This window comes from Berghia stephanieae, chromosome 4 (assembly GCF_034508935.2).
Source record: "Berghia stephanieae isolate SIO BIC M18660-M18661 chromosome 4, UCSD_Bste_1.3, whole genome shotgun sequence".
Taxonomy (NCBI): Eukaryota; Metazoa; Mollusca; class Gastropoda; order Nudibranchia; family Aeolidiidae; genus Berghia; species Berghia stephanieae.
Genome location: NC_088363.1, coordinates 45,625,684 through 45,681,289, shown reverse-complemented (window position 1 = coordinate 45,681,289; position 55,606 = coordinate 45,625,684). Strand labels below are relative to the sequence as shown.

The 55,606-nt window shown below is 35.2% G+C and overlaps 3 protein-coding genes across 3 annotated transcripts; 2 read left to right on the top strand and 1 right to left on the bottom strand.

The window, feature by feature from the left end:
- Positions 1 to 14,141: 14,141 nt before the first annotated feature.
- Positions 14,142 to 29,032, bottom strand: LOC144970670 (uncharacterized). The gene is made up of 2 exons (XM_078910539.1): positions 28,744 to 29,032; positions 14,142 to 20,552 (listed from the first exon to the last, which is right to left on the bottom strand). The coding sequence occupies exon 2, from the start codon at positions 20,541 to 20,543 to the stop codon at positions 15,267 to 15,269; it is 5,277 nt and encodes a 1,758-aa protein (XP_078766665.1). The 5' UTR covers positions 20,544 to 20,552; positions 28,744 to 29,032; the 3' UTR covers positions 14,142 to 15,266.
- Positions 29,033 to 29,141: 109 nt separating this feature from the next.
- LOC144970671 (fumarate hydratase class I, aerobic-like) lies at positions 29,142 to 46,177 on the top strand. The gene is made up of 14 exons (XM_078910540.1): positions 29,142 to 29,288; positions 29,942 to 30,128; positions 31,213 to 31,340; positions 33,380 to 33,518; positions 34,332 to 34,432; positions 35,000 to 35,111; positions 35,544 to 35,638; positions 36,413 to 36,539; positions 37,889 to 38,079; positions 39,595 to 39,705; positions 40,651 to 40,857; positions 41,849 to 41,968; positions 42,534 to 42,651; positions 43,045 to 46,177. The coding sequence occupies exons 1-14, from the start codon at positions 29,157 to 29,159 to the stop codon at positions 43,143 to 43,145; spliced, it is 1,869 nt and encodes a 622-aa protein (XP_078766666.1). The 5' UTR covers positions 29,142 to 29,156; the 3' UTR covers positions 43,146 to 46,177.
- A 4,933-nt stretch (positions 46,178 to 51,110) lies between these two features.
- Positions 51,111 to 53,966, top strand: LOC144970667 (uncharacterized). Its single transcript, XM_078910530.1, has 3 exons — positions 51,111 to 51,399; positions 52,065 to 53,039; positions 53,800 to 53,966. The coding sequence occupies exons 2-3, from the start codon at positions 52,192 to 52,194 to the stop codon at positions 53,867 to 53,869; spliced, it is 918 nt and encodes a 305-aa protein (XP_078766656.1). The 5' UTR covers positions 51,111 to 51,399; positions 52,065 to 52,191; the 3' UTR covers positions 53,870 to 53,966.
- The last annotated feature ends 1,640 nt before the right edge of the window (positions 53,967 to 55,606 follow it).

Below are 55,606 nucleotides of genomic sequence, written 5' to 3'. Positions count from 1 at the left end.
TGCCCATCTCTCAAGAAACAAAATGGGAAAGGGGTATCACTTCTCAAAAGGCGAACTTGCCCTAAATGTTCATTGTATCACTCCTCGATCACAGCAATGAAAGACCATTCACGAAAATGCGGCATACATGAAGAACAGCAAATGGGAGAAAATGATGACGATGAAGATGAAATTGATGATACTATTTATAGTACATTGCCACAGGTCCAAGGCAGAAACATTTTTGAATCAATTAATTTTATGTTTGGAAATTGAAACAGAAATTCATTCCACTAAAAGACTAATATGCTATAAAATAATTTGCCTCCTATACTATTTTAAATTACACTTTCTGAATTTTTTTTAATAGCACCTGCACCAAGTAGCCTAATTTAAATAATGTTTGTTAGATTTTATCTTTGCAAATTTAAATTTTATGTCCCCATTGTATCGTAAAACATAAATTATCAACAGTTTCTGAAATTAATAAAATGTCTGAATGTGTTTTATCAAACGTTGATAATCAATGTTTATGGTTTGAAAAACGAATAATAAATATTGTGAAATTAAAGTTATCTTTTAGTTTTTATTAAATTAGATGACGTCATCATCTGTTGGGGGGGGGGGGGGGTCAGGTCAATGATGACAAGTGATGACTTGGGGGAGGGGGGGGGGGGTCTAAAAAGGGCAAATTTTTGATGATGTAATATGTGAACGCTCCCCAACATGAATACAGCAACCCACTACCACATCGTTATCAATACCACATTTACTACAACCACAACCATTTCATCATCATCACTACCACCACTACTACTACTACAACCTCCACTACCACCCCATCATCATCATTACTACCACCACTACTACAAGCACACATCATCATCCCTACCACAACTACTACTACAACCAATCACCACCACCACTACATCATCGTCATCACTACCAAAACTACCACTACCACTACATCATCATACTCATTACAACCACAACCACCACCAATTCATCGTCACCACTAATACAACCACAATCACCACATCATCATCCCTATCAACCACCACTACTACTACTACAACCACCACCACATCACCATCTCTACCACAACTAATACTACAACCACCACGCCATCATCACTACTACAACAACCAACACACCACCATTCCTACCACCACTACTACAACAATCACCACCCCTATCAGCACAACCACCACCACCACATCACCATCCCTACCTAATATTGCTTTCACTCTTTTCAACTCGACACATTACTACTACTAATACCACTACTACTACTATTACTCTGGGTGGGGTTCCTGACCTCCCATAGTGGGCAGGGGGGGGGGGGTGCATATTGTGTCTTCTATCCCCTTATATATCTGTTTTCCAACATGCTTTCTGTCTTTGTTTTGGAATGAGATTACTTGGTTTTGTCCTGGCCCTTGCCGGGATGGTAACCGTCAAATGCATAGTTATTGTTTTGAGAGATAATATTTTTTTCCTTGTAAATCATCTCTCGGTTATGTATTATTATATTTATTATTTTGAATTTATAATGTAAGCCTTTGAGTGTATTCCTCTTTGTTGGATTTTGTGCTTGTGTCAGGATGAGACTTATAGGTGATCTCAAACTAAGTACATTGGTGGTATGCTCTTGGAATCTACATCTGATCCCTATTTGTTCCCAGTTCCTCTATGTCTTACTTTTTCTTGGGTGCTTTAATTGTAATTCTAGAACTTTTTACTATCCCATTTTCTTCCTTTTTACTGGCGCTGATATAACCTAAATGACTAAATGTGTTGCAAGCGCCGTGAAACTCTTAAAAACAAAACTACTACTACTACTCCTCCTACTAGTACTCCCAGGCGTGCCTACACTCAATTTCAAATTTCAGGGACATTTTACGAATAAAACATCAAATACCAGATGATGATTATGACGATGACGATGGTGGTAGTGGAGCTGATGTTAATAAATGTGGTGGTTGTGGTGATTGTGACAGCCGTTGTTTGGTGGAGTGAGTATTTGGATAGAATAAGTATGGATACAGACCAATGATCCAGCATGTGTATGTAAACATTCAATGACACTTCAAATAGTCGACACGATATCATAATCATATGGAAGACTTACAATCTGTGATCACTGAATTCGTTACAATTTCATATTAAGCCGTTTACTTGTTATTGTGGCATCTCGACGTATTGAAATTGAAACAGTGGGCTGGGCCGATAAAATTGTTTACATTATGTTGTGACAATAGGACGTGCAGGCGTACACTGAGGAAAAACACGTTTTTATTTTGTCCTGTTCAAATACAAATAAATCAAAACAACCAACGCCCAGACATTTTAAACCTTAATCTTGCTTTAAGAGATGTTTGGACGGTATTGGAGATTATCTTAGTTTATCAATGTAGTAGAATCCTGATATTGGAGTTAACTTTTATAGTGTTTCCTATTTGCGGATTCCAATGTATCATCTCGCCTAAAGTTTCGTTTACAAAAAAAAATTCTGGTCAGAATGAGAATAATCTGTTTTGCCAGTGTACTACACCTATGATATTTACCAACAGTGTTGATGAAATAATAAAACTGCACATTTTAGAAAGGCCCATTGACATTATAAATTACTCATCGCGCAAAATCCCCCGTTTGAATTGCGTTTTGATTTTCTTCTCGCCTCGCCAATTCTAATCAATTGCTGTGCAACTGCTCTTTTGAATGGCAAGTGGTAAGTAGATATAACTGGATGAATTAAGGAAGGAATTGTGACCTGAAAAAAAGCAAGATACTACCTATAAAGGGTTGATAAACATAAGTACACACACAAAAGCAAATAGTGTGTACGGTTAGTACGGTTTTAGTTAGTGATTAAGCATGTGTAATGTAAGCAGTTTAATCTCCTGGTTAAGAATTTTATAAAGGCAAGCTTATTTCTTTCATTTAAAAGACATACAGCGATTTCAAAATCTTTAAGACATCCTATTTTTGACGGGACTAATGGCTTTCCATACATCAGTTTCACTCGATTGTGACGTTTTAACAAGGACTAGAAAAAGAATACAGGACTGGCCTAGTTTCTCGGATGCCGGTGCGGCCGCATTTTCCTGGAGGGACAGATTAGGAAACAGATGTACTCGTAGATTCCAAGAACACACAATCAAAATACTTAGCGTGAGATCACCTAAAAGTCTCACCCAGACCATAGAATTAAACGAATGAGAATACGTACGAAGCCTAAAAAGTGTCCACCAATGAAACCATTCAGCGCCATTTTGTTGTTGGCTGAGAATGTAGTAATTACCATTCATTCGGTATCTATGTCAACATAACGACACAAGAAAAACAACAAACAATATCAAAATCCACAATAAAATGTTTCAGAACTGTTGCGTATATTTATGGCACAACGAAGCTGTCAAAAAATGAAGTTAGAGAATGTGTGTAATTATGTATTATAATAACCTGTAATGTGTTTTCCAACCACCACATCATCTACTACTACAACCACCACCACAATATCATCACTAACACTACTACTACAACCACCAGCCCCACATCATTATCACTACCACTACTACTACACCACCACCAGCACATCATCATCACTACCACTACTACAATCACCACAACCACATAGTCATCACTACCACTACTACTGCAACCACCACCACCATACATCATCATACACAACTACCACAACACCACCACCACCACCTACACAACCACCACTAACACTCCATACACACACACACAACCACACATTCATCACCACCACTACTACTACACACACTACCACCATATCATTACCATTACCACTACATACAAGCCAAACCACACGCACCTACACAACCAACCATCATCCACCTATATACATACACTACTACTACAACCACCACAACCACATCATCATCACTACCACTACTACTACAACCACCACCACATCATCATCACTATCACTACTACTACAACTACAACCACCACCACATTATCATCACTACCACTACTACTACTGCAACCACCACCACCATATCATCATCATTGAAATATTTTTTTTTTAAATTGAGCTTTATATAGGCAATATCTACTAAATGTGCTCAAAGCGCTTTACAAGGGGTCCCTGGTCAACATTTAACATGTAGGACGGGACATGACGCCTGTTAGGCGATATTACAATTTTTCGGACAAAGACAACTCTGTTAACGGCCAGGTACTCATTTTACACCTGAGTACGGTGAGAGAATGTGAGTAAAGAGCCTTTTCCAAGGACTCAACTATGCGCCGAGCGCGAGGCTCGAACCCAGGACCTTCCGATCCGGAAGCGAGTGTCATACTACTAGACCACATAGCCGCATCATTACCACTACTACTACAAACACCACCACCACATCATCATGACCACTACTACTATAACCACCACCACCACCATATCATTACCATTACCACTACTACTACAACCACCACCACATCATCATCACTACCACTACTACTACAATCATCACCACCACCACATCATCATCACTATTACTACTACAACTACAACCACCACCAACACCACATCACCTCACTAACACTCAGTACTACAATCACTACCATTAGGTTTTGGAGCTTTACTTCATTTGAAATAAGGAAACTTCGGAATTGTATTTGGCATTGTGTTTATATATCATAATATAATTCTAATCAGTTATCTATTTAGAACTAGATAGATACTATACAATATGTATGCCAAATACCACCCCAATTCCCCTTTCTTGTGTGCGGGAATTCCTCTTTCGGCATTGAAATTGAGTGTGAGAGAGTCATCACTACACATATAAACAACAGAAACAATTTAAAAACAAGACTATGACACGCAACCACTCACACACGAGGCTATACTATTTATCCTTTTCTCTATATAGAATAGGACAAGACAAACAATAGCTTGACTCTCGCTACACTTCGCATTGATGTTTGTCGTCTCACGAGTTCAACTCTCGGTCGACCTGTCAATATTCCTTTTTGCCTCGGACGTAATCATTAATAGAATGTTGTGTGGTTTTGACCGTGAAGAAAACCTCAAGAAGTCACATTTATATCATTTTAGAGAGATCGTTTAGAATAATTTTGAGTTAAACGAGCGAGCAGCAACTTGTTTTCATGAACGGCCGATCAGCGCTTGTTTACTATAGTAACGCGATTTCCAGCCAACATCAAAATGGCGGATATTTTTCTCATCGAGGCCGCTGGTTGGTTAGCCAATAAGAGCACCGTACGGTTTCCATTGGGTAAATTCCTTGACCCAGACACAAGCACAGGTCCCCACTAAGAGGATAACACTCAAATGTTTACAAATCATATATGTTTGTTTGTTTGGTTTTTAAGGGTTTTACGGCGCTTGCAACACATCTAGGTTATATCAGCGCCAGTAAAAAGGAATAAAATGGGATAGAAAGTTCTAGAATTACAATTAAAGCAGCCAAGAGAAAGCAAGACAAAGGGGAACTGGGAACAAATAGGGATCAGATGTAGATTCCAAGAGTTTACCACCAATGTACTTAGTCTGAGATCACCTAAAAGTCTCATCCAGACACAGGCACAGTCCCCACCAAGAGGAATACACTCAAATGTTTACAAATAAAATATATATAATACATAATACAGTGCATAACAGAGAGATGATTTACAAGGAAAAAAAATATCATCTCCCAAAACTAACTATATATTTGACTGTTTCCCTCCCAGCCAGAGCCAGGACAAGTAATCTCATTCCAAGACAAAGACAGAAAGCATGTTGGAAAACTGTTATAAGGGGATAGAAGACACAGTATGTAGGTACCCCCCTGCCCACTATGGGAGGTCAGGAACCCCACCCAGCAAATCATATATAATATGTAAATAAAACATAATACAATGCAAAACAGAGAGAGGATTTACAAGATAAAAAATATCATCTCCCAAAACTAACTATACACTTCACTGTTTCCCTCCCAGCTAGGTATCCGGTCAGTGCCAGGACAAAACCAAGTAATTTCATCCCAATCACCTAAATGTCTCACCCAGATACCAGCACAAGATCCCACTAAGAGGAACACACTCAAATGCTTACATTATATATTCAAAATAACAAACATAACAATACATAACAGAGAGATGATTTACAAGGAAAAAAATATCATCCCCCAAAACAATAACTATGCATTTGACTGTTTCCCTCCCAGCCAAGCACTACGGCCAGGGCAAAACCAAGTCATCTCATTCCAAGACAAAGACAGAAAGCAGATTGAAAAACAGATATAGGGGGATAGAATATACAGTAAGTACCTCCCTGCCCAATATGGGAGGTCAGGAACCCCACCCAGCAGTACTTAGTTTGAGAATATCTAAAAGTTTCACCCAGACGCCAGCACAAGTCCCTACTAAGAGGAACACACTCAAATGCTTACAAATCCTATGTTAAGAATAAAAAAATGAACAGTGCATAACAGAAAGATGATTTACAAGGAAAAAAAATATCACCTCCCAAAACTATAACTATACATTCGACTCATTCCCCTCCCAGTCAAGGACCTCGGCCAGGGTCAGGATAAAACTAAGTAATCTCATTCCAAGACAAAGACAGAAAGCAATAGGAAAGCAGATATAAAGGGAATAGAAGCCACAGCAAGTACCTCTCTGCCCACTTTGGGAGGTCAGGAACCCAACCAAGAAGTAAAGGTGGACTCAGACAAATAAAATCAAAACTAAATAAGACAGTAGTCTGCTTAATCTAAACATGTATTTATTCATTAATTTTGTCACAAACAAAATTCAATCAAATGGTGAATGAAATGCTATAATATATGTTTATATTACTATGTCTACGACTAACCCAATCTTTTATTTTAAAAAAAACATTTTAAATTCTATAATATATATAACCCACTGCTTCAAAACGGTATTATGTCATGATGATTTAGATGCTAAAATTCAAATTGAAATTGTAAAACATAATTTATAAGAAGATAAAAAGAGTTTGGAGAGTGCATGATTAAATGTTAATGTTAAAGAGAGCTTGTTTACAAGGGTTGATTGCAGTTTATATTTACCTAGATTTATGTAAATTACATGTCGGAGAAAGACCTAAAATATCTATTTGTTCCAATTCCTTATTTGCTGTTATTCATGGGTGCCAGCAGGAAGAAGTGCTGAAACCTGAAACTAAAATCTCGACACTTTGCCAAACCTGACAATGTTCCTACTGAAAATGCGGCGTAAACTCTACTCTTATTTCATCACCGTTTTTCTACCATTATTAAATGATTACACAGCAAACATATTGACACAATGAGGAAATTAAAAACACTGAAACCGGAGGTATTTGACTTCGAGACATCGCGAAACCGGAATTTCGGCATGAACCAGAAAACTGGCACCCATGCTTATTCCTATGTTTACCCTGGGTAATATGCAGAATATTTCCGACAATAAAGAAATTTGAATTTGAAAATAAGGCGTTGTTTTAAGTTTTGTGATTAATTAGGGGAGAATCGTATAGCTTTGTCTTCTTTCTTTCTTTCGCAGATATGAAAAACAACAAATTGACGTTTCAATGGGCTGATTCATACCAACATAATATCAGATGGAAGCAGTGATCAACATATTATAATATTAATTGAGAGAATGCATTTGCTACCTGCTTCAGTCCCTTGAATAGTGACTGAGTACATAATAACTTCAACCTACTCGCATGGGATTGGTATCTCAGTATTGTGGCTTATTATGTAATTTCTGATTTGTGAATTTTGTATAAATTAAAAACTCCTATAAATCATCAAGGCTCGTGAAGGAGAATTATAGTTTCCAAGTGAGTTGTCCTCAAAATAGTATTCCTTGCATTGGACACGGTTGATGACAAAGGCATTCACCAAATAGTCTTGAAAGATATTTGTAGCCATTAAAGAATATTTTTTATTTTGGAACTAGGAAAAGAGCTGCTTTTCTTATCCTCATTAACCTGCCTATTCTATTTTTTTTTTCAGTTCAGGTTTGTTGAAGCTTTAGCGGTTTAAACAAAAAATGATATATGTTTCTTTTTTTTTATACTTTCTTTCACTTAACATCTTTCAATTTTTTAAAATTTAAAAAGGAACTCTTTTGAAGTTGAGAGCATGAAAATAAAAGAGGTAAAAAACTTATTTGTCTTATAAAGGGAGCTTTCTTTTTCGACAGAATCAAAATTCGTGAAACTGTTTTCCAAGATCAGTTCAAAATCGTTACAATTATAACTTTTCTTACAATTTTTAAATATTTCATTGCTTTAAAATTTATCATATGTTACCATCAACACTTATATTTTAAAATAAAAATAAAAACATAACACACAAAAACAACAGAGAAAATGTGGAAACAAAAAATTAAGAAGAAGAAAAGAAAAAAAAAAGGTTTGCCAAACAATGTAAAAAAAACAAACAAACACACACACTACAATAGGATATAATATAAGTATTGTTTTTGTTATACATCTACAAAGTAATATCAGTGTGTAAGGAAAAAAAAATACAATAAAAGTAAAAAAGACAATTGATAAAGATGATACAGAAATACAAATACATCAAATAATAATAATAGCATGTATCGGCAAAACTTCATTATTGTAAGGAACATTATCAACAGTAATAATAACAATAATAATAATAATAATAATAATTTTTAAAAATCATAACGATAATGACCATAATAATAATAATAAAATTAATATTAACAAAACAACAATAATAATAATAATAATAATAATAATAATAATAATAATAATAATAACAGTAATAAAATTCATAAAAGTGCTCAAAGGCGATTTACAACACACAGTATACGTATTCGACAATAATTACACAAAAGAGATTATCATTATAGATATAGACGATTATACACGAAGGTAAGATAGATGACCACAATTTTCAAATATTTACACACAAAGTTTATATCAAGATCAAATAGGGATGGTTTAAACATTAAATAATAAAATAAAAAACCCCATAAAAACGCACACACAAACACTTATCAAAGATAAGAGTTTAGATTTTAGAATTCGTAACGCATGTGTGATACTTAAAAGGTTATGGGCCCTAAAGTTTAAGATCACATTAACAGTGACAGTAACAACACATAGGGGGAGAAAGTGGATTGTATATCATTTACATTACATACATGCATACAGAAAATGTTTTTAAGTGTCTGCAGCACAGATCTAAATTCATAACAGGGCCATATATAACCCCCCCCCCCCCCCCCACCAAAACGTAAGTTTAGTTAAACTTGGTGGCGTTTTGTAATACATCAATAAAGGTTATGTTTTTAAGATGTTGAGGGTTTTACGATGATGGTGACACATTAGTAAACTCCCCCAAAAATTGAGCTTTTATATAGAGCAATAGCCACAAATGTGCTCAAAGCACTTTACAAAAGGTCCCTAGCCAACAGCAACACCACAACATGCAGGACGAAACATGACACCTGTTAGGTGATATTACATTTTTTTCTGGATAGAGACGCCACCATTGACAACCAGTTACTCATTTTACACATAAGTACTGTGAAGAATGTGAGTAAAGAGCCTTTTCCAAGCACTCAACTTTGCACTGCTCATGTTTGTTTTGTTTTTAAGGGTTTTAAGGCGCTTGCAACACATTTAGGTTATATCAGTGCCAGTAAAAAGGAAGAAAATAGGATAGTAAAAAGTTCTAGAATTACAATTAAAGCACCCAAGAAAAAGTAAGACAAAGGGGAACTGGGAACAAATAGGGATCAGATGTAGATTCCAAGAGCATACCACCAATGTACTTAGTTTGAAATCACCTACAAGTCTCATCCAGACACAAGCACAAAATCCAACAAAGAGGAACACACTCAAATGCTTACATTATACATTCAAAATAAAAATAATAATACATAACAGAGAGATGATTTACAAGGAAAAAAATATCATCTCCCAAAACCATAACTATGCATTTGACTGTTTCCCTCCCAGCCAGGACTCCGACCAGGGCCAGGAAAAAACCAAGTAATCTCATTCCAAGACAAAGGCAGAAATCATGTTGGAAAACAGATATAAGGGTATAGAAGACACAGTATGTACCTCCCTGCCCACTATGGGAGGTCAGGATCCCCACCCAGTTGCACTGCTCAGAGCGGGATTCAAAGGCAAGTGATACCATTAGACCACATACGTCATTTCAGCGCCAGCAAAAAGAAATATTAGGATAGTTTAAAAATTCTAGATTACAGACACAAAGGAATGGCTCAAATAGGGAACAGATGTAGATTCCTAGAGCACACTATTAGTGTTCTTAGATTGAGATCGGCTAAATGTCTCATCCAGACACAAGCACAGGAATAAGAGGAACACACTCACATTCAAATGTTTACAAATCATTATATATTCAAAACAAAAAAAAAGATATAAAAACACAACAGAAAGATGATTTACAAGGAAAAAATACCATCTCCCTAAAACTTAAACTATTCTTTTGACTGTTTCTCTCCCAGCCAAGGAAGGACAGGACAAAACCAAGCAATCCTAATCCAAGACAAAGGCAGAAAGCAACTCGGAAAACAAATTAAGGGGGATAGAAGACACAGGACGTCAGGGGAAAAAAAAAGACAAAACTCAACTGCACAAGGGATTGAAACCGGCCCCCTTGCCTGTGAAGTGAGTGTCTACCAAATGAGATATTGGGAGCCCAAAGAAACCAAGCTATGGTCCACCCGATAACATATACAGATATTGGCATGGCGAAGACATCCACCCAAAGGGAGACATTTATGTGTTATTATGAAAGTAGGCAGTTTATACAAACCTTTCAATATAAAATGTAATGAATCATTCAATACATTTATGAATCAAAAATACATTTTAAAATTCAGATTAAAAATATTCTATGAATAAATGTAAAGAAAATGTAGAGCTCTTTTTTTTTTTTTTTTCTCTTTCACTTTCATCGTCATAGTCATTGAAAAGTCATTCATATTTCTGTAAAAGTAAATCATATATCATTTAAAAATTGCACAATATAATGATTCTAACTTATAAGTAGCCATAATCAAACATCAATTTTTCAAAATTACAAGGTTTAGTTTTAACAAAAAACAAACCTCATGTTTGCATAAAAATATTACTAATTTTGAAAAAGTTATATGTAATCACGTTTACAAATACATTACAACCAAATTTTTCACTGTCTTCTACTTCTTTTAAAAAAAAAATTAAAAAAAAAAAAATGAGAGGGAGTAAAAAAAAGAAGAGGAAAAAATCAAAAATAAAAATAAAATAAAATATATGTGGTCATTAAGATACACCCTGCAACAAAATCTTGTAAGGATAAAATAATAAAGAAAAAACGGTACTTAATGAAAATAGTGATTAGACGTGTTCATATATAGGATTATTGTCAATATTTACACTCAATCATTAAAATTAAAACCTTTAATTCGTTCCATTTAACTGTAACCAATACAAATTACACCTTAACTTACCACTTTGATCAAAAGAGTAGTGAGAACAATGTACAAAAAATGACAATGCATCCACCAATGGAGAAAGAAGCCAGAGTAAAACCGTATGGTCTCATTCCAGCTAAAGGACATTGAGCAATGTGTAAAACAAATCCCAAAGAAACAAATGATTTGATGGGATTGAAGTTTGAAAGAGGTAGCAAGGCTGAGGGGAAAATATTTGTTTGTTTGTTTGTTTTTGTTTTTAAGGGTTTTACGGCACTTGCAACACATTAAGGTCATATCAGCGCCAGTAAAAAGGAAGAAAACGGGATAGTAAAAAGTTCTAGAATTACAATTAAAGCACAAAAGAAAAGGCAAGACAAAGGGGAATAGGTTCAAATAGGGAACAGATATAGATTCCAAGAGCACACAGTCAAAGTACTTAGTTTGAGATCACCTAAAAGTCGTATCCAGACACAAGCACATGTACCAACTAAGAGGAATACACTCAAATGTTTACCAATCATATAATATAATATGCAAACTAAACATAATACAATGCATAACAGAGAGATGATTTACAAGGAAAAAAATATCATCTCCCATACGAATAACTATATATTCGACTGTTTCCCTCCCAGCCAAGGAACTTCGGCAAGGATCAGGACAAAACTAAGTAATCTCATACCAAGACAATGACAGGAAACAATTGGAAAATGGGTATGGGGAGATAGAAGACACAGCATGTACCTCCCTGCCCACTATGGGAGGTCAGGATCCCCACCCAGGGAAAAAAATATTTGTATCCCGTTTTGGCTAGGGAGGCCAACATTTCTTGACTATGAGATTTCCTTCCACCATCAGATGCTGAGACCAGCATGTCAGTCAAATTAACTCACTTTTTAAAAAAACAAAACATTTCCCATATATCCTTTAAAGTTTGACCAATGGTAGTTACAGTTGTCCTCTTCAAATATCGTTATTTTGCACCACAACTACAGTAAGTAAAGTAAGCATAGGCATTAACTGTATTAAAATTGTGATAGAAATGAATGCACATACAGTAGACACTGATTATAAAAATATGGACAATAATACTACAAAGGTACGCACAATGATAACGTTAATCATTTCATATACAAGTGACCTCCAAAGTATTTTTGACAAGTTCAAGGATGGGGACACATAATAGATTCATCAATATTAGCATTACCTAGTCAAAATATATCTGGCCCAAATGAAAAACAAAACAATTAAAAAACAAAAAAACAAAACAAACCAGAATAAAACATGAAGGAAAACAAAAAATATTCCTTAAAAAAACAATACAATGAGCTCATACAAAATACATGACATATTTAACAGTCAAGCCTCCTGATACTGCTACCACCATGCAGAGCAGCCAACAAAATAATGCCAATAAAACAGGACTAGACAATGACCATCGGTAATCAGGAGGTCTAAGATTCATTCCTCAGTCGAGGCAGGTTGATTTTTTTGTGGGATGGTTTTGTCTGTATACTGTATATTCTTTCTGCTTTGTCTGGCAATGTTTCATGTGACACAAAAAATCCATGCTGGTCAATAAATTTAGTGATACGGTGGGTATGGTGGAAAAAAAAAAAAAGGGGGGGGGGGGGGAAGAGGTTGGAATAGCAACGTTTTACTGGTAATGAAATACAGCATCAGAAAAAAAGTAATACAATGATTATTTTTTTAGCTACAGCTAGATAAATTTTTTTTTTGCCGAGACTGCATCATAGTCATAGGTGGTCTAAATGAGTGAGCACTTCACTACTAGGTAATATACAATTTCATTCCAAATCATCCTATGCCATTATTACACCCTTATTAATTCATTACTTATTAACAATCAATGTATTCAGATCAGGAATGTCATCCAAAGTGCTTTTTAAGGGCAGCTTTTCGTGGCATATGGTGCGTCATAACTTGTAATAATAATAATAATAATAATAATATAATAAAAAACAATAAATGACATGGCATGATACATTTGACATTGCAATAATGATAGTGATAACAATATGTAAACAGACAACCAAATCTGGTAGTTAGCAAATCGAATTATATCAATTTCCCTTCTTTTTAAAAAAACTGCAAAAACCTCAAAACTTAAAATCATATGACCCTTTAGGTTTTTAATTCAATTTTCTGCATCTGGATCATCACCGTATTGAAGTTATGGATCACATTTTGATTACAATTTATGTTTATGTATGTGGAGAATAAATATGCATGATGAAAAAAAAATCAAGAAAAAAAAAAATAATTCAGAATCAATATCATATTTTCCTGGCAAACTTGCCAACCACATAGAGACAAAACCACATGTTTTATAAGATAGGTAATGACAGTTTATAAACAAGCTAAATTTCAATAATTTGATCAGTAAAAAATGAATAATGAAAAAGTTGAATCTGCCCACCCTCTTTAAAATAAAAGTTACACCTTTCTGTGTGTGCACATCATATCATCACTTAGACATTCCATGAAGGAACATAAATAATCCTTCAAACAATTGATTCATTGGATCAGGTCACTCAGGAAAAGTTATCAAACAAAGCCTAAATGTTACAATCTTTGCAATATATATATATATATATATATATATATATATATATATATATATTTATATATGTATATATATATATATATATTATACATATATAAATATATAATCAGCGCTAATCAATAACAAAGACATTTTAGTTTAGTAATAGTTTATACTATGCTTACAGCTGTTTCGTAAAAATGTAGTCCTCCAGAGCCATAAGCTTGGTTTTATAGCATTAAACGGACAATAGCAATTATTTGCTTCCCTTTGTCATGACACCCCAGATTTTTCGTTATAACAGTAAGTATGAGGCAGTTAGGACAGTGTGGCTCAAGCAGTTCAGTCTTTCCTTCGTACCCAAAAGACATTGAGTTTGATTTTGATCACTTGCTGCGCTGTGTAACCCAATCACATCTCCCTAGCTCACTTTGCGACGCTGCACTGCGGCTGATACCTGGGTTATTCGTCTTCCCTTGGAATAGACCCTATAGACAAATTTCCCCATAGGGAAGAATAAAGGGAATTCCATTTTATTTTTATTTTTTTGTATGGAATGTCTTTACCCAAGATAATTGTGAATTGACATAAAACAAACTTTTATTTTTGGACTGATTAGCATAGACAAAATAATATTCCACTTAAGGTAAGTTTTGTTTTAAAGGTTATTTTAGCGTCAGTTAAAAGTCTATGTCTATCCGAACCAGCGACCACCTGAGCTCTAGCCCTTCGGTCTTGTGCCATGACGTAGAAGTTAGACGTCAGTTAAAAGAAAAAAGATGGGGTGGTAAAAATATTCTAGATTACGATTAAAAGCACCTGAAATTTTTTTTAAAAATAAGGCAAGGGAGACTGGTTCAAATAGGGGACAGAAGTAGATTACAAGAGCAATCTATAAATGCGCTTAGTCTGAGTTTACCTAGAAGACCCACCCAGACACAGGCACAGGACTTCACTGAAGGGAACAAACTCTAATATGTTTATAAGACATATATGCAAACAAAAAAAATAAAAAAATATAGCAGTACATAACTAAGAGGTGATTCACAATGAAAAAAATATCATCTCTCAAAATTATTAACTATTCATTCGACTGTTTTCCTCTCATCCGGCCATGACAAAAGACAGAAAGCAAATTGGATAACAGAAATAGGGGGATAGAAGAGACAACAAGTGACCTCACTGCCCACTATGGGAGGCAAAAAAACCCCCAACCAGCCACTTAAAGTGAGTACAGAGCCAGAAATACTTTCCATTGTCATTATTCTGCTGGAATATGAGCATGAGTGTCAATTCGACCAGTGGTTGCATTGATGGTACCTGGGACTGGCTCACCCTCAGCAATGTCGGAACGGTCTGTAATTTTATCAATATCTGCCCTTTCCTCCTCTGTGACTGAACCTGGTTCTAAAACCTCCTTTCGTATTTGGCGGAAAATTTTCCTGAAACTCTCATAACTTATCTTATGACTTGCGTGTTTTGCTTTATAGTCTTGGTGCAAATTTTTCATGTTGAGCCCATAGGGTATGAATGTGTCGATCGAAAATCCTTTCTTCTTGGGCTGACGCAGGTTAGCCAGATACTCTGGTTTTGCTGCTTGTAAAATTGCCCTGGCATATGACCCAACTGACTGAATGACTTCATTACTCATCTTATGTGCTGGTGTTTTTCGGCCCCTCATGTCGGGAGGTGTTACATTAGAGTCCCTTGCTGTTGTCTTACAAATTGTACCGATGATTTTATCCCACTTCAACCCCAGAGTGTGTAGGAAAAACTGCCTGCACACTTCCACTTCAAGGCCTGTTGAATCATTAAGGAAGAATCGCCTAGTTTCTGTCTTCCTTAAAACTCGAGCATTCAAATTAGTACGGCGTCTTGGATCTTCCCTTTTCATGTGGCTAGCTATAAACTGTTTGCGGTTGCTATAACTACCGAGTGCCCAGAATTCATGATATACCAATTCTCGTTTTCTCTGATTTATCTTTTCACGACACTTCTTCCCACAACTGCATGGGGGAAGCATTGGATGGTGCTCTTTGGAATTTCTAAGAGACACTGGACGCACTTTCTTTACTCTTGGTGGCTTTGGTGGATTCTCTTCTTTCTTTTTACGACTTCTTGATCTCTTCTTTTTCTCACCCTGCACATTATCCATGTATGGAACACGGTTCATTTGATTGAAATTCTGTGAGGTGCCTTGACCAATAAAGTCCGACTGATTCTTATGTGGAGGCTTTACATTACTGGATGATGCTGTAATAGCAGCTGAGCTACCCATGCTCATATCTTCAGCAAAGTTACCAACAGGAAGAGCTTGATTAGAGCTATTGCTATGTTCCATGACATTTCCACTATTTCCTGGGAATGGGATCGGGTTGGGGATTTGATTGTGCACAGGAGAGTGTGTGTTGGAAAGATTGTCTGGTGTGAAAGATGAATAATTTAAGGTGTCCTTGAATTGAAACATGTTGTCTGCATGATGATCTTGGTTAAAATCCATTTGGGGATTGTAGAAATTGTGAGGATTGCTGTGATCATTGTGATCTTTCAACGCCTGGGGTAAGACATTGGTGGGGAATCGGTTTGGGTAAGGAAGATGATGCTGATATAAGTGGGGGTGGTGATGGTGGGATGGGGGTGGTAGATGGGGATGATGCCCAATGAGATCGGCCGTGAAGTGGAGATTAGGATAAGGAAGGGGATTGGATATTCCCTGAGACGTAGATGGAGACATGCAGAAGGGATCCAGAGGATTGGTTTGGGCAGCTGAGTAAGGAGGCATGAGATTTGAAGCCGAATGACCTGGGAGTTGGTACATACCACCAGGACCTTTTGACGAAGATGAAAAAGGAAGAAGGTGGGCAAAGTCTTGTTGAGGAGGATGGTGAGTCTGCTGCGGGGGCTGCTGTGGTTGTTGTTGATGCTGATGATGATGAGCTTTGGAAAACTTGCTGCTTCCGCCACTGTTGCTTGTGCTTCCTGTTGCATGACTTGGACCACCGAGACGACTGGTTTGATTATGATTTGTACTATTTTGCTTATTGGAAGGAATATTTGGAGGATGTTGAGGAGGGTGATGATGCGATGACAAATTGAGTAACTGCGGTTGGTCGTTGTACATGCATGATTGTAGAGGAGGAATTCCACCTAGAACTGCACTATTATTATTATTAGTATTATTATTTTGTCGTCTTGAATCAAACAATGGATTATTTGGGACATAAGCAAATCCATGGTCACTGCTAGGAGAGGCTGGCATATTATCCTCAAATCCAATATGGGCGGAATCATTCTCCTCCTCAGGGCCAACATTATCAGGATTTTGGGTACGAACAATTTCTCTGACCTGCATATGAACTTTCCTAAAGGTTGCATAGCTGACTTTCTGAAACGGATGTTTTGCTTTGTAATCAGCATACAAGGTTTTGATAGTAACACCATTTTGAGGCTGAGCTGTAGGATTTTTCTTCTTTTTGGCAGGCTTTTTTAGCCCCAACTTGACTGAATTTCTTGGTGCAGGGGGCACATATGGAAAAGTTTTAAGAATAGCTTTCAAATAGTCTTTGATGCAGTTTGTTATATCGTCCGGGATTTTATGAACAGGAGCTCGCTTTCCTCTCAGATCAGCGCGCACAAATTTACTACCAAGTGGAGTTGTTTTACAAATGGTGTCTATCATTTTGTCCCATTTGAAACCAAGAGTAGACAGGAAGAAATTTCGACAAACTTCAACCTTGTTTCCTTCCCAGTTTGTCAAATAACATTTTCTTGTCTCCCTCTTTCTAACCAAGCGGCCCAAAACTGTACGTCTCTTAGGTAACTCTCTTGTGATATTATCCAAAATCCACTGTTTTCTTTGGTTGTACGTGATCAGAGACCAATAATATGAATGAATAGCTTCCCTCCTGTCTTGTGGAATATTTATAGAACATTTTTTGCCGCACTGACATGCCTCCCCTATCGGGTGATGTTCCTTGCTATTTCTCAGGGACAAAGGTCTCCTCCGTTTAAAACTGGGACTCACAACCTTTTCCACTTCCTCTCTTTCCATCTCAGGAGTGAAAAATACATTCTTTTTGTCTAATCCTTCTAAAGTTTCCATATTATTACCTCCTTCTTCATCTATTTCTTGTTTAATTACAACTCTTTCTTCCATATTACCAGTCTCTGAACTCAATTCTGTCCTAATTTTTGGGGATCGTGATCCATCTCCACTGGTTTTCTTTGTGCCATCCTCCTCCTCTTCCTCCTCGTCATCAGTTATGGTTATGATATCTAAACCATGTTCACCCACTTCTAAGGAATCAATTACCATGTTAGAATAATAACCCAGAGTTCTCATGAAGAAAACACGACATACATTGACTAAAGTACCCTCATCATTGGGATAATAATATTTTTTATTCATATGCTTTCGTGGAAATTTTATCAAAGTAGATCGGGACCTTGGTTTGCAATGCACAATGTATTTCTCTATCCACTTTTTCTTTTCTTGTTTGGTTTGAATTGCCCAAAACTCATCGTGTAGAACCTGTCGTCTGCTTTCTGTTATCTTTTGAGAACATTTTCTGTGGGTACAATTGCATGGGGTTAAAACTGGATGGTTAAGTCCAGTCTTCCTTCTAGATTCATGATATGCAAGTTGAGCCCTTCTAAGAGCAGACTTTATTTTCTTTTTCCTTGGTTTTTGGATTTTGTTGATTGCCTCCAAATATCTGCTTGCCAATTTTTTGGTTTTCTTTCTTACACTAATTTCTTCAACATCAGGCTTCACTTCCAAATCTTCTACTTCTGCTGTGTCAACATCTTCATTTTCATTGCTATTCTCTGGGGCAGCATCATCTCTGATAAAGTCTTTGAAAGTTTCAATTATTGATTCCTCAATTGCAGACTCCATCATTTGATCCTCTGAATAACTGGTAAGCACATTAATGCTTTCACGGAAATTGTATCTTGTATTAGTGGCACTATTTGGGAACATATCAATACGCTTTTTCTTGTTTATTGTGTGTTTTAGATTGCTGAATAGAGGGGATTTTAAAATTGTCTTTTTCTTTTCTTTTGGCAGGTGCTGTTGTGTTTTAGCCTTCTTACGAGGGCGTTTCTTCTTTTTGACAGGACTGGAACCATCAGCTTTTGGTGTGGCATCTTTAGATTTAGATGGTTTAGACTTTTTCTTCTTTTCTTTAACAACTTTAACCTTCTCCTCACCCTCGTCTTCATCTTCATCATGTTCCCTAAATTCCACATGCTCATAATTCTCAACACGATCTCCTCTTAGAAGTACTTCGATAATCTGTCTGAATTTGTGATACCCAATGGTGTATATTGAGCGTTTCACACAAAATTCATTAAACATATCCCTCAGACCATAACCAGATGGGATTATTATCTCATTGGTGGATCCAGGCTCAAGGTTGATACTGCATCCATTTGCCTCAGCAACTTCTTTACAATATTCTTGAACAGCTGTGAAATGTTTTCGAGAAACGATGCACTTTCTTTTTCTGAACACAGACAGCATGCCTTGACTGTTAAGCATCTTTGGACTCTGCAAAAATTTTGCCTCATCCTTGAAGCCCAGAGTTGCAAAGAACATTTTGCGACAAACCTCAATCTTCTCCGATTGGTTGGGCAGGAAAAATCTTCGGTGACTTTCATGCAGTGTGGATATTGGGTTGGTTGTTCGGCTCTTGGGCTTCACATACAGCAGGTGCTCTTTAAGCCATTCTTGTCTTTCATGCATATTCATGACCCAGAACTTGTCATGGACGTGTGACCGCATGTCAAATGTAATAACATCCTGACACTTTCTCTTCAGACAATAACAAGGAGGAAGTAATGGATGCTTCACCATTTGTATTTCAACAAGATCTGGTACTGAGATTTTCCTGGGTTTTCGCTTTCTCTTAGGTTTTGTGACACTTCCATTTTCCTTCTCAGATTTTTTCCCGCCAGTTTTCTCAACAGCAATTTCCGTTTTAATATCGACTAAGTCATCCCCTGGTCCACCAATTCCCAAAGAATCATTGAAGTCAGGATTTTGTCTTGACATATTACTATCAACATTTGATGTTAGTTGCTTTTCAAATGTGACAAACAGCTCAGGATCTTTTTGAGCTCTGAGAGCTTCTTTGGACTCCTCTGGTGGATAATCCTCAGTTTCCATTAATTCTTCACTTCGTTCTCTGTAACAATTTGCTCCTGCTTCTTCTTTTATTTCTCTATTGACTTCCTCAACACCCCGCCTTTCCAAAGCCAATTCTTTCGCAAAATCCTCAATGCAGTTCCTTTCATCTCCTCCTTCCACTACTGGGTGTGGAGTGTTTACAACAAGCAATGGAGTGACTGGATTATGGTTTTCACTTTGATACATGCTATTGGACTGCATACTATTACCACCGTGATACACATTGTTGAAATGGCTTCCATGATCAAACTGATTTTCAAAGCTGGCTGTTCTCAGATCTAATGAAGTAGATGGAGCATCACTGCCATGGTAAGCTGCCATGGCAGAAAAGTTCCCAGATTCTTCCATTGTAAGACTCTGAAAAATATAATTTTAAAAATATATAAATAAAATGAAATTATATCAATTGTTGTAAGCATTTTCCACACCCAACATTTCCTAACACTATATTTCATTTTCATTGTCGAAGAAAACAAAATGAAAGCTTTAAGTGTCCATTTAAGAAATTAGCAACTTTTCTTTTATCATGAATACCTTTACTTATGAGGAAAAACAGAATCCTTCAGAACAGTGGCATTGTCTGTGTTTTGTATCCGAAAGGTAACGAGTTCGACTACCCATAAGGTTTATGGCCTTGAGCAAGTCACCCCACCCAAGTTATTCCAGACTACCCTTGGAATAGACCTAAAGACAAATTTGCCCTTGGCGATGAATAAACAAAATTTCATTTTCACTTCAAAAAAAAATATTACCTGGGTAGCTTGAGCAAACCTCTAACGGTAACATATCACAAAATCATTTATACCATAATCATTGAAGGAAAAAAAAAAGAAAAAAAGAAATTTATATTGAATAAGTAACCAAAAATGTATTCTTCCATCAGTTGGTTGAAATTGGCCTGCACCAGTCCTGTCAACAATCACCCCCCCCCCCCCCCCCAACTCCCTTCCATTTTCATACATGAGGCTGTGTCTAAAGACCATTTTCACATTAAATATATTCATATTTTTATACATACGAGGGATAATCAAATAAAATTACCATGACTATGAAGGGATTGTTTAATTCGCATAGAATCTTCAGGAAAAGGTTATCAATTTCTATAAGATAACATGAAAAAATTGGAAACTTCTGATATGCACTAGTCGTCATAAGGAAGCTATAGCAAATAAAAGAGGAAAGAAAACACTGTTGTGAAATTCTCCTCGTGAAAATTTTTTGGGGGGACAGATTGGTGACAGTGGATGAAACCTGGATCCCTCAATATTCTGACAATATCATCCAGAGATGAAATGCCACTCAAAACAATTAGAAAAAAACCCTGCTCCTTGTGTCCTTACATTAAAGAAACATCTTAAGACTGAATTATTTGACAAGGCATTTTATGATTGATTTATTTTGATTTTGACAGAAGTCATTCTTGTGTCTACATGTTATCAGACTTGCCAAACAACCTCAACAACTTAGACAGATGAATCATGTTTTCTCCAATATTTAGCCTGTTTCTCTCATATTTCCCCTTAAACATCATATTCAACATCAGCAACAATCCAACGTCCAAACTTAACATTCACTGAATTTATGGAGACTTGTCGAGCTGGAGGACAGGGATGCCACCAGGCAAATTTAAAAAAGCCTGAAAACTTGGGCGGACGAGATACAAATCAACGTCAAGGGCTTTGTAGGGATTTGAAAAATATCAAATATGGAATATTGTTTCAGTACTTATTATTGCAATTGAGAGCAAATAACACACAAAAGAAAGGAGAGTTAACAGTTTTCAAATTGATAAAATAAGGTGCTAAAAACAAAATTAATATCAATAGCTATCAGGGGTGAGAATGACTGGTCACATAAAAGGAGAAAATTTTTCATTGTGAAGATCATGACCCACCCATGCAACTATAACCTATACATTTAAACTTCACTCAAATTCACTGAGATTCGATCCAAAATTTGTCTCGCAGCAATTTCTGACACGACTCGGAGAATTTCAAAAGTTGAAAGTGTAATTAAATATGGGGGTTGTAGTAGGGATGATGATGGTGGTGGTTGTAGTAGTAGTGGTGGTAGGGATGATGTGGTAGGGATTATAGTAGTACTGGTCGTATGGATGATTGTATGGTGGTGGTTGTAGTAGCTGTGGTAGGAATGATGATGTAGTGGTAGTTGTAGTAGTAGTAGTAGTAGTAGTAGTAGTAGTAGTAGTAGTAGTAGTAGTAGTAGTAGTAGTAGTAGTAGTAGTAGTAGTGATCTTAGAGATGATGTGATGGTGGTTGTAGTAGTGGTGGTAGGATGATGATGTGGTGGTGGTTGTAGTAGTGGTGGTCTTTTAGAGATAATTGTGTGGTGGTGGTTGTAATAGTTGTGGTAGGAATGACGATGTGCTGGTAGTTGTAGTAGTACTGGTGGTAGGGATGATGATGTGGTGGTGGTTGTAATAGTAGTGGTGGTAGAGATGATGTAGTGGTTTTGGTGAGTGTTTTTTTTTTCAGTGATAATAATAGCAATTTGTCAAAAGGAGGATAATGTCTCCGTCTATCGGTCAAACGCAAGCAAAGTGTAAAAATAACAGGAACATAGTTTTGTATTGGTATTATGTAATATATTACTATTACTAGTATAAATCCATTCTTATCATTAAACATAAATTTAGTTCTTGTAAAGATTTAATGGATGGTAGAGAGAGAGAGAGAGAGAGAGAGAGAGAGAGAGAGAGAGAGAGAGAGAGAGAGAGAGAGAGAGAGAGAGAGAGAGAGAGAGAGAGAGAGAGAGAGAGAGAGAGAGAGATGATATGTGTCCCTCCCCTTCCCCTTCAACCATCAACTAGCTAATCAAAGAACACCACTGGTCGTCTGTGTCAATTGTGACATCTGGTGCCATTCAGTCTGGCCCGACGTCATAAAAACGGGACCGTCACTAAATTTCGCGAGACTATTGCACTGGTGTCAAAATATGACATAAGACATAATGGTGATTTTGTGGTTTTGAGGGAAATGTTTGACACGGCAAATTCAGCGGAAAATTTCTGAGAAATTCTCAAAATCACTGTTTATTTATCAATTTTTTTTTTTTAAAAGGAGGAATTGTGATGGGGATGGGCATAGATAAACTACCATTTAGGTGCCCAAATATTCGACCGGCGGTGACAGCCCAAATTATTCACCCGGCGAAAAAGTTCCGGCTCAAATCTCGATTTTTTTCTTCTTCTTTAAAAAAATTTTTTTTTTTTTTTTGGAATAGTGACGACAGACAAAAACCGGAGGTTCCGGATTAAAACCGGCTGGTGGTAAAAAAACCGGATTTCCGGCTAAAACCGGAAAAGTGGCATCCCTGGGAGGATGGAAGGAAACCATGTAATTCCTTTGACTGCTCAGGTTCATGTTGATGCAGACTTTAATAACATACATTAACTCATCCACTTATTTGATCACTTTCCCCCTTTTGTTACAAATCCTGACTTTTTGCATTTAGCATATAATATGGTCAACATTCCCATATCATATTTTGGATCTCAAAGCTTATTGAAATACAGTTGGCAAGTCTGACACATGCGTTTTGTGTGTGTTTGAGTTACTTGTAAAGCTATGCAGAGCACATTTAAGTGGACGAGTAGGCGCTATAGAAATATATATTGTTATTACAGTGGTTTCCATCTATAATATAAGCACTCCAGTTACAAGCACAATCCGACTATAAACACGCTTGGGGTGAGAAACAGAATTTTTAATGGACCAATGGCAATTCCAAGCCTTTAGCTGAGTGCATACTATTAAATACATGTATTTTAAAACTGATAGGATTTTCTAAAAATACTGTAAAATGAGAATTGAACACAAACTTCGAAAAAAAAATTTAAAAATCTGAATCTGCTCATAAGCATGATCTGACTATAAGTATGCTCTGCTTGATCCCCAAGGACAGTGCTTTTATACGAAAACTACTGTATTAGTATTATTATCATTATTATTAAACATTGTTAAAATCTGTGAAGAGCCGAACCCCCCAAAAAGGCAACAATAAGCAGCCCTGTGGTAAAGGTCATGCTCACTGTTTGATTATCTTTCAAAGATTAAAACAATGAACGGGAAATATGACTCCCAATTTTTGAATGGACTGAGTTGGATATAAAACACCCAGGGAAACTTTGAATTGGAGACCGTCTTTGCAGCAGGATGATGCGCTGTCTAATTGTGCCACAGTGTCAAATGCAAATGATTACAGGTTAGAAAGCTCACCTCATCCTTCTTTTTCAATTGATTTAGCCCCGTCTGATTTTTAAAAAAAATGTTCCATAAATTGCTGAAGAAAGACCTCAAAGGAAAACGTTATGAAGATGAAATTGAAGTTTTAAGAGCTTTAGTAGACAAAATCAAATAACTTTGACTTTGAAGGACTTTTCAAGGTCAAGGAGAAATGGAAGAAATGTATCACTTTAGCAGGGACTGTGTTAAAAAAAAAAAAGATGCAAAATTTCATGAGAATTGAAACACATTCCTTCATAATGTGGGCAGTCTATATTTGATCAGCCCTCAAAGATGATCGAACTTTCATTACTTTCTCTGGGCTAATTATGACAAATAAGGGGTTGGTAGCATAAAACAGGTCAAATCTCTTATAGATACCTACTCTTATCCAATACTGCTCTGTTGATGGTGCAGACAGTAGTGATGTTGATATTGCAGTGATGGAGTTACTGGGTATTAACAATGATGTGAACAGGTGGTTGTGCTAATGATTACTTAGTGGCAGAGGTCATGATGGGAGTGGTAGTAATGATGATAAAGATGATAAAGAGTATGTTGATGATATGATGGTGGTAGTAAATTTAGTATTCAGACCTGCCACAGCCAAACTAACTAAAAATTGTGTGTACACTTAAAAAAAAAGAAAAAAAGAGTCTGCATCAAAACAAAATCCACGATTTTCACTCTTGTTATAATTTATATCTTAAAAGCATGGACTGTCGTTTGTTTTGTTTGTTTTTAAGGGGTTTATAGCGCATGCAACACATTGACGTCATAACAGCGCCAGTAAAAAGGAAGACAATGGGATAAAAAAAGTTCCAGAATTACAATTAAAACACCAAAGAAAAAGAAGACAAAGGAGTATTGGTTCAAATAGGCAACAGAGGTAGATTCCATGCGCACCCTATCAGTGTACTTATTTTGAGATCACATAAAAGTCTTATCCAGACACAAGCACAGGTCCCCACTAAGAGGAACACACTCAAGAGTTTACAAATTACATATAATAATAATATGTAAACAAAACATAATAAAGTGCATAACAGTAACAGAGAGATGATTTACAAGACAAAAAAAAAATATTCTCCCAAAACTGTTTACCTCCCAGCTAGGGTATCCAGCCAGGACAAAACCAAGTAATCTCAGCCAAAGACAAAGACAGAAAGCATGTTGGAAAACAGCAGACCTGCCAACCTTCACAGGATGAAAAGTGTATTCCATGACCCTAAAAAGTGTATTTTTTAGCAAAAAAGTGTATTTTGTCCGCACATGTGGATAAAAAGTGCGCACTATACAAAAATTTATATAAAAGCTAACATCAATCACAAATCAAAATAAACTGATCTTCATCATTCAAGCAATCTCTAGTGATTACAAAATTATCGATTTATCGAGAAACTAAAACTTAATGGCCATTTAAAATTAGCATAAGGCTCAGAAATTGAAATATCAAAGGAAATTGCTTTCGAAACACCCAAAGAAATGACCAAAAGACCCTTAACATGTTGGTAGTATTGATGCTAGTGTCAGTGGAAGAAGTGTTGGTTGTTGTAGCGATGGTGCTCTAGTGTTGGTGGTGGTGGTGATGATGATGAAGCTGTGGTGGCGGTGGTGGTAGAAGTGATGTGGTGGTGGTTGTGGCAGTGACAATGCTGTGATGGCAGTTGTAGAAGTGATGATGTCATGATGTTGATGGTAAGAGATGCTGATGAAGTTGTGATGGCTCTCTTTTTTTTTTTTTTTTTTTTTTTGAGCATACCCTACTACTACTCCTCCTCCTACTACTACTATTACTTCTATAAACTACTTAGTATATAGAAACTATTACTTTGGTCAAATGAAAGGAAATTTGCAAAGTATGTAATATTCAGAGACAAGTTAAATACTTCTAAAATGGTTCTAAAAAATTCATTTTGAACCAATTACCGTACTTAAAGCTGCCCACTTTGTAATTCAAGACTCGTACAAAATAATAAATTAAAAAAAAGATCATTATAAATTTTATAAATCAAAATAGAGTAATTTAGTTATTATAAAGGGAAATAACCCATTTATGTTTAAGTTAATTTGCAATACAGTTTTTAATTGAAGGCTTCATAGTCAAAGATGTTGGTTCAATTAAATTTTCACTTAGAATTTTCTATTTAATAAGTGGCAAAAGTTTAAATGTGGTCTGAGACTATTTAAAGTATAAAACAAGCTTATATGCATAATTCTATGCAAATCCTCAAAAATGTATGAGAAAAATATTGCTGAAAACCGGCATCATATAAGCAACTGAAATGATAACTATAGTATTAAATGTGATGCATCATTCATTCAGAAACACAGTCAACAGTTGGTGTACGACACGTGTGTATCAATGTATCATCAACATTATTCACATCACATATTAAATCACATCGTATTAAATCCACTAAAATGGTATCCGCGTATTCGGGGTCCAAAAATCGTACTGGTTGGCAGGTCTGAAACAGATGTAGAGGGATAGAAGACACAGTAAGTGCCTCCCCCACTATGAGAGCATGGAATTGAATACGACTCCAAAAAGATACTTTTGTTTACTTTAAGCTTCAAAGCTTTATAGATGTTTTTCCAGTCTTTTCACCACTAATTTAGTTTGCTTTCAGAATTTATGCAATCTAATCTGGCTTGTATTTGCAGGTACAATTTTGTAGAAAAAAAAAGCAAAAACAAAAAAACAACCCACCCCCCACCGAAAACACACACACTGAGAAGTATAGCAGTTACATTAAAAAAGATAAGTCAGGGAAAGATTGCTAGTAAAGCCTTTATATTATATGCCTAAAACCCCCCAAAATGTGAGTTTTGGAGTCATCAGTGTCAACATTGCATTGAAAAATTTAGTTTGGCAAGTTAGCATTTAAAAAAAATCGCAAACACCAAAATTATTTGTAAACTTGCAAGACAATATATATGAAGCTCAAATCAAGTCACTTTTACTCAACTCAAGGCAATAGGAAAGAGAAATGAACATTGACTTTGTGGCTGATACAATTTTCAAACTCTAAATTTATACAGTTCAATTATAGTCCAGAGCTATATCTTTTTCTTTTTAAAATAAAAATTTGTTAGTTAATTTTACAGACAAAATAATAATAATCCTTTGCTGCTCCAAAACTTGTGGCTGCAATCAGGAAAATCAGGGATTTGCACCGAATATACTGAACAACTTTTTGTCTCAAATGAAATTGTGCCAATATAAAAAAAATAATACTAATGACTAATACTAATGCATGACATACATTGCAGTCAGAATTAAGAATGCTTTTAATGATTTGGAAATAAGCTTCGTCTTCGCTAACTTAGTTGTCATGCATGAATAATGATAATGGATAAAATTAAAGTAAGTGATAGTAATAGTTGATAAATGTGAGGTTCTCGACATATATCAAGTATGTTTGATTAAAATCAATGTCAAGTAAAATAAGCATTAATTTCCATTCAGTTTGGTCCAAGTATAAATAATCGTTATAAATCTATATTGTCTGTCATTGTGACAAATGTAACTAAAATCCAAAATTTCAAAAATTTTTATAATTCAAAACTTTCTAAATTTTTACTTCAGTCTTTTTGTCAGTGAAATATTACTATTACCTGTGTGGAATGAAAGATGAAAGACGCCGCCAGTATCGTAATATTAATATAATTCTAATTCTAGTCTATATAATAAAAAATAATATAACACTTAGCCTATCATGGATGAACATCAATGTAAGCAAAATAAAGATAAAAAACGATTTTCACCTCGCAGACTATCCGGCCGCTCCGCTACCTGAAAATTATAATCTGCACTGACTGACATGGATTTTTAATACGATAAGTATCAAATAAAAACCGTCTTCATTTTATGAATCTGAACTGTCTGTCATTTTAAATCGCAAAATGTCCAGAAAACCATGTTAAAAAGGGCATGTGAATAACGTTAAGGTCGCACTTTTGTTTATTGAAAATCATGACTATGACTATGATAAATAAAGCCAAAGGTCGGTACGGAGTCGTTTCAGTTTCAGCTTATTTCTTTTCAATTAATTTCAGAAATGGAAGCAAGAGAGCTCGACTAATAATTTACATAGTAATACAACATCTAGATGGTTCAATAAGTGCTATTTATAACGATAGGGAGGCCTGGTTTGTTGTAAACGTAAGAGTAAGACCTCCGATCTTTTAGATATTTAGAATAAAGCCATTTTCGGGACAAAACAAAATGGGGGACTGGACAGTGGCTAACTGAGGATTTCTGTAGTGCTAAAAACACCGAAAATAGAAATGTTTCTTACCCTCTATTGTCGTTTACAATCGAAAAACCCGTGAATGGCGTTTAGATGCAGTCAAATACCATGTTTATGATGGATTTAAGAATATATAAGATTTATTTTCTTCCAAAAAGTTTTTTGCAAAATGGTGAATATCGCCATTGGATGGAAATTTTTCTGGCGTTTTCTGGATGCGTCCTTTTTTTGTTTCTAGGTCGAAGAGAGTGGAAAGAGGACGCATCGTCAAATTGTTGGAAAATAAAATAAAACGAAATTTATAAAAATTACGCATGATAATGTCACATAAATTCGCATTTTTGTCATAATTTATATTATTGACAAGCCGTTCAGCTATTTGAATTGAGTTTTAAAACTTTTTTGGTCAATTCATTTAAAAAAATATTTTTTTTAACACACCAATTCAACGAAATGGTATTATGACGACATTGAAGGCTTTATGTTCAGTCAATCAAGAACTCGTTTCGAACTTTATCTGGGTAGGATTCTCAAGTTCACCTGACGGTGTCATCAATGTATTGTATTCTTTGACTTTCACTTTGCCAAAAAAGGTAAACTATAGAAATATCACACGTATAATAGCCTCTCTCCTCGATAAGACATTCATGTTATTTATTTTTAGGTATTTTTATTCCGAGAGAGAGACTTAACACCCTTTTAATTACAATTAATCGTCGTAATGCTATTGCAAAGGGAAAAAAAGGAGGGGAGGGGGGGGTTACAAGTATAATTGTAATGTTGTTTTCTAGATAGTAGTAGTAGTAGTAGTAGTAGTAGTAGTAGTAGTAGTAGTGTGTCTAGTTGAAATGAGTGAAATTAGGTAAATTGGTAAATATGGTCAAGTCTAATCGGATGGATGGGACTTGAAATAATATTTGATTTGGTTCTTATACCACATAAGTAGTTTTAATAACTGTTATTATTATTATTATTATTATTATTATTATTATTATTATTATTATTATTATTATTATTATTATTATTTATTATTATTATTATTATTTATTATTATTTTAATATTATTATTATTATTATTATTATTATTATTATTATTATTATTATTATTATTATTATTATTATTATTATTATTATTATTATATTATAGTTATTACATTACATACCTCCCTTTAGACACACAAGCAATTATTTATGAAATTATTTTGGTTTTGAAATGTTTGTTAATTTTCTATTCTATTTCTCACAGATGCATCTTCTATCGAAAAGTAAACCATGTTTACAGAGAATTACTGGCCTGCTGACCTCTTTCATGCGCGACAAAGTGCCATCTGCTCTCGGCATGGCGTCCAGTGCTGGGGATGTCAAACCGTTTCATTACCAAGATATGATGGAGACCCAACATAAGCATGATGTGACCTGGAGGAAGTTAACGGGTTTGTCTTTGTTTATGTCTCCAAAAAAAACAGTTCCTATTTGTCATACAACTGAATGGGGATCTTGATAGCTCATTCATTCAATGATAATAATAATAATAATTAATATTAATTAATAATAATAATAATAATAATAATAATAATAATAATAATAATAATAATAATAATAATAATATATATAATAATACTAATAATAATAAATATTAGTAAATTTATTTAAATTATATTTTTACATAAACACATTACTCACTCAATCCTAGAGGTTATTGCTACTTTTCAAAATTGGGAAAAATGTATTAAAAATGAGCACGTACATGGATCATTTTATTATATTGAACTACCATTAACTTGTGAAAATGAAAAAAAATAGCGTTAATACTACGCCTATAATTTGTCTCAGAAAAATGTAATTAATAATAGGCATGGGGTAAAAGTAACCCTGGTAAACAACGGATATAGTCGGTGTTAGGGTTGAGTGTTAGGTTTGGTTGGGTAAGCTTGTCAACGGTAAAAAAAATAAATAACCGAAGTCAGTTATCAATTCTATCTGGCATGAAAGGACACTCTCAAGCAAAGGGATATGAAAAGGTCCAGGGTTCAGTCCAAGATTTTTCTAACCTTTCTACCCACCCAGTAGTAATTAGGATAGCTTGGTCAGTTAGGCTAGATCTTAAGTCTTGAGGAAGGTACTTTGTGATTAATTGGCATCTAGCCCAGAGGATGCCAAGCAGTTTTTATTTTTTGTTTGACACTGCAGAGATCATTTGAATTAATTCCAGAACAATGGACCTTGACTTGTGGCTGTAGAGGACTGTGGTTATTTGTTTTGTTTTTATTTTTACTATCCTAGAGATTGGGTAACAACCTCTGTAATGTAATGGTTAATTCTCTGTCATTTCTTCTTCTTCGGGTTAAGGCAACAGCGCCATCATGTTGATGATTAATGTTCTGTTGTATACATTAGTTAGACAGATGGGGTGATTTTAAAGGCTTCCATGTTGGGTGGGTACCTAGACCATTTCTTCTTCATTTGGTTTGTTTGGTGTTTATTATTTTATTAGTATTATTATTATTTTTTTAACAGGAGATTATGTATCCACTATGGAAGTGAAAGGTAAAAAAGTGTTGACCATCGAACCGGAAGCCTTGACCTTGATAGCAGAAACTGCCATGATTGACATTGCTCATCTACTGAGACCAGCTCATTTGCAGGTTATAAGAGCTCGTTATTAGAACCAGAACTTCCTGACCTCCCATAGTGGGTAGGGAGGTACTTACTCTGTCTTCTACTCCCTTATATCTGTTTTCCAACTTGCTTTCTGTCTTTGTCTTGCAATGAGATTACTTGGTTTTGTCCTGGCCCTTGCCGGATACAGTGGCTGAGAGGGAAACAGTCAAATGTATAATTAGTTTTGGGAGATGATTTTTTTCCCTGGTAAATCATCTCTCTGTTATGCACTGTATTATGTTTTCTTTACGTATTATATATAAATATATGATTTGTAAACATTTTAGTGTATTCCTATTATTGGGGACCTGTTCTTTTGTATGGATGAGACTTTTAGGTGATGTCAAACTAAGTACTTTTTGAACCATTTCCCCTTTGTCTTACCTTTGCTTGGGTGCTGTAATTGTAATTCTAGAACTTTTGACTTTCCCATTTTCTTCCTTTTTACTGGTGCTGATATGACCTAAATGTGTTGCAAGCGCCGTAAAACCCTTAAAAACACAACAAAACAAAAACAGAACCAGAACTCTGGTCCATAGAAAAATACTCCATCCCCTCACCCCATCCCCCTCTTCATTTCCTGGACATTGGGTATCTCTGATGCAGACCTGCTCACTATAACAAAAAATTTGTAGTATTACGATAGTCTGGCTCCAATTTCAGAACTTCATGAGCATCTCTTATTAGAAAATGAAGTTTGTTGACATACTACATAATATTAAGGATTTTAAACTCTTATTTAATCATTGTGAGATAAATTGTTGATTTTTAAAGTTAACAATAGTGACTACAAGTTTTATCTCCTAAAAATTATGACATTTTAGATTTTCAACTGGGCAGGTCTGCCTTAATGTGACAGTCTTTTAAAAGTCTTGAGACTTAATGTTTTTTGAGTGATGAATTAGTGTGCAGGTTCTGGTGTAAGATAAAAATACAAAAAGGTGTGCTGAAACAGTGCTAGACAAAGCAAAAAAATACAAGAAAAAACTCGAGAAATTTGCATGCCTTGATCCCGAGTTGAGGCAGACTTTTTTTTCTTGAATTTTTTAATCTGCTTTGCCTGGCATCTTCAATCTTCAATTATTATTCAATTTTTATTTGCAAAAGGCCCCACTGGCCCGTCACTGCAAATGATCTATTACAGTCCAATCAAAACAGGGAACAGTCACAGATTACTTTGAGGAGCAAATGCATTCAACATTGTTTTGAAAGTTTCCAAGCATTCAACATTCGTTATATCCGGTGGTAGGGCATTCGGGTCATTGATTGTTCATGGGAAAAAGCTGTGTTTGTATGTGCCTGTTCCTGTAAATGGTTGTGTATGTATTGTGATGCATTGTATCTACATGTGGCGAACCTATCTGATTAGCTTTTTATGTAGTTTGGGATGATGAATGGTGAGTTTGGGTTGTTGATAGTTTTGTGTAAGGTAACAATACGGGATACCTTGTGCTGGTTTTTCAATGATTTCCATTCAAGTGACTGGAGGGAGGACGTCACACAACCCGGGTCTCTGGATTTGCATCCAATTGTGAATCTTGCAGCTGCTTTTTGTACAAGCACCTAATAAACGCAATGCCTTGCCCTATGTGGTAATTATATACTCTTCCAAGGGAGATTGTGTGGCTATGTGGTCTTGTGGTATGACACTCGATCAGAAGGTCCTGGGTTTGAGCTTCGCTCTGTGCATAGTTGAGTCCTTGGAAAAGACTCTTTACTCACATTCTCTTACCGTGCTCAGGTGTAAAATGAGTTCCTGGCTGTTAACAGCGTTGTCTCTGTCCAAAAAAAAATTTGCAATATCGTCTAACAGGCATCGTGTGTTGTTCTACATGTTAAGTGTTGCTGTTGGCTAGGGACTCGCTTTGAGCATGTTTAGTGGATATTGTGCTATATAAAAGCTCAAATTTTTCTTTTTAAGGGAGATTAAAATAAATATTTTAAAGCTTATAGCATGCTCATTTGCTATGGGTTAGTACTAAATGAATGCATTTCTAATCGGATATTTTCTTATCTTCCATAGCAATTAGCCAACATCTTGAAAGATCCTGAAGCTTCTTCCAATGACAAGTTTGTGGCCTTGGAATTGCTGAAGAATGCCAGTATTGCTGCCAATATGGTTTTGCCTGGATGTCAAGACACAGGCACGGCCATTTGTATGGGTAGGCTTTGTACATTTTTGTGATCTTATGGTTTTACACTCGCCTTTGGACCTTTAGGTCCTTAGTTCAAGTCTTGCTGTGGATGGCTCAAAGTTGAGTCTTTGGAAAAAAGCTCTTTACTGTCACTGTAGTGTTTTGATGTCAAATTCCTCATTTTCATCCTTTCTGATTCCTCAAAGTAGTAGTTTGGGGTAGGAAGCTGTGTGTAGACATGATATTTATAAGCATATCATGACAGACCTCCACTAAATGATTAGACTTAGATAGCCCTTTTGCTAATCTGCATGAAATTGTGTATCTGAATTATGTCGATTAGATGGAAATAGATATCAGAAAATTTGTAAGGATATGTAAAAATAAAATAGGGCAAAAAATGGCATCATTTATTGGAATTGTTTGCTTTTCTTGTATTTTGAAACATTCAAGGGATAGCTTTTATGTATTCACAGTACAAAGGCTGGTCTTTTTAATTTGATTCTTTTCCTGCGTATTGACATTTTTTGGGTAAATTAGTTATGCTGTCATGTTTCTCGAATATAAATTCATGAACTTTCTTTTGAAAATGCAAAGAACTTTTTTTTTTCTAAAGCTCTATTATTAAGGTAAAATAGGAAAAAATGAAATGACTCAATAACTATTGATTGTTAAATTAAATCTGCAACTACAACTCATAAGCAAAGTCTTGAATCAAAACTTAAACTAAATCATCCTGCTATTCACTTGTTACAGGTTTTTTTTTTCATCTTAGATTATTCAAAAGTGTTGACTGTTAACCTAAAATGCATATTGTAAAATCTCTGATGACTTTCGCAGGAAAAAAGGGTCAGTATGTCTGGACAAATGGGAATGATTCAGAAGCAATTTCTCGTGGTGTCTACAATACTTACACAAAGAGGAATCTACGTTATTCTCAGGTATTATTGATATATCATCATTGATAATTTTGCGGCTTTTTGGTCTTAAACTTCAAAGTTGTAAGTCCCTGGTTTGAGTCACTCTTTAGCGATGCAAAGTTGAGTCCTCCCTTTACTTGCATTCTCTCATCATACTTTGGGTGTCAAATGAGTATTCAACACATAAAAGCATTTTCTTTGTCCCCCCAAAAATATAATAAAATTGGAACAGTGCCTTTACAGACACCATGCCTTATTATGTTAATTGTTGCCTGTGGCTTGTGGTCCCTTGTAAAACCCTTTGAGCCGATTTAGTGGATGTTTTTTTTTTTTTTTGAATGATTGGATAGATAGATAAAATACAGTACTCACTGGATTATAGCATGCCAATACAATGGAGAGAAAGATAAAGTGAGTTAATGTGACTCATATATAAGGGGACAACACAAAACAAACGTTGTGATTTAGATTTGTAAGTTCTCAAGAGAGTCTGATATGTGTTGTATTTTCATTTCTATTATTGGATCTCGCACATCTACTTTATTATCTCAATCAATTCTTTTATTGATAAATTCTATTTACCATCAGGTGGCGCCACTAGACATGTATACAGAGGTGAACACCAAGACAAATCTACCAGCTCAGATTGAGATCTACGCTACAGATACAGACACCTATGAATTCTTGTTCATTTCTAAAGGTACTGTAAAATGGATACACATATCTCTCTACTTTATCATAAACCTTTGAAGACTTTGACAAATGTGTCAAATGAATATGATAAATAAATAGAATTCCTTTTGTTCATCCTTAAGAGGAAGTTTTTCTTTAAGGTGTATTCCAAGGGATGGACAAGAAAAACCAGACATCTGTCATGATGCAGCTCCACAAAAGTGAGCTAAAATGAATGACTTGCTCCAGGTCACTCAAACTTTCTTAGATAGAATGGGTAACAAAAATAAATATATAATAGTCTTCGAAAAAGAAGAAAATATCAAACACTGAACGTTGTGGGCTCAAAAGTAGCAGAGAAATATTTGGCACAGCTGTCTGCAAGTAAAATGGTTGTTTTTACTTTTTTTTCATCATTTTCGTTTTTTGTTTTTTTTATGTTGTTTTTTTTCTTCCTCAGGTGGTGGATCAGCAAATAAGAGTTTTCTATATCAACAAACCAAGGCATTACTCAACCCTGAAAAACTGATGTCTTTTGTGAATGAAAAAATTAAGGTAAATAATTTTCCATATAGTCATAGAAAGACTGTTTAATTAAGGTGGTTTCTTTTTTTGTTTGTTAGTTTGGGTTCTTTTTTTGTTATTTTTTTTTCTCCAATTAAATATTCACGGCACTGAATGAACGAACATTTAGCTGAAAAACCTAAAGACATTAAACCTCTACCCTCGACAACTGTCCGATCCCTGAATTACCTCATTGTGCTACCTGCATGAGCACTTTTAACTGACCATTTTTTTCACTGATATACCAATTTTATTGGTGTCTTTAATCAAGCACGCTTTAAGATTATTTTATGTTAAAGATTTGTTTTAGGTGTGAACAAAATGAGATAAAATCAAATGTTATTATGATATCACACACATAACAATTATTTTCGCTGTTGATTGTTAAACCATAGACAATTTTAGACATAAAATTGTAAGAAGACCATAAAGAATTATGTTTTGTTAAGTGAAGGGATCTAACAAATCCAGTTTCTGTAAAACTGCAGGGTGGAAAGGGGAACGAGTGCACCAGGGATTGTGCCAGTTCCATTGCTTGTGAAGTGAGTGATCTACCAACTGAGCTATCGGATTCCCTTTTTACAATTATAACCAGGTGAATAATGAGTAGATAGCACTAGACCTAAAAATAAAACATTCAAAGTGTAATTTTCATCAACTTCTATAGTACTGTTTCATATTTTTGCAGTCTTCATTTGGATGCTTTGAAATAAATTTGGCCCTGTTGTTAAATGGTTCATGAGATACATTTCGCCATTTCCTCAGACCCTTGGAACAGCAGCATGTCCCCCTTATCATCTGGCCCTTGTTGTAGGTGGAACATCTGCTGAGTACAATCTGAAAACAGTCAAGTTGGCATCAACGAAATACCTGGATCATCTGCATACATCAGGTGTGAATGAGTTCAAAACAATAGTCTTACATAATTGCAACTTTTTAACTTGAACTTCTAAAAAGGTCTGTCATAACATATTATCACCATTGATTCTTTCATGGTGTGACAGGAATTTTTAAATCTAAGGAAAACAAAAGACATTATCATCACTTTCAGTTTCAGAAAATATCTAAACCCACGACTATATCATTATAAAATAACAGAAAGTTGGAGTCGTCTCTGATTACCTTAACGTTAAGTACCTTGGTGTTGTAGTTCATGATCGACTCAAATTTGTCTGACCACATAGATGTAGTTGAGTTCAAAATCAAAAAGTAAATGTACCTTATATTAAAACTAGCAAATTTCAAAATTTTCAAAACAATAGCACTTATTTTTTAAAAATCTATGATTGAAAGTGTTATGGCAGTTAGCTTATCTACTTTTGCTGGCAACATATCTGCAAGCAACTCCCATAGCATCAATATAATTAATAAGAGGCCGACCAAAGTCACCAATTCCATCGACTACTTTGACTCCTTGTTTGTTAGATATTGTCTTTTTAACGTCGCAGAGATAAGTGATGATTCTTTTACCCCATTGTCCACTGAAGCTGCTCGATGATATCTCTTGACACAAAGAATGAGAGACATTGGAGGTCTTTTCTCCCCATTGGCATCACACTTTTTTAATTCTAAACTGTGATCTATAGTCTTTCAATACCTGCCATTTACTTTTTAAAATCTATTATATCTTTTTTTCATTTTTGATAAAAATGATGTGTTTACATGAAATTCTTTTATATTTCAGTAACCTTTTCTTGCTCTATTTATATATTATATATATAGTGTTTACACATTATACATAATATGTGATATATTTTCTGGATTAATATAACTGATGTACTTTTGTTTTCTGTATTCATTATATTTTTAAAGGAAATTATGTAAATCAGATGTTTTATAAAGCATATTTATTCATCCTTGTCATTCACATTTTTAAATCCTATTTCTTAATAGATGAATAGAGTTTGTTTATTTATTTTTTTACAACACTTTTATGAATGAGAACATCTGACTTCAGGGAGTGACCATTTTTGTTAGATCATTTTCATTATGGAATAAACAATGCTATTTCTATACCCATTGACGACATTGTGACTCTAGCCAGGAACAGACGTGCTTGGTCCCAATATGTGAATTCCCTGTGTCCGTGACACTTTTATGCTGATGTAGCATAGCACCTTATAGGTGCCGTACTAATGTACAATGCAACTCATACATACAATGCTATTTCTGATCGAGTAGATTAAATTTGTATTTAAATCATTTCGAATTTGACCTTTTTTTGTGTTTTTTTAAAAAAAGGAAATGAGCACGGAAGAGCATTCCGAGATTTGGAGCTTGAGAACCAAATTCTTGAGATGACCAGATCAGTGGGCATCGGGGCACAGTTTGGGGGGAAATATTTTTGTCACGATGTAAGAGTAATCCGCCTTCCTCGTCATGGTGCATCTTGCCCTGTTGGACTTGGAGTGTCTTGTTCTGCAGACAGGCAGGTAAGGGAATTAACAGATATGCCTCTTTTACAGGATTGATTGAATATATGAATATGAACATTTATATAGCATTTTATTTATTCCCCCAGCAGGCCATATGGAACCATATTTCCATTTTATAGAGTACAATAGCTGGGATGACTTAAGGCTTATATTTTTCATGAATGGTATGCGTTTATTCTGTGAATCCTCACCTGCATCATGCCTATAATGTAATCAAGCAAATACACCCTTGGGTTAAGCATTTGAAACAAAAGTATCTCCTCTGACTTAGGTGAGATTGAGTACCAAGCTATCTGGTGAATATATTAAGAGTTGTACAAAGAGGGAATCCAGTTGATCTGTTCAGTATTATGTTCAGTCTAGCCTCGAAAGGGGTCCAGATAGCTCTTGACTTACTTGTCTTACTTCCTCTTGATTCCTTGTGGAACATAGGGCCGCAACAGCACTCTTCCATCTGACTTGGTTTTTGAAGGTCTTCCATATCTGGGATCAGGTTTGTCCGGCTGCCTTCAACTCAGTCTCAATGCTGCGTCGGCATATTTGTTTTGGTCGACCAACTCTCCTCAGATAGCTCAGTTGGTTGATTACTCTCTTCATATGCAAAGGGACCGAGATCGATCCCCGGGAGAAAAGTCGAGATATTTCTCTGACTCCCCACTCCGCCCATCAGTGATTGTGTAGCTGGATCTGTTGAATCTGGTGGAAATTGCTTTGGAATAGACTAGCATCCCATCCAGAGGTTAGCCAGCAATTGCTATTGTCCATTTCACGCTAATGAAACTTGGATAAACTTCTGCTCCATGGACCTAACAGGTCTTAAGGACTACTGGCCTAAAAAGGTACTATAGTGTGGTGATTTTGATGCTCAAAATTGAATTTATAGACAAAAATATGAGATTTGGGTTGTTAATATATTTTTTTTTACCGATATAGAAGATACAGATAGATTCAGTTAACTGACCCATATATTTAATGTTAGTTTGTTTAATGACCAGGGGGGGGGGGGGGGGGGGGGGATAGCTCAGTTAGTAGAGTATTCGCTTCACATGCAAAAGGACCAAAATCGACCCGGGTGAAATCGATATTTTTTCTGACCCCCTTGTCCACCCAGCAGTGATTGTGTAGCTGGGTCTGTTAGATCTGGTGGCAAGTACTTTGGGATAGACTGTCCTATCCAAGGGATAGCAAGCAATTGTTATTGTTCGTTTCACGCTATAGACTTTGGGATAAACTCCGGCTTCAGGGGTGTCAAGGCTCTTAAGGACTACTTCATTTTTTTTGTTTCATAATGGATTTGTGAACTGTGCTGTGATTTGCCCAGAGAACCTTTTGCAAAAATATGACCTGAATACCTATTGAGGACATTAGATGTAGTGTCAGAAAAAATATAACCTCCCATTTCTTGTCATTTTTAACTTTAAATCCAATGTTTGGCATCTTGTTCCCAAGGGAATATACTGCTTTTCAGATGATTGGTCACAATCATGCTCTGCATGTGTTTTTAATCCTCAGGTGCTTGGTAAGATCACTGATGAAGGTGTTTTCCTGGAGCAGCTGGAGAGAGACCCCAGCAAGTACCTACCTGAAATTGACGAAAAGACCCTGGGAGGGGAGGTTATTCAGGTATTAGATTAAAAGAAAACTGCTTACAGATGAGGTCCAATTTAACTATAATCAGACATTATAAGAGTTTTCACCAAGAGTGCAGTACACCAGAATGTTGCGACTCGGACTTTATTACTGCTTTATGCATTTTTAACAAGATCAAATCAGTAATAGAAGAAAGTTCATTTTGATTTTAAAGAATTTTAGTCTTGGTGCTGAAGAGTTACGGTACTTTCTGTTTCAAGAATGATATGGCATTTTCCCTCTTTCTACCACTTAAATTCAGGTCAATCTAAATACTGGTTTAATTTACAATAAATTATATATGACCTACCTGCAGGCGACCAGAGCTGTTTATTTAATGAATAGTTGAAGTATAATTAATTTGTATTACTATTATTATTATTAATTAATTAATTAATTAATTTAAAAAACATTTTTAAAAATGATCTTTATCAGAATGAAAGGTAAAAATAATCCACACATGGCATGAGAAAAGCAGATTGCTTCCCCTGATCAACAATTCATTTAACCATATTCCCCGAAACCACAAATAGTCGCGATGTTTTTTGTTTTTTTGTTATGTTGTATTGAAAAGAATAAAAATACTCAGAATGAATGAAGAACTAATACTTATAAAGTGGGATACCAGCTTATATAAATCAGTATGCATATTTGATTTAATTCTACATTTAATTTTGCCATAGATTGAAAGCTATTTCTGATCCTGCTAGTTGGAACATCGCTGACAGTACCATGTTTTTTGCCCGAGCAAGAATCTTAAACCGATTTGCTCACTTTATGATGCTGCACTGTGACTGATGCCTTGGTTATCTTGGTCATTTTTTAAACTTAGAACCTTAAAAGATATTCCCATACGGATGAATAACAGGATTTTTTTTTTTTTTTTTTTTTTTTTGTAGTCATAAAACTTCTCTTCTTCAAAATAATCTATCTTTCCAGGTTGACTTGAACAAGCCGATATCCGAAGTGTTGAATGTCCTGAACCAATATCCAGTCAAAACCAGACTGAGTCTGACTGGAACTCTTGTGGTTGCCAGAGACATTGCACATGCCAAATTGAAGGAGAAGCTTGACGCAGGGGAAGGATTGCCTCAGTATATGAAAGATCATCCAGTGTATTACGCCGGTCCTGCCAAAACACCCGAGGTATTTGAAAGAAACATTTTCATAAAAGTTATTGACTTATACTGTAGAGAAATAGAAATATCGAAGTGTGAGGTAACCAAGCCCACCCAGTGTATCCGCTTGTTGTCCTTTCTTTCTCTCTCTCTCCCTCTCTCTCCTCCCCTCCTCTCTCATTCTCTCTGTTTCTCTCTCTCTCTCTCTCTCTGTTTCTCTCTCTCTCTCTCTCTCTCTCTCTCTCTCCCTCCCTCTCCTTCTCTCTCTCTCTCTCCTTCTCTTTCTCTCTCACTCTTTTTTTTTTGGTTCATTTTACAGGTGGCGGGTGTCATGTCAATTGGATCCTATTTTTTTTTACTTAATACAATGATAATTTTATTTGCTCCAGTAGGTTCCGGGTTGCAGTCGGATCTGGGCTGCATAAAGTAAGTCCTTGGAAAACACTCTATATTCACATTATCTCGGGTGTAAAACAACTGCCTGACCATTAACAGCAAGATCTCTGTTGAAAAATAGGTTATATCGCCTTTCAGACATCATGTCTCATCCTCCATGTTAAGTGCTGCTGTTAGTTGGAGACCCCTTGTAAGGCGATTTGAGCATGTTTAGTCTATATCAATGTTGCCACTTTTCTGTATATTAACGGAATTCAGTATGGTATAAACCTTCAGTATATTTTTCAATCACCTGCTTAATGGAAAAAAGTAAGTACATAATGTTGTTACTGGAATTCAGTGCTCAATGTGTTTTTTCATAAAATTTCAGTAAATTTTTGCCTCCTGAATTGGCAACCGTAGCTGTATTTGCACGATATGAAAGCAATATTTTTTAAAACAGCAGATCAAGTTTTACTTGTTCGAGGTGTTTTGGAAGGAAATTACTTATCTCGTGAAGATTGTCTGCAGTAGATCTGAACCCCCCCCCCCCCCCCACCCCCTCTCTAAAACTGATGGCATATTAAGATATTTACAACAGATTATCAATCATTGTCATTAAATTATTTTGTGATTGCCCACAGGGTTATGCCAGTGGTTCATTTGGTCCCACCACAGCAGGACGTATGGATTCCTATGTTGCTGAGTTCCAGAAAGCTGGGGGTAGTATGATTATGTTGGCCAAGGGAAACAGAAGTAAGCAGGTATGTATTTATCCATACAGAAATTTGGAAAAGCATTTTCTTGGTATTTCAAATGAAAGAAATCATGAAAACAATTTTTGCTTCAAGTAAAAACTAAATTATCATTAAACATTGAATAAGTAACATTACAATTTAGTAGTTAGATAGAATAAAAAAATAATATATTGTCATGTCTGTTGATTGTCTCTGTTTTTTTTTGTGAAACTAATATCAGAACAACATCGTCTGCATTCTTATCCTTCGTACAATTTTTGACAACAAACTTGGAATTGGTGCCACTCTAGGAATAAAAGAACAGATCATATAAAATAGTGAATAGCTTATATGAAATTCTACATTTCTCTTTAATGTCTTATTCATTGCTATTTCGTTGACTACCGGGAATGTTGAAACATTTGCATCATTTGTCTTTTATGAGTTGATTTTGTACTTCCATTCTACTTTTCTATATTTTTTAATTCTTTGAGCTTCAAGGAGCAACATCTACATTTTAATGAAGTAGAAGATCTAACACAAAAGTAATGTCAGCATCATTTGATTCCATATCCTCACGGTATCTCGCCAGGTGACAGCTGCCTGTAAACAGTTTGGAGGTTTTTATCTGGGCTCTATCGGAGGTCCTGCAGCCATTCTGGCTCAGAATTGTATCAAGAAGGTGGAGGTGCTGGAATTCCCTGAACTTGGTAACAATTATTTTAAAATCATGATCTTCTTGTTGACAATTTCAAAATTTAATTGTATTGAAAATTTTAAACTTTTAATAATTATTATTTATTTATATATTTATTTATTTATTATTATTAAATTATAATATTATTATTTATTTATCAAAACATTTCTTCATGATATCCTTCCGGGAGACAGCAGCCTGTAATCAGTTATTATCAGTTTTTATCTGGCCTCTGTCAGACAGAGAGCTTCACTTATTTATATTTGTTTTCCTACTGCCTTGAGCAAGTCACCACACTCTTGATCAAATTGTATTAGTTATGAAGGCCCACAGTGGTGCTTATCACACAAACATAATATCCATCATTGGAATATACTATTATAAATTTATATTTTTTTCTTCACAGGCATGGAAGCAATATGGAAGGTAGAAGTTGAAAATTTCCCAGCATTTATCGTAGTCGACAACAAAGGCAATGATTTCTTTAAGAAGTGGCAAGTGGAGTAAAAACAAGATTGTCCTCTAGTTTTTAACGTCATCTCTTGTGGGGCAATTTTGAAATGGATGCAAAGTGTAGCAAAGGTTGTCTCAGAAATTGTTTTTTTTTGTGTTGTTTGATTGGTTGTATTAAGGGACGGGAAAGAGAAGCATTTGTCCTAGAATTATCCATCTTGATTTTGCCCAGGGCATGTATGTCTACCTGCTTATTTTATTTTGATAAATAGAGGTGCCTAAATGAGTCAATAAAATGGAGATAAAGATAAAGGGAGTAAATCTGATTCATGAATGAACAACACAAAACATATAAATACATATATATGTATTCTGTGTTTACTTGATAAAGGCCAAGGGCCGAAATGTCGTTTGTTTTGTGTTGTTCATTCATGAGTCAGATTTACTCCCTTTATCTTTATCTTAATTTTATTTTATATCGGGTAATTGAGTATTATTTTTATTCAGTTTTGAAAAATAGCAAATATTTCTTGGGAGAGTGGACGTCACAGAGGTAGACGGTTAGGGTTAAGTGCATCAAACTTTACTTACTTACTTATCCGAACCAGCGGCCACCTAAGCTCTAGCCCTTCGGTCTTGTGCCATGACATAGAAGTTAGATGTGAAATGCATAAACAAAAACTTAATCTGTTATCAATAGATTGTAGAATATAACCTAAAAGCCAAAGCTTCGATACAGGGGTTCCTTGTATAATAACATCTTCAAGGTTGCCAATTTTCCATATATTTACGGAATTTAGGATGTTAAAACACCTCAAAATATTTCCAATCACCTGCTGAATGGAAAAAAAGTAGTACATAATGTCTCTTTTACTGGGGTCGGTGCTCAGATAGTATTTGTCGATGTGTTCACGTAAAATTTCAGTAAATTTTTGTCTCCTGAATTGGCAACCCTGCATCTTTATCAGAAAAAACATTACTTAAAACACGGATCTATGAATACATAAATGCTTTACATTTTGTTAACCATTATATTTTACTCAAAGTGCCTCAATATGGTTGCCATGACTACCTACAAGCAAATTCAACATATTTTCGAGTCCTTTCCTTGTGTTCTGTAGCTTTTATGGTGCGATGGATTTGATAACAGCTCTTATATTTCATTGTAAGGGTGCCAACATCTGGTATGGGAGCTGAATAATAAATCTCTCTGATGTAGCTCCATAGGAAAATATCATTCTCATATGGAGAAATGCCTGGTGACCTAGGCGGCCAGGCAATTGAGTCCATAGCTCCCAATCCATCTGTCTAGAAATGTGTCATTCAGAAATTTGCAAGTGGTCTGTCTCCAATGTGGAGGAAAACCTTTTTACTGAAAAATCATTTATGGTTGTATTCACAAAAATGTGATGCAGCATAAAACTCTAGCACATCTAAATAGACATTTACAATAATCATTTTCATGGCAAAGAAAGACGGACATATAACTTTTTTGTGCATCTGCCAACATCAAACATTCATTTTGTGTCTCAGCAAATTTAGAGTACCCGTTTCTGTGTTGTTCTTTTTTGGTTTCATTTTCATGTCCTGTAAAAGTCTGCCACACTGAGCTGGGCTATGAAACGTTGTTGACTACTTTTGGCAATTTCATTTCATCACATTACACAAAGAGAATTTTGTTGCGCTGATATGATTCCGAAATAGGAAAGAAAAATGAGGTCTTTTAAGTCCCAAGTTCATCTTGCTAAATATGGTGACGTGATGAAGGTCGATGACTAGTGGGCATGAATAAGTGACTTTTCCTGGGAAGATCGGGAAAACCAGGTGCAAGTATCTATGATTGTTTTAGGATAATAAGTCTTTGAAATCAGGGAAAGACTTTATGGACAGCCTGTATAATCATTTTTATTTATTCCAGATCTCCACTTTGAAAACTTATATGACCTTTTACCTATGTAAACAACCGCCAACCAAATTTAAATTCATTTGTTGACTTTGTATACTTGATATTGATGCTTTAAATATAGATGCTATGCCCTTGGCTAAGAAACTCACAACATTGCCATCAGGTAATATAACAGACCAACACACAAAACTATGTGTAATCTTGAACGTATATTGTCTGGTTAATACAATTTATTGAGAATTACTCATAAACATGGATGGCAAAAAACAATAACAAAGACTGGAGTGACGTCAAATTCGTTCTGTCTAAATATACAAAGACATGCCTTTGTGATATTACAAACGGCACTGCCTTACACTGATAAAACACCTTTTTTACATTTTGGACAGAAAAAAAATTAATTCATATGATATTAATATATCGGTTTAAGTAGAACGTTTTTCTGTCCATAATGTAAAAAAATGATTGACAAGTGTATGGCAATGTGTGTAATTAAGGTACTGCCAAGTGTATGCAATGTGTGTAATAAAGGTACTGCCAAGTGTATGGCAATGTGTGTAGTTAAGATACTGCCAAGTGTATGACAATGTGTGTAGTTAAGGTACTGCCAAGTGTATGGCAATGTGTGTAAAAGTATATGCTATATTATTATTATTATTATTATTATTATTATAAAATTTTAAAAGAATGTAATGAGGTTTACTTCAGTTGTCATGTAAGCTAAGTGGGTCGGTTGATGTTTTATTTATTTATTTTTTTTTTTGATTAAAAAAAAGTGCAGGATAGATAGTTACTTTTATCTGACTTATTTTCTGTTACTGTAAAAATTTTACAGTCAATGGAGTTGTTTTGTTATTTTATTTTTGGTTTTGAAAGAAGGCAGAATGGTTACTTGACTTTTGTGTAATTGATTCTCTGTTATATTAATTTTATTTGTTTGTTTTTAGTTTTGTTTTGAAAGAAGGCAGGATGTGATTGTTACTGTAAAAACTGTACAGGTTTTGAAATGCTTGGCTGTGTTGGTGTTAAACCATCACTAGTTAAATAATATGTATTATACACATTGTGTAGTTTATTAATCAGAGGCAATGATTGTTTGGGGGTGAAATAATTTAAAATAAAATGTGATATAAATTGTGTCAATCTATTGCGAATAAAACGAAATTTGATCAAACATAAACAAAGCAATATAATTTACTGTTTATTATGTTTTTGTTTGCTTAAATACAATTCAACTTTTAAAAACCCCCGTAAACTGGACCATTTATTTAGCTCAATTTTCACCAAACAGCATTTTACAAAGGATCCTTAACCAGCAGCAGGACTTAGCATATAGGACGAGACATGATTCCTGATAGGAGATAGTACATTTTTTTCCCGACAGAGACAATGCCATTAATGGCCAGGTACTAATTTTACACCCGAATACAGAGAGGTAATGTGAGTTAAGAGCCTTTTCCAGGGACTCAGCCATGCGCTGCTCGGAGTGGGACTCAAATCGGGTACCTTCCGGTCTGAAGGCGAGTGTCATACCACTAGAGCACATAGCTGCACAACTTCATAGTTTTGCAACTAGCAATTAAAAGTAAAATGTCAGATGAAATATCATGATTACTAGTGAAAGATACTAAGTTTTTAGTCTCTCCCTCTCTCTCTGTGTCTCTCTATCTCTCCTCTCCTTTCTCCCCCCCCTCTCTCTCTCTCTCTCTCTCTCTCTCTCTCTCTCTCTCTCTCTCTCTCTCTCCCTCTCTTCTCTCTTTTGATCTCCTTTTCTCTTCAAATGAAGCACAAACAAATGTAAGAATACACTTTGAATTATAATGTCTCACTAAACGATTCAGATTATTGAACATTAAATGCGCATTTATATAAGAGCAATAGATATTTTTTTCTAACCGCTGGGTCTATAGTTAGATCTGGCAGAAAGTACTTAATGATAAACTAGCGTTCTAATCCAAGGATTATTTGCTCAAGGATCTATCGCCCTTTCTGTTAGTGGGGCCTTCTTACCGACTATGGTGGACAGGAGGTCACTTGCTGTGTCTTTGTCTTCAATCCCCCTGTACATCTGTTTTCCGAGTTATTTTGGGCTGTGATTTCTCATCGTCTCTGTTTATGTATGCTGTAATATATTCTTGTTTTGAATATCATGATTGAATATAAAGCATTAAAGCGTATTCCTATAGGTGGTATCTCTGGGTGGGGTTCCTTCCCTCCCCTATATCTGTTTTCCAACATGCTTTCTGTCTTTGTCTTGGAAGGAGATTACTTGGTTTTGTCCTGACCCTGGCTGGATACTCTAGCTGGGAGGGAAACAGTCAAATGTTTAGAGTTTTGGGAAATGATATTTTTTTATCTTGCAAATCATCTCTCTGTTACGCACTGTGTTGTTTTGTTTAAATATTATATATGGTTTGTACATATTTGAGTATATCCATCTTAGTTGGGACCTGTGCTTGTGTCTGGATGAGACTTAACTTTTAGTGATCTCAAACTAAGTACTTCGCTCTTGGAATCTACCTTTGTTTCCTATTTGAACAAATCCCCCTTGGTCTTATATTTTCTTGGGTGCTTAAATTGTAATTCTATAACTTATTACTATCCCATTTTCTTCCTTTTTACTGGCGCTAATATGACCGTAATGTGTTGCAATCGCCGTAAAACTTTGAAAAACACAAAAAAATAAAACTAGGTAGTATCTTTTGTTTGTGTCTCGAGTCTTTCTAATAATAAATAACTTTGAAATAATAACAACGATAGCACACGACAGCTTCACTGGTGAAATGGAGGTTAAAAAACAAGTAAATTTAGAATCTTTTATCATAGTCATCTGGTCAACAGTCCCGCTTTTTCATACGCTGACATGACCTAAAAGTGTCACAAACCCATTCTGTAAAAACCCGGAATAATATGTAATAATAATAATAATAATAATAATAATAATAATAATAATAATAATAATAATAATAATAGTAATAATAATAATAATAATAATAATAATAATAATAATAATAATAATAATAATAATAATAATAATAGCAATAATGATAATGATGATGATAACAAAAACAACAAACAATAATAATAATAATAATAATAATAATAATAATAATAATAATAATAATAATAATAATAATAATAATAATAATAATAATGATAACTATATATATTCAATCTCCTAAAACAGAAAATCGATATAAAACAAAAGTCTTTGAGACCATACGTGACGTCATCAATCAGGGTCATTACTATTGACGTAGTAGGTCATAGAAACATAATATATCTTATCAAAATAGACGCTTTATAGTTTAACCCCTTCACGGCGAGATTGAAGATTGAATTGTTTTCAAAATGTTAATTCTATTAATAAAAAAAAGAACCTCACCCCTTTCCAAGATTCTATATAGCGCATTATTCATTAAATGTGCGCTCTAGGGTAGTGTATCAATAAAACTGTTATTGCTATATATATATATATATATATATATATATATAATATATATATATATATATATATATAAATTATAAAACAAAAACCATGAAATAATAGTGCTCAACTTTAGTATAAAAGGAGCTATTTATAAACATTTGAAATATAATTAAGATAGTTTGACTTCTACAACGTTGTTATCGAGCGTTGCTCTCATCAGGAAGTGATGAGAGCAACGTTCGATAACAACGTTGTAGAAGTCAAACTATCTTAATTATATTTCAAATGTTTAATATATATATATATATATATATATATATATATATATATATATATATATATATATATATATAATATATATATATATAAAGATGCATAATGTGATATCAAGTTAGACTAAAACCTAACCAGGCATATAGAAGGTCATTGCGATTGACGCAGATGACTGAAATAGTAGGTATGCTACAAAAATATACCGGATAAAACATTGTAATGATAAAAAATAGAACAATGACATAAAAGTTACTAATAGTCCTATCTTATCTTTGTTCTTTTATCAACAAGGAAGCTTTCTGAGCAAATTCTTTTTTAACGGCTTTTAAAGCGCTCTCAACACATTTAGGAGCGCCAGTAAAAAGGAAGAAATTCCCCCCAATTTGTTTTTTATATAGCAAATAATTAATTAATCTAGATTTCATCGAGACACAAGCACAGGTCGTACTAATAGGAAAGCGCAAAAATTAATGATTACAAATCATTATACATTAACCCCCCCCCCCCCCCCCCCAACAAAACCAACCAAATAAAAAAAAAACCCAGTATGTAACAGATAATATTTACAAGCAATAATAATAATAATAATAATAATAATAATAATAATAATAATAATAATAATAATAATAATAATAATAATAATAATAATAATAATCATAATAATCATAATCATAATAACAAAATTAAATTTAAAAAATATCATCTCCAAACTATAACTTTATATTTGACTGTTTCCCTCCCAGCCAATGAGTTGATTGAGCACTTGATTTACAAGCAATGTGACTGGTAGCGGTAATCCTGTCGCGGTCCAGGTTATTCTGACCCATTAAAAAAAAAACAATACCAAAAAAAAAAAAAAAAAAAAAAAAACAAACAAAAAAACTTGAGCTTTTATATAAACGTGCTCAAAGCGCTGTACAAGGGGTCATTGGCCAACAGCAACACTTAACATGTAGGATGTGACCTGGCGCCTGTTCGGCGATTTTATATTTTTTTTTCTGACAGAGACAACGCTGTTAAAGACCATGTACTCATTTTACACCCGAGTACGGTGAGAGAATATGGGTAAAGAGCCTTTTCCAAGGACTCAACTATGCGCCGAACGAGGCTCGAGCCCAGGACCTTCCGATCCGAAAGCGAGTGCCATTCCACAAGACCACATAGCCACACAATTTGATCACTCAGTCCTGATGGGTAGCTAGCTGGGTTTCTTAAATCTTTTGGAAAGTCTTTTTTTACAAAGTGTAGAGCAAACAAGTGTTACTGTTTGTTGAACCCGGGATAAACTCCGAAATTCTGCGAGACTAAATATGACAGTCATCTCTAAGAGAAAACAGACGCCATCCTTTTTAGCACGGGGGTTGTGTGTCAACAACATAAGCAAATATATATTTACGTCACTGTTAACAACACATTCACTGCTAGGTTATGTTATAGTTTATTTATCTGTCACATTAGATGCTTGTTAAAATAAAGGTAGAGCCCAAGAAGGACAACAAACGCATGCACAAAAACAAACAAACAAACAAAAACAAAAACAATCAAAACAGTCCCCCCGCCTCTAAAAGGAAAACAAACAAATACCCCCCCCCCAAAAAAAAAAACAAAAAAAAAAAAAAAACAAAAAAAACTAACAACAAACAAAAAACAAACAAACAAACAATACAAAGCAAAAAAAAAAAAAAACTAAAAACAAAAAACAACAACAAAACAAATAAACCAAAAAAAAAAAACAACAAACAAACAAAAAAATTCGACCAAATATCAAAGGCACGACCACCACCACCCCAGACCCCCCCCTCCCCCCAAACAACAACAACGAAAAATTCAACCAAACAATAGACAAACAAACAAACAAACAAACATACATTTCAGCACGAACTATAAAGGATCTTTTAATAAGTACTTTATCTAAAGATAAGAATCGTGAATTCTTTACTTAAAAGAACAGCTGCTGTCCCTTCCCTAAACGAGTGGTACCTGCTGATCACGAGTTTCAAAAAATGGTCATGATCCTGACCTTGCTTAGTAGATAAGCAACCAATTTGACAAAACACCAGCTGATTGAGTGGCACAAATGGATAGAGACGACAGAAATCTAAAATTATGTAGCCCAAAGTTTCGAATCGGTATTAATTGTTTCACCACGATTAAGATGCTAAAAACTGAATAAATAATCAAACATACTCAACTTGGGATATATTCAGTTGTTTTTTTGGAGTACTGTTGGCTTAGTATCTGAAAATGGCAAATACATAAATTTCATAATTCTAAACATTTTATATTTAATTTCACATTTTGGCAACTGGTTCACCCCGACATAGTACCATATTGAGAAAATATGTCACAAATGAAGAAAAAATATAAACAAACATGTGTTACCATTCAGTTCTCTAAAAATGTCACATTGTTTTGTCAAACGTTAATTTCAAATTCAGCTGACTTGATTTTTAAGTAGAGCAAATAATTTATCGAAAGACTGGCATGATTGTGTTGGATCGACGCGAACCTATTTGCAGGTCTGATAACCGGAAGCGATTTTATTGGCTCGATTTAATAATGTTGTAATAATGGAACATATTTTCCGTTGCTTTGAGAGTATTTCCATTACACAAATGAATCCATAACAATTTGGGTAATCAGACCTGCAAATAAGTGCCCGACGTGTTTTCTAATGCTTTTGGATTTCGAAAGGAAAAGTAATTTTTTATTGGAAATTCCATTGGTTTTGTGGCTTTCATTTCCACACACGGACTGTTGTTTAAGTGTTTTGATACACACCCACACACACACACACACACACACACACACACACACACATGTATATATATATATATATATATATATATATATATATTATATGAACCTTATAATTTGAGGAAAAGGTAACGTTATGCTTGACCCATATACTCGTACTCACCAGTGTAGATCAATGTCATAAAATTGAGTGAATTTTAATTATTTCATTTTGTTTATTTCTATTTCTATAAAATAATAAAATAAAAAAAAAACAACCAAAAAACTTATTGGCCCTCGTAGTTATAACTTTCGACTGACCCGTAAAACACCAAAAATTGATGTTCTGGTAAAACTGTGTGACGCTGACCAGGAAGAAAAAAAATGAGAGTGGGTCGACGTGTAGTTATTTTCAGGTCTGATAATCCAACTTATTATGGGCTCATTGTTGTAATGGAAAAACCCTCAAATCAACCCAAAATATTGATCATTACAACAATGTTAACTCAAGCCCATAATTGCGCTAAGCTATAAGACCTGCAAAAATATGTGCACGAAGGTGTGAGTCAATCCTACGTTACTTTTACTAGATTTGATTTTTTTACTCCTTACTATCTTTTCATGAAAGAATAAAAGACATTAATCTCTTATTATCACATCATACTGAGTCTTATAGAACGAACAGCTCTATAGAAAATATCTCCAGAGATTTTACAGACTTATATTGATTTCTGTGTTGGTTGGGTTGATTTCAAATGATCACAATGTCAACTTCCCATACTCAAAGCAGTGGCCTTTCAAAACTGGCGCCGACATTTCCTCAAAGAGACATGACCGGATATCGTTATGCAACATCGATGCAGCAGTATCTGAATCAGCCAATTCAGCAACAACCAAGATTATATTTAAACAGAGATAGAGCAAAGACTTGTGTAACTCCTTTCAATAGTCCTTCTACCGCTTTGGGAAATTCTGACATGATTGCAAACTTACCGAAATCTTCAGTACAAAGTGCATTCTTTACTACAAGCACTGATTTTAATCCGTATGGCACTGGTGCTGTTCAGTACAAAAGAAGTGAAAATGATAGTATGTCAAGTTATGATCCCTGTCCGACTCCCATGAAATTGATTCTGTCTCGATTACAAGTGCAACATCATCAGGATTTCTCTAACTTACCATCGACCCTGGAATCCTCATTCTGTAACATAAATCATTCACACAATTACAGACATTACAACAATAATAGTCATAACCATGGAATATCAGATATGACGTGCCGTGACCATTCTCCTATGCCATACAAGCGTCATTTGAATTTCAACTCGAGCGCTCCCAACCATAATGATATCAGTTATAGTTATGGTGGCATTGGAGGAGGAGGAGGAGGAGGAGGAGGAGGAGGAGGAGGAGGAGGAGGAGTGGATGGTTTAATTGGATATTGCAAAACTAACGGTTTAGATACTATGGTCCCCGTTTATGCTCCTGCTACTGTTGCTTATGTTGGTATTGGTGACGGCTGTATGCAGATGTCTCCATGTTTACGATCCGATGCGACTGCTTGTGCCGATGACCTTGGAAATTACGCCATGCACATCGACCAGTGAGTAGTCATTTTTTTTTTCTATAAATACGATAGAAATTATATTTGATGTTGTTGTTGTTGTCGTTGTTGTTGATTTTGTGTTTGTTGGATGATGATGATGATCATGATGATGATGATGATGATGATGATGATGATGATGATGATGATGAGGATGATGGTGATGATGATGATGATAATGATGATGATAATGATGATGATAATGATGATGATGGTTGTGGTGGTACGATATGCCATAAAAAAGACAATTCTATTTGCACATTGTTTCCTTTATTAACAAATACACTTTAGCCGAGAATTTGATTTTTAAAAATTGCGAATGAATTTTGCTTTTGTTTAATATTTTGTTTGAGATTGACTTAACGTCACCGTTCACTTGGTTTAGCGTTGCACGGAATAATATAAATATAGCTCATTCTTTGGCAATAAGAATTAACTCGCCTTTACTTAGACGTGTCCCTCACCACTCTCACAACCCCTCCTTTATGATAATGCTGAAAACTTATATAGAGCTATAACTCCGAGACACCAGACTACCCCTTCCCCCCACTCCATGTAATAATGACAAAATTGTGAGTTGTTCATATTTCTTACCAAAGGTCGTTGTTCTTTCTGGCACGAAGTAATAAACTCCATCTTTTTTCCCATGAGTTATCTCCCTTGGAACCACCAAAATGAACAGTAGGCCAGTGCATCGATTTAAAATGCAAGATTCTCATTGACATTGACCATTTATTTCTTTTCTCTATTGACGTTTCAGGTTTACCCTTTATCAACACCACGAAGAATTAATCACTCAAGACGAAACACATTTCTCATTCGTCTTTTGATGTTTCATTCAACGTATTGCTTGTCAAGGGGAAACCCAGAAACGCCCAGATTATATAATATTATGTCTTCGTTGAATAAATTGAAGCTTCCGTTTAATTTCTGATTGACACAACATTAGCACCACAACTCTCGTCACTTGAAGAGAGGATTATGATTTTCATCTGTGACCGTCTCCTTGTATAAATCTCTCTCTCTCTCTCTCTCTCTCTCTCTCTCTCTCTCTCTCTCTCTCTGTATATATATATATATATATATATATATATATATATATATATATATATATTTGTGTGTGTGTGTGTGTGTGTGTTTGTGTGTGTGTGTTTGTGTGTATGTGAAAGAGAGAGATAGATAGATAGATAGATAGAGAGAGAGAGAGAGAGAGAGAGAGAGAGAGAGGGAGAGAGAGAGAGAGATAGATAGATAGATAGATAGATAGAGAGAGAGAGAGAGAGAGAGAGAGAGAGAGAGAGAGAGAGAGAGAGAGAGAGAGAGAGTGCGCGCGCACGCGCGTGTGTGTATGTGTGTGAGGGGAGGGGGGTGTTAGTGATTTTTTGCTGCAGGCAACATGAGTGGTGCATCCGAAGGTTTGGTATAGTATTATTACCTATTATATGGACCAATCACGCAACCTGCTGTAACTGGCTAAGCTCTCGGACATCTTATTATAGATGCTGCTGGATAAGCTTTAACACTATAGGGAATGAGATTATCGTAAGAGTAGCGTCCCTTGATTGGACGTCACCCATAGTCTGTGACGTCACCGCGGAAAAGTTATTAGAGAGAGAACGTCATGTTGGTTGTGCGCATGCGTCTCTCAATAACTTTTCCGCCGGTGACGTCACAGACTATGGGTGACGTCCAATCAAGGGACGCTACTATTACGCTAATATCATTCCCTATAAAGGCTACCGTTTTCATGACATCGTGTAAAATAGATGTGGTGACGACGTTCCACGTTCCGATGTACTAGACCATTTTTTTTTACATTCAAACAATGGTTCCCTTCTTTGTTGATATATATCAATTTATTGCTCCCCCCCCCCCTTCTCACACACTTATACAAAACACACACACACACACATACATACAATCTCACACACCCTCTTTTTCATACTCACATACACACACATACATGCATACTCTCTTGCTGACTTGCACTTTCTCTCTCCCCCCCCCCCCAACTCCCTCCCGCTCTTCCTCTTACGGCCACACCTAGCTGCTTCCCTCACAAAGAGGACTCGGGCTGGGGTTTGGGCAAAACTGAAGTCATCTCAATCTCTGAATCACAGAGGAACCTTACATGTTAAGTGTTGCTGTTGAATTATGACCGATTGCAAGGCGCATTGAATACGTTTAAGTCGACATGCAGATATTTGCATGTCTGATAACCGAACTCAATTATGGGCCTGAGTTAACAATGGTGTAATGGACAATATTTTACCTTGGGTTGAGACATTGAGAGTATTTTCATTACAATAATAAGCCCAAAACAATTCAGATTATCAGACCTGCAAATAAATGCATGTCAATTTCAGTAAATATTACTCAACAGTAAAGCTATAGATTAAGCTCTAATAATCTAACAAAATAGGGAAAAATCTTGTTCCAATCTTATTGGAAGTGTAAAACCACTCCTCCGGAGAATTGGGAACATACTTTGTGTAAATGATCTTCTGGTTTCAGAGTGATGCCATTTTGTTTTCTAGTTTAACTATATTATGCTGGTCGTCAATAAG

What these genes read in the sequence shown, in the direction of transcription:
- LOC144970670 (XM_078910539.1), bottom strand. Translation starts at nt 20,543, where the DNA reads ATGGAAGAATCTGGGAACTTTTCTGCCATGGCAGCTTACCATGGCAGT.
- LOC144970671 (XM_078910540.1), top strand. Translation starts at nt 29,157, where the DNA reads ATGACGACATTGAAGGCTTTATGTTCAGTCAATCAAGAACTCGTTTCG. An exon ending in GGAATCTACGTTATTCTCAG is followed by an intron (nt 34,433 to 34,999) that starts GTATTATTGATA and finishes ATTTACCATCAG; the next exon opens with GTGGCGCCACTAGACATGTA. An exon ending in TGGGAGGGGAGGTTATTCAG is followed by an intron (nt 39,706 to 40,650) that starts GTATTAGATTAA and finishes CTATCTTTCCAG; the next exon opens with GTTGACTTGAACAAGCCGAT.
- LOC144970667 (XM_078910530.1), top strand. Translation starts at nt 52,192, where the DNA reads ATGATCACAATGTCAACTTCCCATACTCAAAGCAGTGGCCTTTCAAAA. An exon ending in TACGCCATGCACATCGACCA is followed by an intron (nt 53,040 to 53,799) that starts GTGAGTAGTCAT and finishes TTGACGTTTCAG; the next exon opens with GTTTACCCTTTATCAACACC.